Here is a 72,089-nt window from a genome sequence, read left to right as displayed (position 1 = left end):
GGCACACTTTCCTTCAGCCACTTCTGTTGGCCAAAGCAAGTCAAAAGACCAGTGCAGATTAAAGAGATAGGGAAACACCCCCAAAGGAAGAGCTGCAGGGTAGCATAGTGGGGTGGGTACAAGGAGGGGACGATGAGGACCCTTTTGCCATGTATCCAGGGACATTGTTTGGAACAAAATGGTGCAGAGAAGGGTCCATCTGGGAACAAAACAGGCACATTTCCCAGGCCCTGATAAATGAAGGATTCCCTCTCCTGTAACCGAATTCCTCCAGTGGAAGAGATAGCCACATTCACATGTACATATCAAAATCTCTTCCAGAGTAATTGGAGGTGATTTGGGAATTGGGTCTATGATACTACTGCTGTACTTTATTGCACAGAAAACTGAAACATGACTGTTTATAAAACCAAGAAAACTGATGAGATGCTTTGGGTAGAGGAACATGTTAAGGAGGTAAAAGATCTAATGTTCACCTTTACTCTGCTTCAACAAATGTTTTTTATATACTGGGCAAAAGGGTGACATGAGCCAAGCACTGTCTTTGGTGGACATGTGGTGTATTATAGACATGTTTGCTCTTAGCAGTCTTAAATGAATATGATTCCCTTAGTTTATCTTCTTTGGAACACTGTATGGTGCTCTGGGTGCAAGCTGCACAGCCTGATTTGGGAGAGGGAATAAAGCTTTCAAGGCCCTGCATGCTCTATTGGTGAGTCATCATTTTCCTTTAGTGTACTTCCAATGTCTGGGCCCTGGAGCACCCAGTGAGAGGAGGTGAAGTGTGTTGGGGCTAGGAAGGAAAGGACAATGCTCAGCTGCAGCTGTCAGGGAAGGCTGCTGGGAAAGGGTGTGTGTGGACTTCCTGACCCCAGGGCAGTGCCTGTGAACCAGCTACCTTGTAACTACTAAAGCCTTGCCAGAGAAGAGATGGGCCTGAAACTGGGGCAAGTGTTGGGTGGGATAGGGTGTAGCAGCCAGAAATGGGCACAAGTGAAGTCCAGGTAAGGCCAAGCCCATAGGTGCGGGGCAGCCTCATCCACTGAAAACCCTGGATGACACTGCCTTAGCCCCAGTAAGGAGCTGCTGCTCTTGGCCAAAAAGCCCATGTGACCAGGGTTTGAACAAGAATAGAGACACCTACTGGACCTCTGAATGTGCCCCTCTTGAGCCCCTCCACCATAGTTTCTCATGGTTTTCCCGAGTCTTATTTTCTTTCTTCCTCCCTACTTGCTTCGCAATTATGAGGCTGAAACTCATGCTTGGCTAACATCTCTCTCTCTCTCCTTGATTCCCTTTAGTAAAAGTGACATACAAGAATGTTTCCAAGTTTTTTTCAAAGAATAATAAGATTTTTAACTTTAAAAGATTAAATTGTGACATAAGTTTTATCTGTAATTTCATTCTAGCCAAGAAGCTGGTGAATTTACCTCTTCCACTATGTAGCAGAGAAAGCAGAAACTTTGTAATCAGCCCTATATCACAATTCAGCCCCGCCACTATGGCTTTACCTTGACAGCCACTGCACTTGCTAGCCTTGTTTTCCACATGTGTCAAGTAGGGATAACAACATTAGTTTATAAGGCAGCTATAAGAATGACATGGGATAAGGTCCAGCCACACCCCCGAAGAGTTCCTAAAGACACAGGCAGGAGAGATCCAACTGTTACATGCCACTTTCCCTCCATCTCCAACATCTGTCCCCTCCTGGACACACAAGCTGTCTCATTCATCAGGTTCCCTTCCTGAGTCAGACCACACAACTGTAACCAAGCTCTGCCATCCATCACAGAAGCTTTCTACTCTCTGAAAGTAGGTTGAAGGGAAGCACCTTTTCACACAGCCAATTGGCAAGACCCCAAACTGTCATTTGCTACTGACATGGCCCAGAGGGTAGTGACTGATACAGTTTAACTTCACATTGTCTTGTCCTCATACAAGAATTAAAGTGGGCACTACAGGATCTTTCTCTTTTAGCCCAAGAATTTCAGAATAGTGAAGAATTCCTAGGTATGTGGATTGAAAGGCTGTTGTGTGTATGTCTCCCCATACCCCCATCAGATATTCATGGTACCTCTTTCAGTTTGGGAAGAATAATAAATGGACCACCAGTTCAGCAGGGGTGACATTAGTGCCCCTGCAGGAGGGGACTGGAGTCCAACAGACGCTTCACTGTACCCCAGTGAAGACTCTTGGTTGCTCAGGAAGCAAAGGTTGCACAGACTTGAAAGTTATGAAAACCACTTTCTCATGAGCCTCTCAGAGATTACTTTCATAAGCAAAGACAGTAATACATCTCTGACTCTAAAAGAAAAAGCAAGTTTATTTTTACTGGCTTTTATGGCCTCTATTTAAAAGGTGGAAAAGCCATGAAAATTCATATTTAAAGCTCTTAGAAGAGCTTTCAGTAGAAGGGAAAGAAATAAATATGAGAAAAGGAAAAAACGGAAACAAAGTCTGTAAATAGGGAAGGGTGGTGGGGTTGAAGGGAGGGCAGGAGAATGGGGAAAAAATAAGAACCAAGATATATATTTGTAAATGTACAAATTCCCAATGATGAAGGTCACCATATTGTATACCTAAAATATACCAATAAACTTAATGAAAAAAAGAAGAAGAGCTTTCACCAAATTTTATCATCTCTGTGGTAAATAATTTTTCATGTTAGGTCTATTGAGTTTTTTATATGAAGTAAAATTCACTTTTATCTACAAAGCTACTGTGACAAAAACAGCATGGTACTGGCAAAGAAACAGACCTGAGGACCAGTGGAACAGATTAGAAGATGCAGAAACAACTCCAGACACACTCAGCCACCTCATCTTCAACAAAGGAGCCAAACACCCTCACTGGAGGAAAGATAGCCTCTTTAATAAATGGTGCTGGAAAAACTGGGTTTCAATTTGTCAAAGATTAAAATTAGACCTATATCTCTCACCATGCACTAAACTAAAATCTAAATGGATTAAAGATCTAAATATTAAAATAGAAACGCTGAACCAGCTGGAACAGAGGTTAGGTAGAACTCTTGAAAACATTGGTGTAGGAAAAGATTTTATGAACAAAACCTGAGTTGCCCATGACCTAGCACAAACAATCAACAAGTGGGATCTCTTCTTATTAAAAAACTCCTGCACAGCAAGAGAAACCACCAACAGTGTGAAGAGACAACCCACAATGTGGGAAAAAATCTTCACCTGCTCTTCCTGAGACAAAGGTCTATCTCGAATCCATAAAGAACTTCAAAAAATCAGACCTCCCAAATTTAAAGACCCAATCCAAAAATGGGTATCTGAAATGAACAGACATTTCTCAGACAAAGAAGTAGAAATGGCAAATAAATATATGAAAAAATGTTCAACATCACTGGTCATTCGAGAGATGCAAAAGAAAACAACACTGAGATTCCACCTCACTCAGGAAAGAATGGCTGCTATCATGAAATCAGCCAAGAACAAATGCTGGTGGGGGTGTGGGGAAAGAAGAACACTGCTCCACTGCTGTTGTAAGTGTAGACTGGTGCAACCACTGTGGAAATCAGTATGGAGATATCTCAAAGAACTAGTACTCGAAGTTCTGTTTGACCCAGCTATTCCCCTGCTGGGTATCTTCCCCAAAGAATTAAAAGAATCATACCACAGTGATATACGTACACCCATGTTCATAGCAGCATAGTTTGTAATAGCTAAAACTTGGAAGCAGCCCAATTGCCCATCAGCTGGAGACTGGATAAAGAAAATGTGTGTGTTTTTTTAAATGGAGTACTACTCAGCCATGAAGAGTGAGAAAGTAGAGACATTTATACCTAAATGGGTACACATTGAAGCAATACTCTTAAGTAAAATAAATAGGACACACATGTATAAATACTGAATAGTTTCTCTAGTGTGAGAAACTGAAAGTGTAAATAAGGACTAAAAGGTATAATAGGTAATGTGAAATAGGAAGAAATGAGGCAAAGGGGAAGGGGAAGTAGGAGAGGTAGGGGAAAGGAAAGAAGGGAATGGAAGTCACGCAGAATACACTGAATCAGCCTGCTGCAGACCGGCAGGTTTGCGCACGCCCTACGGAGGTCACGAGTTGCGAGGAACATGCCGAATCAGCCTGCTGCAGACAGCCACCTGGTTCCACACTACGAAGACCCAGAGGACACCAGACCACGAGACCACTGTACTGAGTCCCACTGCTCCCGGCCCAGAGGATCAAACTTGGGACCTGGCACTTGTGAGGCAGGCACAGTGCCACTGAGCTAATTCACCAGCCCTTAAAACTTACCAGTTTTGAGAGAAGCTGAGCCGGTCCCAGCATCCGGAAGGAAGCTCCCTCACCGCCATCCAAAGCTCCTAGGGCAGAGAACCTGAGCTGGTGCCAGAACCCAGAAGGAAGCTCCACCACCACCATCTCAAGCTCCTAGGGCAGAGAAGCTGAGCCAGGCCCAGTACCTGGAAGGAAGCTCTGCCACTGCCATCCCAAGCTCCTACGGCAGAGAAGCTGAGCCGGTCCCAGCACCTGGAAGGAAGCTCCCCTCCACCATCCCAAGCTCCTCGGGCAGAGAAGCTGAGCTGCGTGGGTGCCAGAAGCACCCCCCCCACCGCCATCGAAATGAGAAGACACATAAACAAGTCTCAAAAACAGTCTTCCGGATCACCTCCAGCAACCCCAAAGGGAAATGAGATGGAACAATCTGATACTCAACCACCTGGACTCTCTGAACTGGCAACAAAAGAGGATCTGGGAAAAATGAAATCAGAAATAATTACTCAGATAACAGCAAAGATTTTGCTCATGGTGCAAGACATGACTAATAAATCTAGAGAGGACACAGATAAAAAAAAATTGAGGATCTGAGGAACATGATGGAATCCCAACATAGGAAACAAATGGAATCCATAAAACAGATGCAAATAGATTTCCAGGAGATTAAAAACTCCATCGAAGGTCTGCACAGTAGAATGAACGAATGTGAGGATAGAATTTCAGATATAGAAGAAAAGATTGCAATTAGTGACCAGGAAAATAAAAATTGCTTCAAAATTGTAAAGGAACACGAGAAATCCATCCAGCAGCTGCTAGATGATGCAAAAAAGAATAACATAAGACTGATTGGAGTCAGTGAGGAAAGAGGAGAGAGTGCAGAGGACATAAAAAAAACTGTTCACAGAAGTGATGGCAGAAAACTTCCCAAGCAGGGGAAAAGAACTTGACATACAGATGAGTGAGGCATATAGGACTCCAGCTAGCCTTGATCAAAATAATTCTACAAATAGACATATAATAGTTAGGATTCCACAAATCCAACAGAAGAATAAAATTCTACAAGCAGTGAGAGAAAAGAAACAAATCACGTACAAAGGAAAGCCCATCAGAATCACAGCAGACTTCTCAATGCAAACCCTCAAGGCAAGAAGAGCTTGGAGTGATGTATTTCAAGCCCTAAAGGAAAACAGCCTCCAACCCAGATTGATGTACCCTGCAAAACTATCTTTCAAAATTGATGGAGAAATAAGACACTTTGATGACAAAGAGCACCTCAGGAATTTCATGAATACCAAACCGGCACTCCAAAAATTTTAGACAATACCCTAGGAAAAGACAATGAGGATCACAACCCCAGGAAACCCAGCAGAATGAATCCATTGGGTGTGACAAATTAAACGCAAAGGGGGAGAATCCAACAAAAAGAAAAAGTCACGACAAGGCTTTTAAAACTTTTAACTTCATCTCCCTAATGAGTGTATAATTCAATCTTATTATTGTACTGATTAGTATTTTTCTGATTCTAGAGTTGCACACCATTCCTTGTGCTATACTGGCTATTTATCATCTTCTTACGTCTACATTTTAATTGGGTTTTCTATTAATGAGCTCTAAGAATTCTTTATATATTCTGGTCATAGGTTATATGTATTGTAAATATGGTCTGTTTAAGGACTACTTTTCATTTTAATGATGTCATTTAAAGCTCTAAATTTTGATGGAATCCCATTTATCAATTTTCTTTTATACATCATGTTTTTTGTATCCTAGGTAGTTCTTGCTACCCTGAATTCATAAATATTTTCCCTTATAATTTCTTCTTAAAGTTTTATACTTTTAGGCTTTCTTATCTAGGTTCATAGATCCCTTCAAGTTATTTTCATGTATGGAAATAAAGAGTTGAGGTTAATGTTTTATATACGGATACCAGGTGTTCTAGTGCCATTTGCTGAAAACACTATCTCTTCCTCGGCTCTTGAATTGAGTTTATATTCTATAAAATGCTAATGTTAAATAATCTTTCAAAACTCAGTGGACCATATATGTGTGGTTCTATTTCTAGATTCTCTGTTTTATTCAAATGATCTATATGTCTTTCCTTCCACCAACACTGCCTTGATTACTGTAGCTTTAGAAGAAGTCTTAAAATTAGGTACTAAACATCTCCCAACACTGTTTTTGTTTTTGTTTTTTTAACTTTTCTAGGTCCTTTGTACTCCTACATAACTTTTAAATTTCAATATCCAATTCTTCATTTATAGCAAGTATACACAGACCTGAATTTTTTATATATACCTTGTGTTTTCTAATCCTGCTAAATTCAAGTACAAGTTCTAGGGGCTCCTAGAGATTTCTTAGTATTTTCTCTGTAGATGATCATTTCATCTACATATAAAGTTTTTGCTTCTGCCATGCCAATCCTATCCTAGTTGTGTCATTTTATTGCCAGACTATTTTGGTGGGGACTAGGTTTCAAAGTTTAATGGACAGATAAAGAGTAAGAATATCTGCTCTTGTTCCCCACCTTAAGGAGAAAGCATTGTATCTTCTCCATTTATATAAGGTATTCTTGCTGGAAGTATGGAGTACATGTCTTTAATCTGTTGAGAAGTTTCTGTTCTACTTCTAAGCTCCTGATAGCTTTTACCATGAACAGCTGTAGAATTTAGTCCAATACTTTTTCTCCAACTAGTGACAGGATCATATGGCTTTTCCCTTTCCTCTGTTAAAATGATGACTTTTGGGGGTGGATCTTCCAATGCTGAACCAACACTGCCATCCCTATAACAAAACCTCTTTCTACATCCTGCCAGATCTGACTTCCAATAGTTTGTTTTGTTAAACAAATTTTTATCTGTGTTCATACATTTTCCTTCTATTATCTTTATCCAGTTTTAGGATTAGCACAATGTTGAGTTCCTAAAATGAGCGGAGAAATGTTCCTTCTTTTTTCTGCTTTAATTGTTTGATATAATTTATCAGTTAAAATGTTTATGAGCCTGCTGTTGTCATATAGGTAGGTTTTCAAGCTAGGAATATACTTTCTTTAATAGGTGCTATTCAAATTTTATATTTCCTCCAGAGTTAGTTTCATTAATTCGTCTTCCAAGGTACTGCTTAGAAGTTGTCAAATTTATTTCAAAACAGATTTTTGTGATATGCTTTCTATATCCTTTTAAATTCTGTAAAATCTGTGGTAATATCTCCTAGATCTTAATATTGTAATTTAAAAAATGTATAATTGATATTGTGAAACAGGAAGAAAAGGTCTAAAGTTGCAGGGGAAGTGGGGGGGGGTAGGGGAAAGGAAAAAAGGAAAAAAAAATATGAGAAAAGGAAAAAAATGGAAATAAAATCTTTGCAAATAGGGAAGGGAGGGCAAGGGAAGGGGAAAAAAAAGAACCAATATGCTCATGTAACGGTACAAGATCCCAATGATGAATGTAACTGTATTTTATACCGAAAATGTACCAATAAACTTAATGGGAAAAAAAAACCTGAGGAAGAACTGGTGAATAATGCTGCTGAGAAGGCAGCATATGCGAAGTCCCTGAGGCCAGAGAGAGAAGTATAGTTGTGGGGGAAGACAGTGGAGGGAGATGGGGCAGAGGTTCACGAAGACCATTTGAAAATTTGGTCTTTATTCTAAGAGCAATGGGAAACCATAGAGTTTTAAGTAGAGGTAACATGATTAGATTTGAATTTTACATTTTTAAGAGCATATACTCATGGGAGGGGTGGCTGTAGGCAAATTCATGGTATTCTGATTCCTCTTCTTCCATCTTCTGTCCATCTCTATCATGGTCTGCTTCACTAATTGGAAGTAAAATACAGTCCCACCTTTTCATTTTTCCCAGCAATTACTGGAGCCCTCCTCTCATCAATTTGCTCACATTTTAAAGGCTCCTTCTCCAGTCATCCAATAACTCTAAGGTCTTAGTCCAAAAGAGACAGATTTTCCTTCCAAATACCCCAGAGAGGAAAAGAAAGGCTTGAGATTCCAGTTGCCCAATCTCCCTCCTGTGGTGGCCTCTGGACTCTGTTGAGCACTGGCCCATGCATGGAGACAGTTGTCTACTGCTGAAGGGAAGCTCTAGCTCCAGGGTTAAAATCAGACTCATTTCAACCACCTCCTCCAACCTCGTCCACAGAACTGAGTCAGAGGCAGCTGCACCTGACTCAGCATCACCAACCTTCACATCAGGCCACGAGTCCAGGTGACCCTGGGACCCTAGATATCCTTCCTTGGCAAGGAACCTCACTTAGAAGGGCTTTATTGGACCAGAGAGCTTCCAAATGTTGCCCCGTGGAGCTCCTGGGCTTGCCTGCAGGTTTCCCTCCTGGTCCCCTGGGACTGGCTCCATAAAAAAGGGGCAGCTTTGGCCATTTCTGTCAGGTTAAAAGATCTCCTGTTACATCTCAAGCCCACAGAACCAACTGACCTCACATTTGTATGACTAAGCAATCTTTCCTGAGATAATAAAATCTATTATAGGCCCCTCACTCTCTTCTTTTCCAGATATAATGGTATTGGGCCTTGGTTTTATTTTTTTCCTCATCCAGAACCTCATTATAGTAGTGTCATTAATATAACAAATAATGAAATCAGAAAACATCAATAAATTCCTCTTAGATATTTACCAAAGAGAAATTAAAAGACACATCCACATGTCTTTACAATGGCATTATTTGTAATTGCCACAAACTGGAAAGAAGTTAAATGTTGGTGACTAGATAAGCTATGGTATATCAACAACTCAACAATAAAAAGGAGCTAACTACTGATGCACCCAACATTTTGGATGGATCTCAGCGGCACTACGACTGCTGTGACTAATGACTACCTCTTGTATAATTCCATTTGGATGACACTCTGGAAGAAACAAAAGGGTAGGGACAGAGAGCAGATAGTGGTTATTAGCGCTGAGGGGTCCTACAAAGGATATTCTGACTACAGAAGAAACCAGGAAGGTTAGTGTGGTGACCATAGTTTTTGTTTTGGCTGTGGTGGTGGTGGTGGCTACACAATGACAATTTTTTTTATCAGAAATCATAAAATTGTGTACCTAATAAAAGTGAATTTTTTTACATTTTTTAAAATTTTATTTTATTGGTACATTTTAGGTATAGAATATAATGACATTAATCATCATTGGAAATTTGCACCTTTACATAATCTCTCTTGGTTCTTATTTTTCCTCCTTCCCGGGCCCTCCTTTCAACCCCTCCATCCCTCCCTATTTACAAAGACTTTGTATCCATTTTTTCATTTTCTCATATTAATTCCATTCCCTTTTTTTTTTTTTAACTTTTGTCAATTGAATTTCATTTTTTTTTCCCCCATTAAGTTTATTGGTACATTTTCAGTATAAAATACAGTTACATTCATCATTGGGATCTTGTACCGTTACATGAGCATATTGGTTCTTTTTTTTCCCCTTCCCTTGCCCTCCCTTCCCTATTTGCAAAGATTTTATTTCCATTTTTTTCCTTTTCTCATATTTTTTTTTCCTTTTTTCCTTTCCCCTACCCCCCCCACTTCCCCTGCAACTTTAGACCTTTTCTTCCTGTTTCACAATATCAATTATACATTTTTTAAATTACAATATTAAGATCTAGGAGATATTACCACAGATTTTACAGAATTTAAAAGGATATAGAAAGCATATCACAAAAATCTGTTTTGAAATAAATTTGACAACTTCTAAGCAGTACCTTGGAAGACGAATTAATGAAACTAACTCTGGAGGAAATATAAAATTTGAATAGCACCTATTAAAGAAAGTATATTCCTAGCTTGAAAACCTACCTATATGACAACAGCAGGCTCATAAACATTTTAACTGATAAATTATATCAAACAATTAAAGCAGAAAAAAGAAGGAACATTTCTCCGCTCATTTTAGGAACTCAACATTGTGCTAATCCTAAAACTGGATAAAGATAATAGAAGGAAAATGTATGAACACAGATAAAAATTTGTTTAACAAAACAAACTATTGGAAGTCAGATCTGGCAGGATGTAGAAAGAGGTTTTGTTATAGGGATGGCAGTGTTGGTTCAGCATTGGAAGATCCACCCCCAAAAGTCATCATTTTAACAGAGGAAAGGGAAAAGCCATATGATCCTGTCACTAGTTGGAGAAAAAGTATTGGACTAAATTCTACAGCTGTTCATGGTAAAAGCTATCAGGAGCTTAGAAGTAGAACAGAAACTTCTCAACAGATTAAAGACATGTACTCCATACTTCCAGCAAGAATACCTTATATAAATGGAGAAGATACAATGCTTTCTCCTTAAGGTGGGGAACAAGAGCAGATATTCTTACTCTTTATCTGTCCATTAAACTTTGAAACCTAGTCCCCACCAAAATAGTCTGGCAATAAAATGACACAACTAGGATAGGATTGGCATGGCAGAAGCAAAAACTTTATATGTAGATGAAATGATCATCTACAGAGAAAATACTAAGAAATCTCTAGGAGCCCCTAGAACTTGTACTTGAATTTAGCAGGATTAGAAAACACAAGGTATATATAAAAAATTCAGGTCTGTGTATACTTGCTATAAATGAAGAATTGGATATTGAAATTTAAAAGTTATGTAGGAGTACAAAGGACCTAGAAAAGTTAAAAAAACAAAAACAAAAACAGTGTTGGGAGATGTTTAGTACCTAATTTTAAGACTTCTTCTAAAGCTACAGTAATCAAGGCAGTGTTGGTGGAAGGAAAGACATATAGATCATTTGAATAAAACAGAGAATCTAGAAATAGAACCACACATATATGGTCCACTGAGTTTTGAAAGATTATTTAACATTAGCATTTTATAGAATATAAACTCAATTCAAGAGCCGAGGAAGAGATAGTGTTTTCAGCAAATGGCACTAGAACACCTGGTATCCGTATATAAAACATTAACCTCAACTCTTTATTTCCATACATGAAAATAACTTGAAGGGATCTATGAACCTAGATAAGAAAGCCTAAAAGTATAAAACTTTAAGAAGAAATTATAAGGGAAAATATTTATGAATTCAGGGTAGCAAGAACTACCTAGGATACAAAAAACATGATGTATAAAAGAAAATTGATAAATGGGATTCCATCAAAATTTAGAGCTTTAAATGACATCATTAAAATGAAAAGTAGTCCTTAAACAGACCATATTTACAATACATATAACCTATGACCAGAATATATAAAGAATTCTTAGAGCTCATTAATAGAAAACCCAATTAAAATGTAGACGTAAGAAGATGATAAATAGCCAGTATAGCACAAGGAATGGTGTGCAACTCTAGAATCAGAAAAATACTAATCAGTACAATAATAAGATTGAATTATACACTCATTAGGGAGATGAAGTTAAAAGTTTTAAAAGCCTTGTCGTGACTTTTTCTTTTTGTTGGATTCTCCCCCTTTGCGTTTAATTTGTCACACCCAATGGATTCATTCTGCTGGGTTTCCTGGGGTTGTGATCCTCATTGTCTTTTCCTAGGGTATTGTCTAAAATTTTTGGAGTGCCGGTTTGGTATTCATGAAATTCCTGAGGTGCTCTTTGTCATCAAAGTGTCTTATTTCTCCATCAATTTTGAAAGATAGTTTTGCAGGGTACATCAATCTGGGTTGGAGGCTGTTTTCCTTTAGGGCTTGAAATACATCACTCCAAGCTCTTCTTGCCTTGAGGGTTTGCATTGAGAAGTCTGCTGTGATTCTGATGGGCTTTCCTTTGTACGTGATTTGTTTCTTTTCTCTCACTGCTTGTAGAATTTTATTCTTCTGTTGGATTTGTGGAATCCTAACTATTATATGTCTATTTGTAGAATTATTTTGATCAAGGCTAGCTGGAGTCCTATATGCCTCACTCATCTGTATGTCAAGTTCTTTTCCCCTGCTTGGGAAGTTTTCTGCCATCACTTCTGTGAACAGTTTTTTTTATGTCCTCTGCACTCTCTCCTCTTTCCTCACTGACTCCAATCAGTCTTATGTTATTCTTTTTTGCATCATCTAGCAGCTGCTGGATGGATTTCTCGTGTTCCTTTACAATTTTGAAGCAATTTTTATTTTCCTGGTCACTAATTGCAATCTTTTCTTCTATATCTGAAATTCTATCCTCACATTCGTTCATTCTACTGTGCAGACCTTCGATGGAGTTTTTAATCTCCTGGAAATCTATTTGCATCTGTTTTATGGATTCCATTTGTTTCCTATGTTGGGATTCCATCATGTTCCTCAGATCCTCAATTTTTTTTTATCTGTGTCCTCTCTAGATTTATTAGTCATGTCTTGCACCATGAGCAAAATCTTTGCTGTTATCTGAGTAATTATTTCTGATTTCATTTTTCCCAGATCCTCTTTTGTTGCCAGTTCAGAGAGTCCAGGTGGTTGAGTATCAGATTGTTCCATCTCATTTCCCTTTGGGGTTGCTGGAGGTGATCCGGAAGTCTGTTTTTGAGGCTTGTTTACGTGTCTTCTCATTTTCATGGCGGGGGGGTGCTTCTGGCACCCACGCAGCTCAGCTTCTCTGCCCTAGGAGCTTGGGATGGCAGCGGGGGAGCTTCCTTCTGGGTGCTGGGACTGGCTCAACTTCTCTGCCCTAGAAGCTTGGGATGGTGGTGGGGGAGCTTCCTTCCAGGTGCTGGGACCAGCTGAACTTCACTGCCCTAGGAACCTGGGATGGAAGTGGGGAAGCTTCCTTCCAGGTGCTGGGACTGGCTCACCTTCTTGGCCCTAGGAGCCTGGGATGGCAGTGGGGGAGCTTCCTTCCAGGTGCTGGGACAGGCTGAGCTTCACTGCCCTAGGAGCCTGGGATGGAGGCGGGGAGCTTCCTTACGGGTGCTGGGACCGGCTCACCTTCTTGGCCCTAGGAGCCTGGGATTATTCCTCACATTAAATTCAAATTATACATCAGTTCAAACAGCACTTCCTCAGGTCAGCCTTTCTTAACTCTCTTCTCTCCTACAGACCAGATCAAGTCCCCCTGTTTGAGGCACTTGGAGATGCTGGAATTTCCTTTCATAGGATGCATTCCAGTTTAATATACTCAATTTATTTTAGAATTTTCTAGGAGCTGTCTCACCACCACTATTCCCACCCACATCATGGTATCTAGCAGTTAACATAATGTTTGACATATGTAGATGCTAAATCAGTATGTGTTGAATGAATGAATGCAAGTGATATTCCCAGAAGCCTCAGGAGCACTCCTAAACCTCACCAATCATCATCCTCAATAAGTGGCTTTCTTGCTGGGTTTTCACATCCTGGAAAATTCTGCAGAAGGCCTCTATGTGCAGAGGAGAGAATTAAAACCTAAATAACCAAGCAAGCTAACAGAAACAAAACTAAAGAGATTTCCTACGGGTAAGTAAGCCCAAGGCAATATTCTGTGAAGATGCAATGGGACAAGGTAGATATTTTTGCTTCTTTCAAGGAGAAGCAAAAGCAGGAGTTGACAGAACTGATGGACACACCCTCTTTCTCTCTTCTCACAGCTGAGCTTCCATTTACCAGGCAATTTTAGATCAGAAGGACTAAGACTGATTGTTCTAGAAATACAGTTTATGGAAACAGTCTTTATACCAACAGATCTCCAGAAGTCAGAAAAAGGAAAAACAAGAACCACTGAGATGTCTTTGTGAATTGAGTTCTAGTATTTCATTGTTGGGTTTTTTTTGTCTACTTTATCTATCTATTTGTGATAGTAGGGGATTGATGTCCCCCACTACTATAGTATTAGTGCTTATTTGATTTTTCATGTCAGTTAGTATTTGTTTTAGTTGGGCCTACTAGTATTTGGTTCATATATATTTATGATTGTCATCTCTTCTTCTTGGATTTTTCACTTTACAAGGATGTAATGTCCTTCTTTGTCTCTCTTAAATAGGGTTGGTTTGAAATTTACTTGATCTGGAAAGAGGATAGCTACTCCTGCTTTTTTTTGGCTTCCTGTCACATGGAGTATTGTTTTCCACCCTTTAACTTTCAGTCTATGAATTTCTTTTTGAATGAAATATGTTTCTTGTATGCAGCATATTGTTGGATCTTGCTTCTTGACCCATTGAGATCATTAACAATTGATGGTTATAACTGATACGTATTGACTTATCATTGTCATGACTTTTCTTTTTGTTGGATTCTCCCCCTTTCCATTTAATTTCTTGTCATGCCTGCTGGATTCATTCTGCTGGGCTTCCTGGGGTTGTGATTCTCATTGTCTTTTCCTAGGATAATGTCTAAAATGTTTTGGAGTGCTAGTTTGGTATTCATGAAGTTCCTAAGGTGCTCTTTGTCATGAAAGTATCTTATTTCTCCATCAATTTTGAAAGAATCTTATTTCTCCATCAATTTTGAAAGATAGTTTTGCAGGGTACATCAATCTTCATTGAAGGTTGTTTTCCTTTCCTTTAGCGCTTGAAATACTTCACTCCAGGCTCTTCTTGCCTTGAGGGTTTGTGTTGAGAAGTGTGCTGTGATTCTGATGAGCTTTCCTTTGTATGTGATTTGTTTTCTCTGACTGTTTGTAGAATTTTGTTCTTCTGTTGGGTTTCTGGAATCTTAACTATTATATGCCTACATGTAGTTTTTTTTGTTTTTTTTAAACCACAGCTAGTTGGAGTCCTATATGCCTCACTTATTTGTATGTCAAGTTCTTTTCCCCTGCTTGGGAAGTTTTCTGCCATTACTTCTGTGAACAGCTTTTTTATGTTGTTTGCACTCTCTCCTGTTTCTTCATTGATTCCAATCATTCTTATGTCATTCTTCTTTGCATCATCTAGCAGCTGCTGGATTGATGTCTCATGGTCCCTTACTATTTTTAAGAAATTTTTCTTTTTCTGGTCACTAATTGTAATCCTGTCTTCTATATCTGATATTCTGTCTTCACATTGGCTCATTCTGCAGTGTAAACTTTCAATGGAGTTTTTAATCTCCTGGAAATCTGTTTGCATCTATTTTATGGATTCTATTTGTTTCCTGTGGTGGGATTCCATCATGTCCCTCAGCTTCTCTATTTTTTTATCTGTGTCTGCTCTAGAGTTATTAATCATGACTTGCACTATAGATACAATCTCTGTTGTTATCTGAGAAATTATTTCTGATTTTATTTTTTCCAGGTCCTCTTTTGTTGTCAGCTCAGGGAGTCCAGGTGGTTGAGTATCAGATTGTTTCATCTCATTGCCCTTTGGAGTTGCCTTAGGTGATCTGGAAGTCTGGTCTTGAGACTTGTTTATATGTCTTCTCATTTCAACAGATGCAGCCTGCTGAGTCTTTGTTGAGGGGACTTTTTGCTTACCCAGTGGTCTTCAATTCTCAGCAAGCCCAAGGGGCCTTTCCTCTGCTGCTCACCACTGTACCAATTCCTGGCTTCAGAATGGTGGCTTTCTGGTTCCCTGCACTGCCCTGTTGTCTAAGCAGGGCTCAGGCTGGGCCCTGTGCATACCTGGAATTGTATCTGTGCTTGCCTCTGGCTGGGGCCTGCCCTCTGCATAGCTGTTGTCTGGGAGGGCCTTTGGCTGGGGGCTGTGCACCCAAATCACTAGTGTCTGAGCAGGCTTGTGGCTGGGGTCTGCACACATTTACCAATGGTATCTGGGTGGGCTTCTGGCTGTAACTTGTGTGCCTGTGCAGCTCTTTTCCAGGTGGGCTTTTGGCTGGGGTCTGTGGGCCCAAGCTGCTGGGGTCTGGGTGGGGTCCTGGCTAGGACCTGCCTGCACCCACACAGCTCTGGTCCACTCAGGCTTCTCACTGGGATCTGCACACAGTTACTGATGGTGTCTGGGCAGCCCTGAGATGCCTTAGTGGATTAAGAAATAGAAAAATTAAGCTTACTGGCCACTGGCAGGACTTCTAGAATCCAGACTTTGTGCAAATAAGCAATGATTTTCAGTGACTTCTAGAGCATTGCTAATTTTCACTGAAATGCAGACCATTGCTCTTAAGGCTTTGATTAAAGACATCAACAAAACAAAGCAGAACATACCTCTGCTCCTGGCCTATCCATAATGCTCCTTTTCTAATTGCTTCACAATGTCACCCTTCCTTCATGGCAAGATTCCCTACTTCTCTGAAAGACACTAGCTCACTTTCTGAGACACTAAGTCATTCTGGCTAAGCCAGGAATCTTGAGATGTCAGGAGGAGGAACACTCAGCTGGGCATTGAGCAGAACCAGAAGACCCTTGGGTCATGTGTCACCTCCCTGAGAGAGCAGTAGCCTCTGTAAATCTTAGTGAAACCATGATTCTCAAACACACACATAGCCCTCCCTAAAATTCTCTCTTGGGATCAGATTCTTCTGTTAAACATTTTATAGAATCCTGCAATTTTAGTTGGCCCTAAAATTAAACTACAGAAGTCCCTCTCACACCACAAAACATTATTCAAAAATTAAGCACATTGTATCGGATTTTTTGTTTTTAAATTATTTTTATCTTGTGGTAAAATATAAATAACATATTTCATTTTGATCATTTTAAGTGGCAGTTCAGTGCCATTAAATATATTACAGTCTTATGCGATCATTACCACTATCCACTTCCAGAACATTTTTCATCTTATGAAACAGAAACTCATCATTATACTCATTAAATAGCAACTCATCATTACCTCCTCCCCATAGCCTCTGGCAACTACCCTTCTTTTTGTCCCTACAAGTTTGATTGCTCTAAATACCTCCCATTGATACAGGCATGATATAGAAGATGAAATAGGACCTCTAAATGATAACAATATAATTTCCAACCTGTTAGATGTCTGATACACCAAGTTCATGTTCTCTAAAATCAAAGAATGAATTCTGGGAACAATGGAGGTTAAAAGTTAAAAGTATTTATTGAGAGGCTAGCTCCTGAGAGCCAGGAGTGGTCCCGAATGGGTAGCCAACGACCTCACTTTTTAAGAGGAAGTTTTATAGAGCAAAAACAATGTGGATACAATGTGAGTTAAAGCTATGAACAACCAATAAGATTACAAGTATAGTCATTTAGGTAATGTGATCCAATGGGGGAACAGGTCACATAACAATTGTATGTGGAGGGCTGGGGATTTAGTTCAGTGGTTCTGCCTCCTGACTTGCAAGTGCAAAGTCCTGAGTTTGATCCCCAGTACCAAAAAATAAACAAAAACCAAAAACCAATTGTCCATGGAAAGAACAAAGACTTTCTAGGAAATGATGACTCTGGAGGTCTTGGTCATCCACCAGGGTGACTAACATCTATCTGGACTTTATTAGGCCAGGTGTTACCACTTATTTTGTCCTTTGGGGAAGTATGCAGGCCTGTTCATTTCATCTTTATGTTGAGGGCTGGTCTCTAACAGATGTGTCTCTGGCCATAGTTTTAATGTGTTTTGTGCTGACTCTGTTGAGGGCCCAGCCCTATCTGACTGGTTATAATATTTCTACCTAACTTAGCTGTCTACAATACCATAAGTGGAATCCTATACTATATGTCCTCTTGTGACTGGCTGGCTTCACTTAGCATAATGTCCTCAAGGTGCATCCATGGTGTAGCAAATGTCAGGACAGAAGTGGCTTATTTCTATTGTTGCCATAAAAATAACACAAGATAAAATATCTTCACTTAGAACTTGTAGACATTAGAGAATAAGCTAGCAAAATGCTGATTCAGAATGACAGAATCAGCATGAAACAGCACAGTGCTTGGGAGGAGCTTAAATTTGATGGAAAAGGGGGGAAAAAAGAAAAATTTTAGGAAAAATAAGAGGTTTTGATCATCTCCTTTAAATACCATCACCCACCTTGGAAGTTGAATTTCAACATATGAATTTGGGGAAGGATGTACACATTCAGACTATAGCATATGTAAATGGTGATCAAAATATACGGTGAATGTTTAAATTTTTAAAAATTTATCACAATAAAAGATTTATTGCCATGATCTGTCAAAATACTCCCCCTCACTTTGAACACACTTGTCCCTCATTCTTGCCACTTTCTGAAGCAGTTCTGGAAGTCTTCTTTCATGAGTGTCTTTATACATTATGATAAAAAAATACAGTGAATGGTGCTGCTGAGTTCAATCCAATGAAAAGGCAGGCTTGGAAGTACTAGTGTGTTCTCATCCACATTATTCACCAGATCTGGCACCTTGTGATATCTGGTTCTTCCTCAACATCAAAGCAACTATGAAAAGTAAATTTTTAAAATCAACTCAGGATATCAAGGCAGGCCCAACAGCTCAACTAAAGACACTCAGGAAAAAGGACTCCAGAACTGCTTCAATAAGAGGCAAGAATGAAGGAATAATTGTGTTTGAATTGAGGGGTAATATTTTGAGGGGGATGAATGGCAATGTAGCTTTTACTGTAATGACTTTTAAATTTTAAATATTAACATGTTTTCAATCACACCATGTGTGTTTACAATGCAGCAATGTGTGAGAGGTCCAGTTGCTTCACATCCTTGCCAGTAATTGGTATTTTCTGCAAACTCACTCTAAAAATAGTTTAAAATGGTTGCTAATGATGAGCAGAGTTTGTTTTGTTTATTTTGCTTTATTCTGTAGAAGCAAAGTTTCTACAGGCTTTAGATCTATCTAAAGAAATCAGTGATGAGATAAAGTATTCTTCTGGGTAATTTAGGTAACTGCTCTCTTAAATTATGTCTTTTTCCTTATTATTACTTAATTAAAACTTTTACAACCAGCATCCTTGTTACTCAGTCAGTAGATAGGGTAGCAATAGGTCCTATGTTCCAGAGATATTTTTAAACATTCAAATGAGATTGTATTTTCATTAACAGGAAATTTTCTACTTCCTTAATGCTGTTTGGTAAAGAATGTTAAGATTCCTGTCCTCTGGGGAAAACCAAGGCCATAATTAGAACAATGGCTTGTTTTTCTGTTTTTGTTTTTCAGTTATCTGTCTACATGGTACATTATCCACTTTTGAAATGATGCACAGCCAGTTTAGCATAATGAGTTGCCCCAAATTTCTTTCTAGCTCCTCTCATTGCCTAAGCCAACTAATTTCATTTCTCAGTCAATACAGAAATGCTACAAACTAATTTTAAATAATTATCATTGGTCCAAATGGAACATAATTAGAGAATTAGCTCAGTAATAAAAATAGTTATATAAACCAGTGTAAAGATGTAAATACTCATAGCTTGAAGGGCTCACAGCTTTTGGAGCTTTGATTTTGTGATTCTTCCTCTTCATTAGCTTGGGAAATTGAAAATAAAATGAAAAAATGTTCAGCAGCAGTGTGACAGTGAATGACAGGGAGGAGGGGTGCCACCCAAGCAGGACTCCTCTGCCCTCCCTGGCCTGTGGCCCATCAGCAGGTCACAGGCCAAGGCAACATAACATTATCTGTAAAACCAGCGCTTTATAAATGAAACACAGAGGCTTCTGAAAAATTTCACCTAATTGTTCCTAGTGAAATTGTTGATTGTTTAAATTACAAATTAGACCAGGAACTATTGTTTTAGTCTCCCCAGGATAGTTTCTAGCTGTGTCTCTTGAGGTCTTCAGGCCTGAAGGGTTCTGCAGGGAATAATGAAAAGCCCACACTTAGCTACATGATTTAGAGCTACTCAAGCCCAATAGGAGTTGAAAGGTACAGTCATACACACCTGTAATCCCAGCACTGAAGGAGGCTGAGGCAGGACGATCCTAAGTTTGATTCCCACCTGAATAATTTAGCAAGACCCTGTCTCAAAATAAAAAATAAAAACCTAGGAATGTAGCTCAGTGGTAGAGAGCTCCTGGGTTCCATGCCCAGTACTGCAAAAACAAAAAGTAGTAGAAAGATAGAAGATTAAAGCTTCTCAAGAGGCTGTAGTATTGTTCTCTATGTTCTTCAAGATTCCAGAAAAATTGTTTCCTCAGCAGTAAATCCCAAATATGAGAAGAATATGGAACTGACATTAGCTAAGCACCTACTACATGCTAATCACTGCACTAGAGGCTATTTCATGAATCTTGAAATTTAATCCTATCAACTATTTTGTGAAAGAAACATCTCCCATAATCACTTGTACCTAGGGAAATCAAGGGTCAGGAAGGTAAAATAAGTTTCTCATGTTGCTAGTGATCAAACTGAAAGTTCCACTAGACTGGACTAGTTCCAAAGTTTACCCTCTTTCCAAACCACATCCCCAAAGACCTGACAGCATCCCCTAAAAAAGCCTTCCCTTACTAGAAGTGTCAAAAAATACAGGATGTGCAGTTGTATTTTCAGATAAATAACAAATAACTTTTTAGTATTTCTATGTCCCAAATATCACACAAAACCTATGTATAAACTAAAAATTATTCCTTGTTTATCTGAAGTTCAAATTTAACTGGGTATCCTGTATTTTGATTTGCTAAATCTAGCAACCTAGCCATCATTGATGCGTTCTGACCATGATGTAGACATCAGTGTTCTCAAGTTGCTATTCCTTATGAAATCATTCACAAAGAATTTTTCCCATGGTATTTTCTCAGGTTGTGGTCAGATTCTAAGGGAGGGATTGATTCATTTGAGCACAATCACATACATGTAGGAAAATAACAAGTACTTTCTTCTTCAAGGATCACTGAACTATAATGGGGCTGGAACACAGTGGGCTGGCCAGGTATATTTCCATGAAGCCCAGGCATCTTGTTCAGAACTCTCTAAAATGTGTTTTGTGGAGTCTTAGCCTATGAGCTATTTATCTGTGGACAGATAATGTTGGGAGTTGCTACAAATGGTGCCCCTTGGAGAGACTTCTGGGGCATGTTAGATTATTAAAGATTCAGAGAAAACCTATAGAAAAGACTATTGTTAACTTTCTGGAGTTAAACACTGTCAGTCTCTCTAGAGACAACAGATGGGAACCCCTTTCAGTGAGATGACAAGAAACGTAGTCCTCACTCGAGTCCCTGCTGAGACTCTTAGATTCCTTGGGCTATGTTCACCTATTCTTTTTCTAATTTGAGGGCCTTGGCACAGAACATGGTCTGTAAATCCTTGGAGGTATCAGATCTCTGGACTGGACTGGGCTCCATCTCCTATGCTTCACCTCTTGCCTCCTTATCACCTGGTGCCCTAGAAGCTCTTCCATATTGATTGTTCCCAAGTATAAATGCTTCCCATTTATCCTTTTTCAGCACAGAAAACAAACAGGATTGGAAACCAGACAATTTCTAGAGCCAGTAACTTGTCAAGCACTTCAACAGTGTCCCTTCCAGGCAGAGGGGTGATAGAAAATGCATAATACCATGCTGGATGGGCTGATTCCTAGTGTTTTCCATTCCCATGCTATAAATACTCCTCTTATGGTAGATTTCAAGCTCCCCACTGTGAAGTCACTGGACGGAAGTTGGGAAGAGATGTCCAGTAGTTTAACATCCTTTCTAGTATTTCCCCACACCTTTGCAACAGACCTCAAGAAAGTTGATGATACCAAATATAGTAAAATAAGTATGGAATGATATCTTTTGAGTATTTATTATCTTTGTTTTGATATAATTTATTTACTATAATTTATAATTAATGTTAAATGACAGCTGTGCTATCAAAATTCCTGAAAATTTTTCCCATGGCCTCTTACAAGCCTATGGAGCTGGTTCTAGCACATCACTGTGGGCTCACCTTTTAGCTCAGCTCCAAACTGTGCACCAGTAACTCCTATCCAACACCTGCTTTCCATGACCCCACCCTATGCAATGCAGATGCACATGAAATCATTTTTTTCCTACCCAGAATGCAGGCCCAACTCCTTTCTACAAGAGCACTCTACAAGCAATAAATACACTATTAATGAAGATGGGCTTTTATATTTGCATAGAAGTTCCTCTGTCTTAAACTATTTTATTTCAGAAATTTTTGCTTTACTTTGCATAAATAAAAGGGCAATCAGTATATTTCTTCCAAAGCAAAAGAATAGTCTGCCTGCAATGGTGAATTCTGGCCTCCAGCTGAAAGTCAGTGGAGTAGAGAACTACTGAAGCTTTGGAACTGGGAATGGCTTCTTTCCCTCCCCATGATTTCAAAGATTTCAGAACCCAAGTTTCTCACTCAGGCACCTCCTTCCTCAATTGCTGCTAAAAACAAAGCTTTTCCTAGACATGTGATCTATGGTTAGAGTTGTGGGAGGAATTGTGTCCCCTCCTCCATGGCACCTGTGACTGTAACCTTATTTGGAAGTAGAATCTTTACAAATGTAATCAAGTTAAGATAAAGTTGTACTGGATCAGTATAGACCTTAAATTCAACAACTGGTGTCCTTATAAGGAGAGAAAGATTGGATTTAGACACACACGTGTTCACAGAAGGAAGACAGTCATGTGAAGATGGATGCCAAAATTGGAATGATACAATCATCAGCCAGAAAGCACAAGGAGGACTGCAAGCAACCACCAGAAGCATAACATAGGCAGGGAAGGATCCCCAGATCCCTCCTAGAGAACAGGGACCTGCCAGTGCCTTGATATTGGATTTTAAGCCTCCTGAACTGTGAGAGAATAAATTTCTGTTGTTTTTAGCCACCGAGTTTGTGGCAGCCCTAAGAAATTAATACAATTAGATACCCAGCTATCCTTGGCCACAGCAAAGATCTATCACTTTCTTCCAGAACACAAAGATACTCAAACAAAAGAGGATACCACAAGAAAAATGGGTTTTCTGATGTGATCCTGTGTCTGCCCTGGAAGTTTCTGGCTTGCTACACTCCATCTTTATCTGCCCTGCTTTGTACATAGGTTGGCAGAAGAAGGACCATTCCAACAGGCCCCAGCCCTCTGGCTTCTGGTTGGGTCCAGCCAGTGAGCAACCACAGCAGAAGACAGCAGGGAGAGAGTGAGGTAGGGCATGGGTCCCTTCAGCCCATCCCCACAGAGTCATCAACTGTGACTGAAGGTCACAGCTCTTATCATTTCTTTATTTAGGTTCTCTTTATCAGCTTCCACCAGCCCCTTCTACCTAAGCCTCTTTAGACTTAAGGATAGTCATGCCCCATGGTTCTCAGGCCTACTGTACACTATCCCTCACAGTTTCCCTAAATCCTATACACTATAGTCTGCTAGAGCTGCCATAACCAAGTAACATAGACAGCAGATTCTCTCACAGCTCTGAATACCAGAAGTTCAAAATCAAGATGCCGTCAAGGTTGGTTTCTGGTGAAGGCTGTCATACTGGCTTATTAACAGCCATCTTTCCACTGTGTGAGGCATATGGCCTATGCCTCTGAGGGCACACACTGTTGGTGTCTCTTCTCTTCTCATAAGGTTACCAGTCCTATCAATTAAAAGCCCCACTATAGGACCACATTTAACCTTAATTACCTCCCTAAATCTGCATCTCCAAATACAGTGTGTATGAATTTTGGGAAAGACACAGTTTAGTGCATGGCACTCTGCCTACACCTCAGTAAAGAATCCTGTCTTATGGGCCAGGGATTTAGCTCAGTGGTTCCACCACTTGCCTCGAAAGTGCAAGGACCCGAGTTTGATCCCCGGTACCAAGAAAAAGAATCCTGTTCTAGCTTTAGTTCCCCTAAAGTGGAGCCTGAGACAGAGTTTATGGACAACAGTTTCCTTGGAGCGTGTTCCCAGGAAGTAGAAGTGGAGGACCTGGGAGTGTGAGAGTGGGGCAGTGGGAAAATCGATGAAAGGACAGAGTGAGCAGCGTTTGGTTCCACTGGGGTCTTGTGTGGAACCACGCTGACTGTCCATCAGATCTGTTCATGTGCAAGGTCCCCTCCATGTTTACACGCAGACTCCTGTGCCCACTGTTGGGGCCTCTGTGGGGCACCTGTTTCCTGCAGGCTGAGGTTGTGCATGTGTCTGCTGAGAGCCCCTAAAGTGTCCAGGTCTCTGCTGTGTCAGAGAAGCCCTGGAGAACAGACACAGGCACAGCTTTCTTTTTTTCTTTTTTTGTCTTAAATTCTTTTATTGGTACATTGTAGGTACACAACACAGTTACATTTCTCATTGGGGATTGTACCTTTACATGATGCATCTTGGTTCTTATTTTTTCCCCATTCCTAGCCCTCCCTTCAACCCCTCCACCCTTCCCTATTTACAAAGACTTTACTTCCATTTTTTCCATTTCTCATCATTTTTCCTTTCCCTTCTTTCCTTTCTCCTGCCCCTCCCACTACCCCTACCCCTTTGGACCTTTTCTTCCTATTTTGCATTATTGATTATTCATTCTAATCATTGGTACATTTTAGGTATACAATATAATGACATTCATCATTGGAAATTTGCACCTTTACATAGTCTCTCTTGGTTCTTGTTTTTCACCCTTGCCCAGCCCTCCCTTCAACCCCTTCATTCCTCCCTATTTACAAAGATTTTGTTCCTATTTTTCCATTTTCTCATATTAATCCCATTCCCTTCTATGCTTTCCCCTAGCCCTCCCACTTCCTTCCCCTTTGCCCCTTTTCTTCCTATTTCACATGACCTATTATACATTTTAGTCCTTACTTACACTTTCAGTTTCTCACACCAGAGAAACTATTTGGTATTTATACATGTGTGTCCTATTTATTTCACTTAAGAGTATCACCTCAATGTGCATCCACTTATCTATAAATGTCTCTAATTTCTCATTTTTTATGGCTGAGTAGTACTCCATTTTATAAAAAAAACCACATTTTCTTTATCCAGTCTCCAGTTGATGGGCATTTGGGCTGTTTCCAAGTTTAGCTATCACAAACTGCAGGTACAACTTTCTTGACCAGTGTGTGGGCAACCAGCACCAGCCAGGTAGACTAACTTAGACTATTCACTTCACCTGTGCCAGAAGCAGAGGGTGAGTCAGGGGCAAGGTAGGAGATTTTGGTCCTTTTATTAATTTCTCATATTATTCAACTGCAGGAGCCATGGGTCAGCTGGACCCTGACAGATTCAGGAACCAACAAGACATTGTCAACTGATTTTGGTTAGTAATCAACATATAGAATATTCCTATGGCTCATCTATTAGTGCTGTTCTCCCTCCTTGTGGGAGACAAGTTTTTAATCACCTGTATTTATAATTGGGTGAGGGAGGAAAATGGTCCAGAAATGTCCTGACCCCTGTGAATGGGTTTACATTTCTCAAAGTTTGAGAACCACTTTACCACAACACATCTCTGGGATGTCTCAGTCTGAACAAAGGCCAATACATATTTGATAGTAGCAGGTGAACACAAGCACCACCTACAAGGATAAGGACTCAAGAGGAAATTATTTTATAGTTGCCAACATAAGGAAATGATTTCCAATCAGTTCATCCTCCATCATTAAAAACAGCTAACAGAAAATCTCTGGTTCAAAACTCCTTTGCTTCATTCCAACCAGTCCCATGACCTCCTTGAAGATGTGAAGAAACGAGGTAATACTCAGCCTAATGTCACTCACACCAAGATGGGTAGAGGGGACTCTGGGGTGGGAGTGTCCTACTACATCTTAACTGTCTACTGTGGACTGCAGTGCTCCAAAGGACTTAGATGCCTTCCTCAAGATAAACAGACCCCTCTAATTAATTAACCTTTAAGCAATTTTGTCTTGATAGTAACTTATCCTTGATTTTGTAACTGATACTAGTGTAAATTCACCTCTATTCAAAGTTTATTAGTAGTCAGGGGCAGAAAGAATAGAATTCTTCCAGAATGCTGAGCATCAGGGCTGCGCCTGGGGTAAAGTGCCTGTGGTAGGTTGTTATATAAATCATAGCCTTTAATGAGCCACACTTCTCTGTGTCCATGGCCTGGAGTAATTCTCTCCCATAGTAAGGCTGTGTGTGTGGTGTGCCCATGTGACTTGCTTTAGCCAATTGGCACTGGGAGAGTTAAGCTTAATTTTCAACTTGACTGGGTTAAGGTGGTTTGAACATGAGGGGTGCTATACTCATCAGTGGATTGATCCACTGATGTGCATAGCTGTGTGTGCTGTTAGGAGGTGACGCCCAATTGGAGATGGGTCACTGAAGGCATGCCTTTAGGAGGCACATTTCTTGCTAGTGCTCCTCCTCTGGGCTCTGCTTCCTGTTTGCCAGGAAGTAACCAGATTTGCTCCACCATGCTTTTCCACTATGATGTTCCTGCCTTGGAGCCAGCCAAGCATGGACTAAACCCTCTGAAAACATGAGTAAAAATAAACCTCTCCTCCTTCAAGTGTGTATGTCAGGTAGTTTGTCCCAGCAATAGGAAAGCTGATTAATACAGGTACGAAGCACATGTGACCCAAGGAGAAGCCTGTTAAAGATGGGCCTGACCTCTGAAAATTAATTCTGCTGCCACCATGGAGATAACCTGAGCTATCCTGGAGGAGAGGCCTCATGGAAGAAAACTGAGACTCCCTGGCTAATAACCCAGGATAAGAATGAGGAATTCTTGTTCCCTGCAGTCCCTGGGGAGCCTGTGGGGGACACTACAGCCTCATGAGTGACCCTACCTAAGGCTTCCCAGGTGAATCACGAGCAGTGGCCATTTTAAGTCACTAACTTTTGGAGATTTTTATTACTTAGCCACAGATGACTTAGCCACAGGTCCTGACTTTTTTCCTCAATCATTCAAGATGTACCTTACTTAGCCCCTGTTATGTACTATGCTAAGTGACAAGCAGCAAGAATACAGAGAGAAACCCTCCCATCAAATAGCCCAAGGTTCCAGGATGGAATACATGATAGCCAGCTGGTGACACCAGGAAGAGTTCATGCTAAAGGCAGCTCCTTCCCATATCCTTTCTCCTTCCTTCCCTCTCTTCTTTCTTGCATTAAGTATTTTTGAGTTTCTTTTCAATGGCAGGCTCCATGCCTGGCTCATCAGCGAATACAAGACAGGATTATAGCACTCATAGAGCTAGTGTGAAAGGGACATTTCTGTTCCTGTTCTTGTCATTATCCCTGAACGTGACACCTACCTGTGACCCCAGCACACATGTGGTCTGCAACAGCTCAGGAAACAAATAGCAGAAAGAGCAATACTGACTCCATTCACACCTTTAGGCAAAGTGGCCATTTACTATTTTTTGTATTCAAATAATTTAAGCAAAGAGGTTGGATATTTAGGTGGTTTCCAATTTCATTTGCCGTTATACACAATGCTGCTGTGACTTCTGTTTGTATAGATTAGGATACTTACGTTCATTGCTTCTCCCTCTGGAAACACCAATAATGCAGCACAACCACCAATGTGACACATGCTCTCAGGTGTATATGGTTAAAACCCACACGGACAAAAATAACAGGGAAAGAAGATGAAAGTACCAAAGTTTTGGAAGCTGAAAGGCAGGTGGATGAAAGGTAACTGAGAGCAGATCAGAGGAAGCTGAAACCTTTATTGCTAGTGGGCAGAACCAAGAAAGGGTGTTATTGGTGTTTCAGAATCCTGGAAAAGCTCAGGTGGCCGAAGCCTCAGACAGAAGGGAAGCAGGTCCTGCTGAGGACAAGAGAACTGGTTAAAAATATTTGAGACAATGAAAAGCAGAATAATGTTATAATCTGAGAGTAGGGGCAAATTCATAAGGAAGAAGCAAAAGGCATTAACCTTAAGGAAATGACTGGAAAATTCAACTACACTTCTCTTCACCAAAGATGCATACTTTATAAAGAGTAAAAATGAAAATCACAGAATAGAAGACAATATTTGAAATGTAGAGACCAAAAGTACTAGTATAAACAAAGTACTAGTATCTAAAATATATAAAGGACTCCTAGCAATAAGAAAATCAGTAAGAAAAAGCACTAATTCCAAAAATAAGCAAAACACTCAAACATGCACTTCATGAAAGGCTAAATCCAAATAGTTGGTAAACACACGAGAGCTTCCCAGTCTCATGTTTTAGTAAGAAAATGCTAAAGAAAGCCACAATGAGATATCATTATATACTCACCAGATCAGCAAAATTTGAACAGTTCTAACAATATCGATTTCTATAAAAAACAAAGATGCAGGGGATTCTTACACTGCTGGTGGGAATGTGAATCAAGGATAGCCACATCTTAGAACAGTTTTGCACTATGTGGCAAACATAAGGTGTGTATCCCCTGACACAGAACTTCTACTCCAAGGTATACACCATGGAGAAACCCACACGGACACATAGTAGGGTACATGAGCAAGAAGCTCCAAGCATCATGTCTCAAAATAACCTCCTAAGGGAATCAATCCAAATGCCCATTAATAGCAGAATACAGTGGTGATAGATTGTTCAGTGAAATTCTGTACAACAGTGAAAATGAATATATTTCTACAAATAGAAGCATGGATAGACCACAAAAACTTGAATAAAAGACAGAAATACAGACAGTGCAATTCCATTTATATAATCTTTAAAATTTTTGGCAACACACCCACTAGGTTTTTTGGGGGGTTTTTGGGGGGGGTGTATTGGGGATTGAACTCGGGACCTTGTGCTTGTGAGGCAGGTGGGGGAACCACTGAGCTAAATCCCTGGCCCTAGGTTGTTATTTTTAAGACACCTACAGAAACAAGTGTTGATAAGGATTTGGAAAAATTGGAACCTTTGTGTATTGCTAGTGGGAATGTAAAAGGTGCAGCTGCTGTGCAAAACAATGTGGCATTTCCTCAAAAAATTGAACAGAATTTCCATATGATTCAACAATTTGACTTTTGGGTACATGGTATAGCCAAAAGAATTAAAGCAGGAACTCAAACAGGTATTTGTACACTCATGTTCTACACAGCATCAGACTCAAAAGCCAAAAAGCAGAAACACCTCAGGTGCTTATTAATGGGTACATGGATAAATAAAAGGTGGCTTATACATGTAGCATAATATGATCTGGCCTTAAAATGAAATGAAATTCTGACACATGCCACAACATGCAAGAACCTTGAAGATATTATGTCAGTAAAATAAGCCAACCACAAAAAGACACATATTGTATGATTCCATTTATATGAGGTACCTGGAGAAGTTAAATTCACAGAGACAGTAAATAGAGGATAGCAATGCCCGGAGGATAACAATGGACATGGTCAGGGCAAAGTTACAGTGATGGTTATTGCCAGAGGCTGGAGTGAGTAGAGAATGGGGAGTTATTGTTTAATGGGCACAGTTTTGGGAATAGTAAAAAGTTCTGGAAGTGACTGGTGGTGATGGTTGCACAAAAATGTCAATATACTTAATGTCACTAAATCATGCAATTAAAATGATCAAAATGGTAGATGCTATGTATATTTTACCACAATTTAAATTTTAAAAAATTCAATGAAAAAATTGATAAAAATTGGAAAATGTTAATTATAATAATTTATTATTTTATTTAGTCAAGGATGAACACAAACTTCCACAGCCCATCAAGGAAATACAATGCACGCCTCCAGCTCCTCTGTTCCTACCAGAGAAAAAGCCCCCCAAGGTCATGGTGCCAGTGGTGGTTTGAGTTGCCAAGGGGGTGGGGTGCTGGGCCCAGATTTCCTATTCAGGACTCATCGCTTAAAGGCTAAGTAATAAATATGCAACATCATTATTATGACCTGTAGGAACATAAGTCACGCAAGTGAGTTGCATCCAGTTCCACAGTGCTGGGTACAGGGCGGATTTCTCCACAGCCTCTGTTCAATTGTCACATCCATGTTCATTGCGATCTGTAATTCTTTCAGTCATTTTATCCATTTTCCGGAAGTCCTTCCCCTAACCTCTGGAAATGCTGTTTTTTCTCTCTACATGACCCATGCAGGCTGGGATTTGTTTTCCCTGGAAAGGCAGCTACCTTTCCAACAGAGAAGCAGCGACAGTCATCTCAATACCGAGATGTCCACTCTCACTTGTAAAGCAAGCCTGGCTAGCTCCCTGTGTGGTTCTGCCCTCCATCCTCTCAGATGCCCCTCAGCGCTCCAGGATCCTCCCGAGTGCTCCCGCCCATCCAGCCACTGCATTCCTGGCTCTCATCCCACTTACCAAAGGGTGAAAGCAGGCTGCAGAGCTCAAGAGTGAAACCCAGCTATCCTCACAGCCTTTACAGGCCTGACATCATCCGCACGCTATATGTCTCTTTCTGAGAAGAGAAATAAAAGTTGGGAAAAGGACAGCATATTCTTATGACAGGATCCTGGGCACTTTCAGATGGCCCACTTGATACTGACTGAAACTAAAGTGGCCACACTACCTGAGTCTCATCTTTGTGCTTTTCCCCAAATGAACTAGAAATGAAAGAGATGTAAAGCCTTGAAGTTGAGAACATTCACTTTCTATAAAGCAGAGAGGCCTCTGAGCAGACAGCCATGGCATGATGGCAGGCAGACACCAGAGTATTGCTGCAGTGGCCAACCAGGCCCATCTCTAACACATGGGTTTCTTTCAACATGCAGGAGTAGAACATGTCCTATAACTACATTTTTCTAACTCAAATTTAACATAGTTCTGAGACTATGCTTGACAAGAAATTCACTATCAGCCCAGGCTTTGGGATGCCCCTCTGGTTCCCTGTAAATAAATCTATATAGAAAATTAGCAGAAATGAAAGGCCTACAGCTTTATGGCTATCCTCATTGATGCTACGAATCCTCTTACACTTACAGTCTCAGTTCATGTAGCCCATCAAAGGTGGACAGCCGTGTCCTTTCTGAGCAAAGTGTGGACACAGAAAACTTTAGCCTCAAAGCCCAGGGATTGACCTGGTGGTTACCCCATGAGAAAGCCTAGTACCAATAGAAAAATGGAATAGGAGAAGAAATTTATCCCATTTGGGCTTAGGAATTCTAACCAAACTCTTAGGGGTCACTTCCACTGCTCACTTCTAAGCTCCTCTGTGGCAGGCCGAGTAATGGGCCATTAAAGTGCCAGCATCTTAATCCCCAAAACTTTTGAGAATGCACCTTTTATGGCAAAAGGACTTGGTAGATGTGATTAGATTAAGAAGCTTGAGATGAGATCAGCCTGGATTATCCAGGTGGATTATACATAGAATTACATGCATCCCTAAAAGAAGGAGGCAGAGACAGATATGATTACAACAGAAGGCCATGTAATGATAGAAGCAGAGATGGAAGCGATGCAGTTGGAGGATGGAGGAAGGAAAATAGTGGCCTTGAGAAGCAGGAAAAGGTGAAGAAATGTTCTCCCCTTAGAGCCTCCAGAAGGACCAAGCCCGCCAAGTTCAGACTTCTGACCTCTAAAATGATATTAGTTGTGTTGTTTGAAGCACAAGTTTCTGGTGATTTGTTAGATCAGCAACAAGAAACGAGTTGAGTTCCTTTTCCTCATAAACAACTGATCATTTTGGCCTAGGCTTTTGAAATCTGTCCTCAAAAGAGAAACTCAGCCCTCTAGGACTCCAAGACTGGCCTGCTTTCTTAGAAAGAAGAAGGGAAAATAACTTTGTTTCTTTCACAATGTGTCTATACCAGGAAGTGAGATCTGCTTGAATTCCTAATCACAGCATCCTGTCACTCAGGAACATTTAGGGTCTTAATCATCAGAGGCTCCTGTAACTTGAAGGATACAGCACTGCTCCCAGTTTAGGGTCAGACAGACCTGTCAACAATTTTTAAATGATCCTCCTTGTGTTGCATCCAGGAGCATGTGCGTATTGCACCTCGGCTCCACTCTGCTGGGATTTGTAAACCCAGCCTCAGTAAAGGATTGAAGGGACTAAGTTTAAAAGGGAAAACAAAGATATTTTATTTGCAAGAGAGGAAAAGAGTGGACAGAAAGCTACCCTGTGAGACAGTAGGGAGTCTGGAGCTGGAAAAACCAAAGGCCTTTGTCTTCAGCCCTTTTTATTAGTGTGGCAGACCCTCCCCTCTGGAGCTTGTCACAACCTGATTGGCTATTTTAGGCCCTAGGACCCCTTAACTCAGCCACTGGCCACAACCATCTCCTGTATGCAAATTTCTAGGTGAGCTTCATTTGGGTTTCTTTGTCTTGTCAGAACCTTATCTTTAGAATTTATGGGTTTGTTAAAAGGTCTTTACATACAAGGAATAGCAATTATATAAAGGGGGGATGTGTACACTCAGTGCGGTAACATAGTAAGAGAACAATAATAATAATAAATGTGTGGGCTGGGGATTTAGCTCAGAGGTGCTGTGCCTGCCTAACAAGCACAAGGTCCTGAATTCAATTCCCGATACCAGAAAAAAAAATAATGTGTGTGAGCATCTAAGTGTGGGTGTATATCTTATATACTAAGTGAGTTTTCTGTTATGTAACCCCTCTCCCACTTTTGTCTCCTTTGTACTTTACTGCATGGTAGGGAGGTACAGCTAACTTTGGCTAGGGCACCTGGCGGAGCCATGATCTTGTTTATCAGTTCTCCTGCTTCTCCCAATTGCTCCTTCTAGCAAAGATTTGACTCTTTCTAGTCAGAGTTTACTGAGGCCTTCATCCCCTATTATTTCCCTCTCTATCTGTCTCCTTTCCCTATACTTGGCTAGATGGTCCCTGGTCACCTGGGCTAGCACACAGCCTGCTGACCAATTATGCAGGAAGAGGAGATTGCTGACCTTCTCAGAAGCACTGAGACAGGGCTTATTGGCGATCCAGCCAGCAAAGAATGAGTCCTTGGCAGTGGCTGGGCAGAGTGGGAGGGAATGTCCCAAGGGCAGGCTGAGCCATGGTGCTTGGTAGGAAGGAGGTATGTTGTGCATCCTATACTATGGGGTGCCCTTTGGCTGGTACTCAGGCAGGACAGGGCCCTCCCTCCATACTCTCAGGCTGCAAAAAGTAGGACATTAGTAGATAAGAACCTCCCTTATTTGGGAGGACCCTTTGTGCTCTGTCCTATATGGTAATCATGCTTTATTTTGTCTTCCCATAATAATATTTCATATTCCCAAGGGATATGCAAACAGCTATCTTCTTTATAGATAATCATCTATGAATAACCATCAAGGGCAAGTCTATCAGTTTCATATGGTTGTAACACATGACTACAAACTCAATGGTTTCAAACAATACAAATTTACTCTTATAGTTCTGGAGGTCAGAAGTCTAAATCAGGTCACCTTAGGCTAGTATCAAGGTGTCAGCAGGGCCACATTCCTGCTGGACGCTCAGGACAAATCTATTTTCTTGCCTTTTTCAGTTTCCAGGGGCTTCCCACACTCTGGCTGGGAGCCCCTTCCTCTGTCTTCAAAGCCAGCATCACATCGCTCCATCTTCTGCTTCTGTTGCTACATCTGCTTCTCTGACTCGTACTCCCCTACTTTCCTCTTTTACTTCTAAGGACCTTTGAAATTACATTGAAGCTACCCAGGTAATCCTGGCTAATCTTCCTATTTCAAGACCTTTAGCTTAATCACATCTGCAAATTCCCTTTTCCAAGTGAGATAATGGACTAATAGGTTCCAAGGATTAGGCGATTGCTATCATTTAGATGTTGAATGTCCCCCAAAAGCTTTGGTCCCCAGAGTGTCCCCAGAAGGGGACCCTCTAAGAGGTAGAGTCTCATGGGTTTTCTTCAGTCATTGAAGACATGTCTTCAAATGGGACTGTGGGACCTAGCCCTTTCCTTTCTTTCTTTTGCTTCCTGGCCATGGGCTAAGAAGTTTGCTCCACTATGTGCTACATGCCCTGACTACCTGACACTCCTCAGAGGCCCAAAGCAATAGGTCTCCACAATCTTGGATTGGAACCTCCAAAACAGCCATGGGAAACCTTTTTTTCTTATTAGTCAGTTACCTCGGGCATTTCATTATAGTACCAGGAAGCTGACTAATCCAGTCATGGATGTCTTTGGGGGAGCCATACTGCCTATTACAACAAGCAGATTTACTAAGATGTTTTAAAACCTAGCTCTAAAACATCTGTCCCTGGAGATTTCTTGAGCCTAGTGTTATCCATAGGTGCCCAGCATGGAGGAATGAGTGAATGTTTTACTTCTTTCTCTTATCAGGTTTCAAGTTTCCATTAGGTATGTCTATTTGGTCACTTGTAAGTCTTTCAATAATCAGATCTTAGAAACAGCTGGTGGAGATTATCCCCTTGTAAAGTTTCTAAGTCTTCTTGTAAAGAACCTCCAGGGCCTATAGATGAGCAAGTCCTCAAGTACTCCCCACCTTATAATTCCCTGGGGGTCTGAGGATCAGCTGAACAGTCTCTTCACAGAAAAAAAAAATTCTTATTTCTTTTTTTTTTCATTCTTAGCAAGTGGGTTTAACTTTGTTTTTTTTTATAGCAAAACATTTATTGGTACATTTTAGGGATACATAATGATAATGCTCACCATAGGGAAAAACATTCTTATTTCTAGCCAATCAGAAACACACATGGCTTCCAGAAGATGGGCTCAGACATTCCTTTCTTTTCCCTCAATCATTCCCTCATACATAGTTCTCCGCCCTGGGCCCCTGAAAGGGTCTGTGATCTCTCTGTCTTCTCTCCTGCTTTCTCCTCCCTTCTCCACCCCACCTCAGAATCCTGTCTCCATCCTGGTAGCAGCCCACAGGGTCATGAGGACCACTCTTCCAGCACTATCGAGGGAGTCTGAACTGAGTCTTTCCAGTTGGCCCAGGTCAAAAGACTTTCTGTTTCTTTGAAGCAGGATGTGAGCAAGACAAGCGAGTCCTTTTTGCTAGTATTGACCACTAATATGTACTATAATATGTAAACTTTCTGCCTAGTTTATGGTCTTTCCAAGGCCCTCTCTTCATTGTGATAAAGAAAGAAATGCTGTAAGTGGAATAAACAATTCCATCCTCCCACAAATGTATAATTAGTTGGATGAAGTATAATTGAAAGAATGAATGAAAGATGAAGTCAATGTTTCTATTGTCTTCTGTCTTAGGGGTGTGGCTCAGTGAGACTGGATCTGCCTGTCCTGCAAGAGGCCCCAGGTTCAATTGCAGCACCACAGGGAAAAAAAAAAAAAAAAAAAAAAAAAAATATATATATATATATATATATGTAATTTGCCTTCACTGTAGAGGTTGACCAGCATGTGCTTGCTCTCCTCTCCTCAATCCAGTTCAGATCCCATTCTTGTCATAATACTAAATTCTCATTATCCAGAGAGACCAGTTTGACTTCCAGAATGGTCTGTCTTTTCTTTGAGAATGCTGGAAAATATTAAATTCCCCAAATGTCAAGCTGGAAAGTTATTTCATAATGGTTGTTCCAGCCATCTTGGTGTACTTTGGCAATTGTAATTCTCAAGGGCTCCTCAACTACTTCTGCCAAAATCTTTTCATTACCATACCAGTAACATTTCTCAATATTAATTTAAATTCATAAAACAGGCTGGCAACTTCTTGTGTAAGATAGTGCATAATAACTTATTAGTTATCGATGCTAGTATGTGCTGTAATGTCAAATCTATGTCAGGAATATTCTATGATCTTTCAGAGAATTTCTAGGTCCCTGAACAAAACTTCCTAAAAGTTCCCTCTTAAAGAAAAAAACTAGAAATATCATCAGTAGAACTCTTCTGGGAATGGTCTGGACAGTAACCATGCCTCTATTTGTCTAAGAAAAATATATTTAAAGAGGATTTCATCAAATGGCCAAAAGCAATGTTTCAGAGAGCAGGGTTGCTCCCCACCCCTATAAAACTGCTTGGAGAAGGTAACTTCAACAGTCTGAGATGCTTTGTTAAGGGTCATCAGCCCAAGTAGAAACAGGAAAAAACCCACTGTGGTCACCTTCTACTAGATTTGAAGATTGTCCACTCTACACTGAAGTCTTCCATGAGCAAGACTTCCTCAAACACCATTTATTTGAATATCAAGCTATGAAGACATTGAAATCAATTATGTTGACTTTAGAGATCAAGGTGTTCAAGTTAACTCTGACATATAATGACTAATTTGTAATCCTTACTGTTACTATGCCTTTATTATAAGTGATACCTTTATTAATAACTACTTAGACTCCTATGTCCGTCTCATGACCAGGCAGTAGAAATCAGCCTGGCAGCACCTACACCTCAAGTAAATGTCTTTCTTATGGCTTGCTGTAGTTTTCTACATTTTTCTTTTCACTTTGACAATTTTTTATCCATCAATGTGATTGAGAAAAGAAAATATAATGCATAAAATATAAAATCTATTTAAAAACTCAGAGGAGTCACATTTTAAGAATGAAGGATGTAACGTGGTACAGTGAGTGGCCCACGCCTGTAATCCCAGCATTTTGGGGAGAATGAGGCAAGAGGATCCTAAGTTGGAGCCCAGCTTAGGAAACTTCTGTCTAAAAAAGAAAAATGACTAGAGATATAGCTCAGTGTGAAGGGCCTGAATTTAATCCCCAGTACCAAAAAAGATATTCCACATTGTGTTGGCCAATGTTAACAATAGGCTCAAACTCCTTAGAAGACCAGATACAAAGGTGGCTTGTATGACATCAATAGGATTTAATTTCTGAAGGATAAAGAACTCATCTAGGGTGAAAAACTGGAAATATTATCAAGGATGGAGGTGCAATCATTTAGCTCTGAGCTGTACCACAGATATGTCTAAGACAACAAAAATGCTCTGAGTTTGTGCTGCGTAAAGGGTAGCAGCCACTGGCCACATCCAGCTATTAAGTACTTGAAATGTGGCTACTGCCACTGAGCAGATGAATTTTCTGTTTTATTTAATAATTTAAATTTAAATAGCTACAATCCAGATTTAGATCACAATATCACATATCATGTTTGGCATAATAAGGTCTGCTATGGTTTGGATTAGTATTCCCCAAAATCATGGTATTGGGAGGAGATAGAACCTTCAAGAGGTAGGGTCTAGTGGGAGGTCTTCAGTGGGGACCTGCCCTGGATAGGGATTGTAGGATCTCAGGCCCCTCCTTGCTTTCTTTTACTTTCCAGCCATGAGGTGAGCAGTTTTGCTCCACCATGTACCTCCGCCATAATGCCTCACCATACACCCAAAGCAACAGGGCTGACCAATAATGGACTGAACCTCTACAACTGTGAGCCAAAATGAACCTTTCTCTTTCTAAGTTGATTACCTCAGGTATTTATTACAGTGATAGAAAGCTGATCAAGCCAAGACCTGGAAACTTAACTATCTCTATGACTAAAACAGATTTGCAAATACAGTAATCGAATCTGTATATATGACAGAGATCACCTTACCTGCACCAGGGTGATCCAGGACACATCAAGTGGCTCAACATTCAGACTCCAGGCTAGCACAAGCTGGTTCAAGAATTTTCTGAACTCAATGCAGAGGGACAGGAGCAGGGTTCACCTGAGATATCTTGAAGAGTTATGCTGACCTGTCTCTTGGGCAGCAAAAAAGGTTTATTTCTAAACATGGCAATGGGAGTCAAATATGAACATACACAAAAGAACCTCTCAATTCACTCTCTGTTTCATTAAATGGTAAGCATATTTTTAACCATAAAAAAGTGGAAACTCATGGGATTCATCAAATTATTTTGGCTCAGGGTTAGCAAAGGAAACATTCGTTTTGCTTTACATAAAACAGTTTAGAAGGAGGAAAGAAAGATGGCTTGATCATTGGCTAATTTAACATTACAGTTCAGGAGACAAGCACAGATTCAGAAATGTTAAATAATATTCTAGGACAAGCATTGGGAATCATGAAAGCGTAAATTTAGGGTTCATGACAAGTGTTAATTTACCCACGAATTCCTCGGGCATACAAAATGTGTAAGATTAATATAGCAGGGCTGAGGATTTAGCTCAGTGGCACTGCGCCTGCCACACAAAGGCAAGGTTTTGAGTTTGATCTCTGGTACTGGGAAAAAAATATTAATGTAGTGAATCCTCCTGGACCTATCATCCAAATTCAATAATTATCAACAATTGACCAATCTTGATTGTTCTATACCTCAACCTACTTTCTCCTTCAACCCTAATGCATCATTTTAAAGAAAATCCCAGACATCATATAATTTCATCTAAAAATATTTCAGTTTGTATTTCCAAAGATGAAGCCATTTTTAAAATACATGGTATCATAATCACATCTAAAAATATGAGTAATGACTTCAATATCATCAGATAACCAGTGGTCAGATGTCCCTAATTTCCTTTTGAGTTTTTAATAGTTAGTGTGCACAAAACCAGAACCTAAGCAAGATCCATGTATTGCATTGGGTTAGTGTGTATCGTTTATTCTGTAACATCTCCTCCTTTCTTTCTGTTTTCCTCCTCTTGCCACTATTCATTTAAGAATAGAGAATCACTGGTCCTGTAGCTTTCCTCATATTTTGAATTTTTCTAACTGTATCCTTTCTGTTACTCAGAATGTTACTCAGTATGTTCCTTGTTCTCTGTATTTGATATACTGATTGTTTCTTTTGTAAATGTTAGTGGGAATTCTATAAAGAATAACTTTTCCTTAACAAATATTTTGTTACCTTGAGGTACTGTTTACACAGAAAAGGTAGGATAAATACTTGATTCTTTTTTTTATTAAATTCTTTTATTGGTACATTGTACGTATACAACACAGTTACATTTCTCCTTGGGAATTGTACCTTTACATAATGCATCTTGGTTCTTATTTTTTTCCCATTCCTAGCCCTCCCTTCACCCCCTCCACCCTTCCCTATTTACAAAGACTTTATTTCCATTTTTTTCCATTTCTCATCATTTTTCCTTTCCCTTCTTTCCTTTCCCCTGCCCCTACCACTACCCCTACCCCTTTGGACCTTTTCTTCCTATTTTGCATTATCGATTATTCATTCTAATCAATGGAACATTTTAGTTATACAATATAATGACATTCATCATTGGAAATTTGCACTTTTACATAGTCTCTCTTGGTTCTTATTTTTCACCCTTGCCCAGCCCTCCCTTCAACCCCTCCAGTCCTCCCTATTTACAAAGATTTTGTTCCTATTTTTCCATTTTCTCATATTAATCCCATTTCCTTCTATGCTTTCCCCTAGCCCTCCCACTTCCTTCCCCTTTGCCCCTTTTCTTCCTATTTCACATGACCTATTATACATTTAGTCCTTATTTACACTTTCAGTTTCTCACACCAAAGAAACTATTCGGAATTTATTCATGTGTGTCCTATTTATTTCACTTAAGAGTATCACCTCAATGTGCATCCACTTAGCTATCTATAAATGTCTCTAATTTCTCATTTTTTATGGCTGAGTAGTACTCCAATTTATAAAAAAACACGTTTTCTTGATCCAGTCTCCAGTTGACGGGTATTTGGGCTGTTTCCAAGTTTTAACTATTACAAACTGTGCTGCTATGAACATGGGTGCACATATATCACTGTGGAATGATGCTTTTAATTCTTTGGGGAAGATCCCCAGCAGTGGAATAGCGGGGTCAAATGAGACTTCCAGTCCTAGTTCTTTGAGGTATCTACATAATGATTTCCACAGTGGTTGCATAGGTCTACACTCCCACCAGCGGTGGAGCAGGGTTCCTCTTTCCCCACAGCCCCGCCAGCACTTGTTGTTGGTTGATTTCATGATAGCAGCCATTCTTTCTGGAGTGAAGTGGAATCTCAGCCTTGTTTTCATTTGCATCTCTCGAATGACCAGTGATGTTGAACATTTTTTCATGTATTTATTTGCTATTTCTACTTCTTTGTCTGAGAAATGTCTGTTCATTTCAGATGCTCATTTTTCAATTGGGTCTTTAAATTTGGGAGGTCTGATTTTTTGAAGTTCTTTATAGATTCAAGATAGTAGACCTTTGTCTGAGGAACAGCAGGTGAAGATTTTTTCCCACATTGTGGGTTGTCTCTTCACACTGCTGGTGGTTTCTCTTGCTGTGCAGAAGCTTTTTAATAAGAAGAGATCCCACTTGTTGATTGTTTGTGCTAGTTCACGGGCAACTGAGGTTTTGTTCATAAAATCTTTTCCTACACCAGTGTCTTCAAGGGTTCTATCTAACCTCTGTTCCAGCCGATTCAGTGTTTCTATTTTAATATTTAGATCTTTAATCCATTTTGATTTTAGTTTAGTGCATGGTCAGAGATATAGGTCTAGTTTTAATCTTGGGCAAGTTGAAGCCCAATTTTTCCAGTACCATTTATTAAAGAGACTATCTTTCCTCCAGTGAGGGTGTTTGGCTCCTTTATCGAAGATGAGATGGCTGAGTGTGTCTGGCATTGTTTCTGCATCTTCTAATCTGTTCCACTGGTCCTCAGGTCTGTTTCTTTGCCAGTACCATGCTGTTTTTATCACAGTAGCTTTGTAGTAGAGTTGCAGGTTGGAGATTGTGATACCCCCTACCATGTCTCTATTACCTAGAATTGCTTTTGCTATTCTGGGTCTCTTCTTGTTCGAAAGGATTTTTGGATTGCCTTCTCAAGGTCCGTGAAGTATGCTGCTGGGATTTCAATTGAGACTGCATTGCATCTATATAGCAGCTTTGGAAGTATGGCCATTTTCACTATATTAATCCTTCCTACCCAGGAGCAGGGGATGTCTGTCCATTTTCTGATATCATCTTCAATCTCTCTTTTCAGAGTGCCATAGTTTTCAGAGAAGAGGTCTTTGATTTCTTTCGTTAGGATGATACCTAGGTATTTCAGTTTTTTGGATGCTATTGTGAAAGGAATTATTTGCCCTATTTCTCTCTCAGTGAGTCTGTCATTCGTGTAGAGGAAAGCTGTTGATTTTTGTGTGTTGACCTTGTAACTAGCTACTTGACTGAATTTGCTTATTAAGTCTAGAAAACTTTTGGTGGAGTTCTTGGGGTCTTCTGTATAGAGTATCCTGTCATCTGCAAATAATGACAATTTGACTTCTTCATTTCCTATCTTTATTCCTTTTATTTCTTTCTCTTGTCTCATTGCCGTGGCTAATGTTTCCAGAACTATATTGAACAAGAGTGGTGATAGTGGACATCCTTGTCTTGTTCCTGATTTGAGTGTGAAGGATTTCAGTTTTTGACCATTGAGTATGATATTGGCTGTTGGTTTTTCATAGATGGCTTCTATCAGTTTGAGGTACAGACCATCTATTCCAATTTTTTGTAGGGTTTTTATCATAAATGCATGTTGGATTTTGTCAAATGCTTTTTCTGCATCTATGGAGATAATCATATGGTTTTTGTCCTTGGCTCTATTGATATAGTGTATTACATTGATTGATTTTTGTATATTGAACCTTCCCTGAATCCCAGGGATGAATCCCACTTGATCAGGGTGTATGATCTTCTTGATGACCTTCTGCATTCTGTTTGTCAGTATCTTATTAAAGATTTTTGCATTTATGTTCATTAGTGAGATTGGCCTATAGTTCTCCTTTTCGGTTGGGTCTTTCTCTGCTTTGGAGATCAAGGTGATGCTTGCTTCCAGGAATGAATTTGGGAGTATTGCTTCCCTTTCCATTTCATTGAAGAGTTTAAACAGTAGCGGCAGCAGTTCCTCTCTAAATGTCTTGTAGAATTCAGCAGTGAAGCCATCAGGGCCTGGGCTTTTCTTAGTTGATAAGTTTTTAATTACATTTTCAATTTCATTGGTTGATATTGGGTTGGTCAGAGTTTTTAGATCTTCTTCGTTCAACTTTGGCAATTCATATGTATCTAGGAATCTGTCCATTTCTTCTGTGTTGTCCATCTTATTGGTGTATAGGTTCTGGAAGTAGTTATGGATGATGCTCTGGATTTCTGCTGGGTCTGTTGTAATTTCACCCTTTTCATTCCTAATTGCATGGATTTGGGCCTTTTCTTTCCTTTTTCTGATAAGATGGGCTAAGGGTTTGTCAATTTTGTTGATTCTTTCAAAGAACCAACTCTTGGCTTCATTGATTTTCTTGTATCATTCACTTAGTCTCCATTGCATTGATTTCTCCTCTGATCTTTATAATTTCCTCCCTTGTATGAGCTTTGGGCTTGTCCTGCTCTTCTTTTTCTCTAAGCTTGAGGTTCAGCATCAGGTTGTTTAATTGGGCTCATTCTGTTTTCCTAATGTGAGCATTCACTGCTATGAATTTCCCTCATAAGACTGCTTTCATTGTGTCCCATAGATTCCGGTATGTTGTATTGTCATTGTCATTTAATTGAAGGAACTGTCTGATTTCTTCTTTAATTTCCTCTGTGACCCATTGGTTATTCAGAAGTGGGTTGTTCAATTTCCATGTGTTTATGAAATTTTTTGAGTTTCTTTTGCTATGGATCTCCAATTTCATCACACTATGGCCTGATAATATACAGAGGATAACTTCAATTCCTTTGCACTTACTTAAACATGTTCTATGAGAGAGTATGTGGTCTATTTTGGAGAATGACCCATGTGCAGATGAGAAGAATGTGTATTCTGATTTTGTGGGGTGGAAGACTCTGTAAACATCTGTTAAGTTCATTTGTTAAAGAGTTCGACTAAGTTCTAGTATTTCATTACTTATTTTTAGTCTAGTTGATCTATCTATTTGTGACAGTGGAGTGTTGAGGTCCCCCACTACAATTGTATTAGTGCATATATGACTTTTCATGTCCATTAGTATTTGTTTTATATAGTTAGGTGCACTAGTGTTTGGTGCATAGATATTTCTGATTGTCATCTCTTCCTCTTGGATTCTTCGCTTTACAAGGATGTAGTGTCCTTCTTCGTCTCTCTTAATCAGTGTTGGTTTGAAATCTACTTGATCTGCCAAGAGGATAGCTACTCCTGCTTTTTTTCAGGCTCCCATTGCATGGAGTATTGTTTTCCACCCTTTAACTTTCAGTCTATGAGTTTTCTTTTGAATTAAGTGTGTTTCTTGTATGCAGTATATTGTTGGATTTTGCTTCTTGACCCATTCTGCCAGTCTATTTCTTTTGATTGGTGAATTGAGACCATTAACGTTGATGGTTATAACTGAAACGTATTGACTTGTCATTGCCATGACTTTTTCTTTTTGTTGGGCTCTCTCCCTTTGCATTTAATTTCTTGTCATGCCAGATGGGTTCATTCTGCTTTGCTTCCTGGGGTTGTGATCCTCAATGTCTGTTCCTAGGCTACTGTGTAAAATTCTTTGGAGTGCTGGTTTGGTATTCACAAAATTCCTAAGGGGCGCCTTGTCATGAAAGTATCTTATTTCTCCATCCATTTTGAAAGATAGTTTTGCAGGGTACATCAATCTGGGTTGGAGGGTGTTTTCTTTTAGGGCTTGGAATATGTCACTCCAAGCTCTTCTTGCCTTGATGGTTTGTGTTGAGAAGTCTGCTGTGATTCTGATGGGCTTTCCTTTGTATGTGATTTGTTTCTTTTCTCTGACTGCTTGTAGAACTCTGTTCTTCTGTCAAGTTTCTGGAATCTTAATGGTTTTCTGCCATTACTTCCGTGAAGAGTTTTTTTATGTCATCTGTATGCTCTCCTGTTTCTTTATTGACTCCAATCAGTCTTATGTTATTCTTCTTTGCATCTTCTAGCAGCTTCTGGATTGATTTCTTGTGTTCCCTTATAATTTTGAAGTAATTTTTCTTTTCCTGTTCATTAATTGCAATCTTATCTTCTATATCTGAAATTCTGTCGTCACATTGGCTCATTCTGCTGTGTAGACTTTCAATGGAGATTTTTGTCTCCTGGAAATCTGTTTGTATCCATTTTATCAATTCCATTTGTTTCCTATATTGGGATTCAATCATGCTCCTCAGCTCTTCTCTAGATTTATTACTCATGTCTTGCACTAGGAGCATAATCTCTTCTGTTATCTGAGAAATTATTCCTAATTTCATTTTTTCCAGATCCCTTTTTGTTGCCAGTTCAGTGGGTCCAGGTGGTTGAGTATCAGAGTGTTCCATCTCATTTCCCTTTGGGGTTGCTGTAGGTGATCTGGAAGTCTGGTGTTGAGACTTATGTACATGTTTTCTCATTTGGACCGGGGGGGTGGCAGGGGTCCTGTTGGCGCCTGCATGGCTCACCTCCACTGAGCTGGGAGTGGTGGGACAGGGGCTGGGAGCAGTGGGCTGGATGTGGCCCAGAAGCCCCTTCCTCTGGACCAGGAGCAGTGGTACGGTGGCTCAGTAGCCCCTACCTCTGGGCTGGAAGTGGCGGGTTGGATGGTGGCCCAGAAGCCCCTTCCTCTGGGCTGGGAGCGGCGGGACCTAAAAAGTAGGTCTTTTAAGAAAAGGATGAATTTTACAGAAATATTCAATATCATATGTTTCCAAAAAAGCACTCTGAGGATTTGTTTCTCTTGCCTTTAATTGGTTTCTGCTTAGTGTTCTACCAATTTATCAACCATTTGACAGCATTTAGTGATGCCTTCTTTGGTTAAGAAGTATGTTAGAAGCTGGGGATACAAAATGGACAATCCATGGTTCCTTTTTTACAGGAGTGTACAAGAAGGTAGAGGAGATGACAAATAAATGTGTAAATTCATGGAACCTTGGATTTGGGACCAATCAGAGTGTAGTGAAATTGTTTACATGTATTTCTACTAGTGGAGTTCATGTTTTAAAATAATACCTTCACAGCTGGATGTGGTGCTGTAATCCCAGTACTCTGGGAGGCCAAGGTTGGAGGATAGCAAGTTCAAGCCCAGCATGGGCAATTTTGCAAGACCCTGTCTCAAAATAAAAATAAAAAAGTGCTGGGATGTATGCCAAGGTCCTGAGTTCAAACCTTAATACTATAAATAACAACAACACAACAAGAACAATAGCTTCACTATATAAAGCTATTTATACCTACCATATTAAACCACTATCACATACCATTTGAAGAACACACTGAGTGGCTTTTTACATTCACACAGTTGTACAACCATTACCACCTTCAATTTTAGACTTTTTCATCAGCCCCAAAAGAAGGCCTGCATTCATGAACAGTCACTCCATTTTCCTCCAACTCACCTAGGCAAGTTTAGCATTAAAATGCTAAAACTGATCAAAAATAAAAAGAAAACCTATCACAAATCTGTGTTTTGCAATCATTTAATCAGTGTTAAAATCTAAATAGGTAGTAAACATTACATGTAAACATTCACGCTGCATGGCCAGGGTGAAGTAGAATATTTTTTGTTTGATTATACTGGGGATTGAACTCTATGTGTTGCACTGAACTAAATTTCCAGATTCTTTTTCTTTATCTTTTTTTTATCTTTTTCTTCGCTTCTTTTTTCTCAATAACTCTTATCTTTCTGCTTTATAACTTGAAATTATAAAAGTTAAAAGTATTTCATACAAAGAAATGAAAATGAAATAATACAATATGTAGTCTTTTGTGATTGTCTTCTTTAAATTAACAAATGTTTTAAAGGTTCATCAGTGTTGTAGGGTATATCAGCATATAATTCCTTTTCATTGACAAATCCTATTCAATTGTATGGACATTCTTCACTTTCTGTTGCTTACTGTTCTTTTTTTAGGTGACATTTATATGCAGTGAAATCTACAAAATCGCAATGTGGCTGTATTACATTTTATTTACCCATTGATTAGTTTATAAACATTTGGGAAATTTCCTTTTTTTTCTTTTAGCTGTTAAAAACAATACTGCCATGGAGAGGTAGAGGCTTCTGGGCTGCTGTACCACTGCTCTCACCACAGAGGAGGAAGCTTCTGGGATACCATACCACTACTCCCAGTGCAGAGGAGGTGAGCCGCGCAGGTGCCAGCAGCACACACACACATGCACACACACACCTGTCAAAATGAGAAGACACGTAAATAAGTCTCAAAACCAGACTTCCAGATCACCTACAGCAACCCCAAAGGGAAATGAGATGGAACACTCTGATATGCAACCACCTGGAATCCCTGAACTGGAAACAAAAGAGGATCCGGAAAAAATGAAATCAGAACTAATTTCTCAGCTAAAGGCAGAGATTGTGCTCATAGTGCAAGACATGATTAATAAATCTAGACAGGAGCTGAGGAGCATGACAGAACCTCAATATAGGAAAGAAATAGAATCCATAAAAGAGATGCAAACAGATTTCCAGGAGATTAAAAACTCCATTGAAAGTCTACACAGCAGGATGAGCCAATGTGAGGACAGAATTTCAGATATAGAAGATAAGGTTGCAATTAGTGACCTGGAAAATAATTGCTTTAAAATTGTGAGGGACCACAAGAAATCAATCCAGCAGCTGCTAGATGATGCAAAGAAGAATAACATAAGACCGATTGGAGTCAATGAAGAAACAGGAGAGAGTGCAGATGGCATAAAAAACTGTTCACAGAACTGATGGCAGAAAACTTCCCAAGCAGGGGGAAAGAACTTGACACACAGATAAGTGAGGCCTATAGGACCCCAACTAGTGCTGATCAAAAAAATCTACACATAGGCATATAACAATTAAGATTCCAGAAATCCAACAGAAGAACAAAATTCTACAAGCAGTGAGAGAAAAGAAACAAATCCCATACAAAGGAAAGCCCATCAGGATCACAGAAGACATCTCAATGCAAACCCTCAAGGCATGAAGAGCTTGGAGCGATGTATTCCAAGCACCAAACGAAAACAGCCTCCAACCCAGATTAATGGACCCTGAAAAACTAGCTCTCAAATTGATGGAGAAGTAAGATACTTTCATGACAAAGAGCACCTGAGAAACTTCACGAATCCCAAACCAGCACTCCAAAATATTTTAGACAATATTCTAGGAAAGGCAATGAGGATCACAACCCCAGGAAGCCCAGCAGAATGAATCAGTCGGGCACAAGAAGAAATTAAATGCAAAGGAGGAGAATCCAACAAAAAGAAAAAGTCATGACAGCAATAAGTCAATACGTATCAGTTATAACCATCAATGTTAATGGTCTCAGTTCACCAATCAAAAGAAATGGACTGGCAGAATGGGTCAAGAAGCAAGATCCAACAATATGCTTCATACAAGAAACATATTTCATTCAAAAAGAAACTCATAGAGATGCAAATGAAAACAACACTGAGATTCCACTTCACTCCAGAAAGAATGGCTGCTATCATGACATCAACCAATAACAAATGCTGGTGGGGCTGTGGGGAAAGAGGAACACTGCTCCACTGCTGGTGGGAGTGTAGACTGGTGCAAGCACTGTGGAAATCAATATGGAGATACCTCAAAGAACTAGGACTGGAAGTCCCATTTGACCCTGCTATTCCACTGCTGGGGATGTTCCCCAAAGAATTAAAAGCATCATTCCACAGTGATATATGTGTGCCCATGATCATAGCAGCACAGTTTGTAATAGCTAAAACTTGGAAACAGCCCAAATGCCCATCAACTGGAGACTGGATAAAGAAAATGTGGTTATTTTATAAAATGGAGTACTACTCAGGCATTAAAAATGAGAAATTAGAGACATTTATAGATAGCTAAGTGGATGCACATTGAGGCAATACTCTTAAGTGAAATAAATAGGACACACATGAATAAATACTGAATAGTTTCTCTGGTGTGAGAAACTGAAAGTGTAAATAAGGACTAAATGTTTAATAGGTAATGTGAAATAGGAAGAAAAGGGGCAAAGGGGAAAGAAGTGGGAGGGGTAGGGGAAAACATAGAAGGAAATGGGATTAATATGAGAAAATGGAAAAATAGGAACAAAATCTTTGTAAATAGGGAGGACTGGAGGGGTTGAAGGGAGGGCTGGGCAAGGGTGAAAAATAAGAACCAAGAGAGATTATGTAAAGGTGCAAATTTCCAATGATGAATGTCATTATATTGTATACCTAAAATGTACCAATGATTAGAATGAATAATCGATAATGCAAAATAGGAAGAAAAGGTCCAAAGGGGTAGGGGTAGTGGGAGGGGCAGGGGAAAGGAAAGAAGGGAAAGGAAAAATGATGAGAAATGGAAAAAATGGAAATAAAGTCTTTGTAAATAGGGAAGGGTGGAGGGGGTGAAGGGAGGGCTAAGAATGGGGAAAAAATAAGAACCAAGATGCATTATGTAAAGGTACAATTCCCAAGGAGAAATGTAACTGTGTTGTATACCTACAATGTATCAATAAAAGAATTTAATAAAGTGCAAAAAAAAAAAAACCCAAAAAGAAACTCATAGACTGAAAGTTAAAGGGGGAAAACAATACTCCATGCGACAGGAACCTGAGAAAAAGCAGGAGTAGCTATCCTCCTTGCAGATCAAGTGGATTTCAAACCAACACTCATTAAGAGAGACAAAGAAGGACACTACATCCTTGTAAAGGGAGGAATCCAAGAGGAAGAGATGACAATCATAAATATCTATGCACCAAACACTAGTGCACCCAACTATATAAAACAAATACTAACGGACATGAAAAGTCATATATGCACAATACAATTGTAGTGGGGGACCTCAACACTCCACTGTCACAAATAGATAGATCAACTAGACTAAAAATAAGGAATGAAATACTAGAACTCAGTCGAACTCTTGAACAAATGAACTTAACAGATGTTTACAGAGTCTTCCACCCCACAAAATCAGAATACACATTCTTCTCATCTGCACATGGGTCATTCTCCAAAATAGACCACATACTCTCTCATAGAACATGTTTAAGTAAGTGCAAAGGAATTGAAGTTATCCTCTGTATATTATCAGGCCATAGTGTGATGAAATTGGAGATCCATAGCAAAAGAAACTCAAAAAATTTCATAAACACATGGAAATTGAACAACCCACTTCTGAATAACCAATGGGTCACAGAGGAAATTAAAGAAGAAATCAGACAGTTCCTTCAATTAAATGACAATGACAATACAACATATCAGAATCTATGGGACACAATGAAAGCAGTCTTATGAGGGAAATTCATAGCAGTGAATGCTCACATTAGGAAAACAGAATGAGCCCAATTAAACAACCTGATGCTGCACCTTAAGCTTCTCGAAAATGAAGAGCAGGACAAACCCAAAGCTCATGCAAGGGAGGAAATTATTAATATCAGAGCAGATACCAATTCAATGGAGATTAAGAGCATGGTACAAAAAAATCAATGAAGCTAAGAGTTGGTTCTTCAAAAGAATCAACAAAATTGACAAACCCTTAGCCCATCTTATCAGAAAAAGGAAAGAAAAGGCCCAAATCCATGCAGTTAGGAATGAAAAGGGTGAAATTACAACAGACCCAGCAGAAATCCAGAGCATCATCCATAACTACTTCCAGAACCTATACACCAATAAGATGGAAACCACAGAAGAAATGGACAGATTCCTAGATATGTATGAATTACCAAAGGTGAATGAAGAAGACCTAAAAAGTCTAAACAACCCAATATCAACCAATGAAATTGAAAATGTAATTAAAAACTTACCAACTGAGAAAAGCCCAGGTCCTGATGTCTTCACCGCTGAATTCTCCAAGACATTTAGAGAGAAACTGCTGCAACTACTGTTTAAACTCTTCAATGAAATTGAAAGGGAAGCAATATTCTTGCATTCATTCCTGGAAGCAACCATCACCTTGATCCCCAAAGCAGAGAAAGACCCAACCGAAAAAGAGAACTATAGGCCAATCTCACTAATGAACATGGATGCAAAAATCCTTACTAAGATACTGGCAAATAGAATGCAGAAGATCATCAAGAAGATCATACACCCTGACCAAGTGGGATTCATCGCAGGGATGCAGGGATGGTTCAACATATGCAAATCAATCAATCTAATACACTATATCAACAGAGCCAAGGACAAGAACCATGTGATCATCTCAATAGATGCAAAATAAGCATTTGCCAAAATCCAACATGCATTTATGAAAAAAAACCCTACAAAAAATTGGAATAGATGGTCTGTACCTCAAAGTGATAAAAGTCATCTATGAAAAACCAACAGCCAATATCATACTAAATGGTCAAAAACTGAAATCCTTCACACTAAAATCAGGAACAAGACACGGATGTCCACTATCACCACTCCTGTTCTATATAGTTTTGGAAATATTAGCCATGGCAATTTGACAAGAGAAAGAAATAAAAGGAATAAAGATAGGAAATGAAGAAGTCAAATTGTCATTATTTGCAGATGACATGATACTCTATACAGAAGACCCCAAGAACTCCACCAAAAGTCTTCTAGACTTAATCACCAAATTCAGTCGAGTAGCTGTATACAAGGTCAACACACAAAAATCAATAGCTTTCCTTTACGTGAACAACAGACTCAATGAGAGAGAAATAGGGCAAAATATTCTTTTCACAATAGCATCCAAAAACATGAAATACCTAGGAATCAACCTAACGAAAGAAATCAAAGACCTCTTCTCTGAAAACTATAGCACTCTGAAAAGGGAGATTGAAGGTGATATCAGAAAATGGAAAGACATCCCCTGCTCCTGAGTAGGAAGGATCAACATAGTGAAAATGGCCATACTTCCAAAACTGCTATATAGATTCAATGCAGTCTCAATTGAAATCCCAGCAGCATACTTCACGGACCTTGAGAAAGCAATCCAAAAATCCTTTCAAACAAGAAGAGACCCAGAATAGCAAAAGCAATTCTAGGTAACAGAGACATGGTAGGGGGTATCACAATCCTCAACCTGCAACTCTACTACAAAGCTACTGTGATAAAAACAGCATGGTACTGGCAAAGAAACAGACCTGAGGACCAGTGGAACAGATTAGAAGATGCAGAAACAATGCCAGACACACTCAGCCATCTCATCTTCGATAAAGGAGCCAAACACCCTCACTGGAGGAAAGATAGTCTCTTTAATAAATGGTGCTGGACAAGTTGGATTTCAACTTGCCAAAGATTAAAACTAGACTTATATCTCTCGCCATGCACTAAACTAAAATCAAAATGGATTAAAGATCTAAATATTAAAATAGAAACACTGAATCGGCTGGAACAGAGGTTAGATAGAACCCTTGAAGACACTGGTGTAGGAAAAAGATTTTATGAACAAAACCTCAGTTTCCCGTGAACTAGCACAAACAATCAACAAATGGGATCTCTTCTTATTAAAAACCTTCTGCGCAGTGAGAGAAACCACCAGCAGTGTGAAGAGACAACCCACAATGTGGGAAGAAATCTTCACCTGCTGTTCCTCAGACAAAAGTCTACTATCTCGAATCTATAAAGAACTTCAAAAAATCAGACCTCCCCAATTTAAAGACCCAATCCAAAAATGGGCATCTGAAATGAACAGACATTTCTCAGACAAAGAAGTAGAAATGGCAAAGAAACATATGAAAAAATGTTCAACATCACTGGTCATTTGAGAGATGCAAATGAAAACAACACTGAGATTCCACCTCACTCCAGAAAGAATGGCTGCTATCATGAAATCAACCAAGAACAAATGCTGGTGGGGGTGTGGGGAAACAGGAACCCTGCTCCATTGCTGGTGGGAGTGTAGACTGGTGCAACCATTGTGGAAATCAGTATGGAGATACCTCAAAGAACTACAATTGGAAGTTCCATTTGACCCTGCTATTCCACTGCTAGGTATCTTCCCCAAAGAATTAAAAGCATCATTCCACAGTGATATATGTGCACCCATGTTCATAGCAGCACAGTTTGTAATAGCTAAAACTTGGAAGCAGCCAAATTGCCCATCAACTGGAGACTGGATAAAGAAAATGTCCTTTTAAAAAAATAAAATATAGTACTACTCAAGCATAAAAAACAAGTAATTAGAGACATTTATAGGTAAATGGATGCACATTGAGGCGATACTCTTAAGTGAAATAAATAGAACACACATTTAAATACTGAATAATTTCTCTAGTTTGAGAAACTGAAAGTGTAAATAAGGACTAAAAGGTATAATAGATAATGTGAAATCGGAAGAAAAGGGGCAAAGGGGAAGGGGAAGTGGGAGGGGTAGGGGAAGGGAAAGAAGAGAATGGAATTAATATGAGAAAATGAAAAATTGGAAGCAAAATCTTTGTAAATAGGGAGGAATGGAGGGGTTGAAAGGAGGGCAGGAGAAGGGGGAAAAATAAGAACCAAGAGAGATTATGGAGAGGTGCAAATTTCCAATGATGAATGTCATTATATTGTATACCTAAAATGTACCAAAAAATAAAATTTAAAAAAATAATACTGCCGTGAACATTGCCATGTATAAGGGTTAAGTGGACTTTTAGTGGAATTACTAGGTTTAACTCTTAAGGAATGGGTTTACTCAGGGAAACAATGCCTCTATGTATTCCCAGTTTTAAGTGCAATAATAGAAATTTACTCAGTCACCAGCTTCTTGCTGATGATTGGCTTTATGTCAATTTCCTGTGTTTGGGAAATGGGAGGGCTTTTGCTATCAGCTGGCCTACACCCCAGATCAGGTAATCATCCAGCCCAGGGTTATAATAGGATATAATCCAATTCACATTTCTCCATCTTATTTACATGAAACCATGAGAATCTTTGCCAAAGTCCACATACTTGATCTCTATAAACCCCTCCACATCTGCAAATCTAAAAGTAATCCCATAGAAAGGGGAAAATGTGGTTAAGCGAACCACTTGTTCTTGATGCTCATACCTAGGGCTGAAAAATTGACTAATGTCAAATTCTAATTTTTGGCTGGGAATAAACACTAACTTGTCTTCGCTTCCAGGCTTCTCCTTTCCTTTGTTTTCTTAAATCATTTCATCAGACTCTGTTGGGATCTGTCATTTCTCTCTCATTGCCCTGGTCATTCAGGTATCACCCCCGGGAAGCTCCCCACCCTGAGGTGGATCTCACCTGAGCCTGCTTTCCATGTGTCAGGCATTTATCAGGATGTTAAAGCTGCAGGGCTCCTCCCTCTCCGGGCCTCACATCTCTCTAAGCTTCTTTTTGTTATACTCTTCCCAGGAGAAAGATTGTTTTCCCTGATAGAGAAACAAAAACTTTATTCAGTACTTCTCAGTAGTTCCTATTCTTTCTAGCAGGTGTTTATACTATACTCTCCCTCAAACTTATGAGTCCTCTTCTTTGTTCTCTGGTGCTGGTGGATCAATAAATCCTTCTGGGCTGGCCACAGCATTTTTATAATCTCTGAATGCTGTATTTTCCAGAGCCTTTTCATGTGGGTTTTAAAGGTCCACACCCCTTTTGATGGGGGTGTCTTTGTGTGATCAGCTGTAGGAATGTTTACCTATGGGCACTGACTTGGAACAATTTTGGGGTGGTGATGGATTTCCCTTTGCTTCTCTTCTCAGGACTGCCAGAAATTGTCTAGCTTCTCTTCTTAACAACCACCACCTACTTTTCTCTAGTCTTTCTTCTCCCATTGGGTGCTGAAGGAAGGAACCCAGTATACCCTATATACTTCACTCCAACTCCAAATAAAGTTAGAAGTGCTACAGTACTTTTGAAGTTGTCCTAGGCAATTGACCCTGGTTAGGGTAGGGAAGTGGACAGGCTTAAAAATAATGGGGAAATAATAAGAAATCTTTAGCATCTGTAATAGTCACCCCTGAAACTACTGTGACACACTTAATGCTGGACTTGGTCTTTCTCACTTACCCCACAAGACACACAGGTCAGTGCTCTTGGTCCTCTCATCTGTATGTACATTTACAGGGACACTCATGAGCTTCCTCCCTTTCCTCTCCTCATTCTTGTCTGTACTTTGCTGCACTGTATGAAAGGTGGCAATATTAGAGCATCTGAACTACAGATCAGAAGTTTTGTCCAAATCTAGGAACTTCTTTCTTCCCTATGTAATTACCTTAATCCATGCCTTCCTTATCCTGTTTGCTGAGCTTGTGACTCACTGGAGAACTCACAAAGCATCTCTCAATGCCAGCCCTCATCGAGGTCATTTGTGTATTTCTACACCAACACCACACACACACACACACACACACAGTCAATTCTCACTATTCACAGTTACTATGATCTATAAAGTCACTATGAACTTTGACTTGGTGAATACCGAACCATTGTTCCTAGGGGAAACACAGGATTAGTTTCCTATAAGCTTTTGGTCATGTTTCCTTTCTTCTATTGGTCAGTACATACTTTGCTTTACTATACTTTCTATTTAAAGACTCCTTATTTAGTACATATTGTTGATTTGTTAACATTGAACTCATGGCCCATGGTCCTATAACTGATCCCTGGACAAAGCTTATCTAATATACATATTTTCTCCATAAGGGACACCACAGCCTTCTGGCACTTAGAAACATGAGACAGCACTCCAACACTATGTGTGGAGAACATTTTAAACAACAAAAGTCACCACAGAAAGCACAAAAGTGTGCCACTAATTAGCCTGGAGACAATGTATTTCTTTATGGTATGAGAACTAATATAAGGCGGCAGAGTATTGCCAATATGTTCTCATAAAAGCTACTGAGGCCACTTAAAAGATGCCCAACACTTCTTCACCTTCACTAGAAAAATAACTTGATTATAATTATTATTAGATTTATGTGGTTCTTTATGGGTCAAAAAAGACATTCATGTGGTTCTAAGCCTATTACATCTATTGTATATAAGCAGGTTGTTGATTTATCCATCATTTGGAATCACTATGGACTTTTTTTTTTTTACTGTGTGTGTGTGTTTGTGTGTGTGTGGTGCTGGGGATTAAACTCAGGGCCTAGCACATGTTAGGCAAGTAGACCCTTGGTTCTTTTAACTTTATTTTAACTTTAATTATTTTTATTTTATTACTAAGTTGTCCAAGCTAACTCCAAACTTGTGATCCTCCTGATTCAGCCTCCTAAGTAGCTGGGATCAAAGGTGTATATCACCACACTGGCCTTTTTTTTTTTTTTTTTTTAACTCTTTAAAGCTTTTAAAAAGCTTAGAGAAGCTCTATGATGAATAGGTTAGTCTATAAATCTAGGCCTCTGTTTTTTGATTTACTAACAATCTGGTTCTGGTTCTATAGCCATTTGGACTTTGGGGAGTCCAAAGACAGAGTTCACTAATGTTATGTGTTAGAGGTCAAAATCTTTTGGAGAGAAAATAGGTATATCTCCACCTAGTGGTAAAAAGTAAAATGTAGGACCACTGAAATAGGTTTGGGGTACTGAGCTCTGGTCTATGCACTCAAACCTGGAATGCTTTTCTCGTAAGTCGAAGATTAGTGGGAGGAAAAAGAACTAGATGTGTCAAGGAAAATACACCAGGACTCCTGTGGAACACATTATATGAATTCAGTCTAATATGAGTTTGGAATCATAAACTGTTTTCAATTCCGGCTCTTCCGCTGACAAACTCTGTGATTTAGGTCAAGACACATTGTTATCCAAGCGCCTGTTCCTTCATCTGTTAAATGAGAATAATAATATTTACAGCATAAGTTTATCTTAAGGATTAAATAAAACAATGCACATAAGCCGGTCAGCTCTAAGGTTGGCAACATAGAAGGAAATCAGTTAAAGACAAATATTTTTCATCTATTTGAAAGGAGAGATAACGTATTTCCTTCAGGGAAGCACTTAGGGATTACATATATACCTATGTCGTTGATAACAAGTAACATTTTGCCAACAGCATAAGAAATCAGAAGGTTATTTCATGCTTTAGTGCAATAGGATCTATTGGATTATCTATTAGGCAGTGAATATACTAAATAGGGAGGAGCTCTGGATAGAATGGCCTAGAGGAAAGTTTACACAGATTGACTCTCCACATCAATGGAAATGCACTGTGATAAACAGGTCGTAGTTATTTCCTCTCTGCCCACTAAAAGTCAAGACAGCAAGCTAGTGACACACAAACTGGAAGGTATCCCAAATAAATTATGGGCCTTACTTGCCTTTTTGAGAAAATTTGTTATCTTTAAAATACATTTCTAATCCTATCAAAATAATATTCAGTATCATGCATCATAATCTCCTCTGGTGTAACATACAGAGCCTCATTAACAGACGTCTGTGTGAATGGGAGTGTGGAACTCCACCTTCTAACTGGAGTTGAACTTACGGTTTTCTACATGCTACTGTCCCTTCCTGTTTCTTGGTTAAATTGTCCCCCCCAAAGATATATGTCTTGAAATAGGACTTTTGTGATGTAAGTTAAGACTAGGGTGAGCCCCCAATCTAATATGACTGGTATCCTATAGGAAGAGTAGAAAATACACACACAGAAAGAAGAGAAAAACATGAAGACAGACATACAACACACAGAGAACAGGCAAGATTGGAGTGAGGCACCTAAAGCCAAGCAATACCAGGGATCCCTAACAACACTGAAAGAAGAGAAAGGCACGAATCAGACTCTCCAGAGAACAGAGAACATGGTGTGGCCAACAACTTAATCTCAGACTCTGGCCTCCGGAACTGTGAGAGGAAATTTCTCTTGTGTCAAGCTACCCACTTTGTAGCATACTTTGCTAGGGCAGCCACAGGATCTGTGCTGATCCCTAGCACAGAATTTACAGCATGGCTGGGTGGTGGGTGTCGATCTGAGCAGGTTTTCGTTCCCTGAGTTTCTCTCTTTGTAAAATTCTAGCAAGCTGCCTCTAAACAAGAGGGTGAAGTGCCCAAAGTCACTTGTGCTGAGGCTATGTTGAGCTGTAGCTGAAGTGGAAAGCATTTTAACATTTAAGATCTCTGCAACGCCGGCCCCACCTGGGCCGAAAGAGTGGGGATTTTCCTCTCTGGACCAGTGACAGCTAGCTTCTGAAGCATAGTACTGCCAGGTCATCTGTCTGCTTCTGTTTCCGTGGGGAGGACATTCATTTAGTCTACCAAGGCCTGATCTTTGACAGAAACTTCCAGACACTCGTCTTATCTCTCCCCTCTTTCTCCGCCTTTTCCCAGCTGCCAGGGAACTCCGCCTCAATATATTCACCCTTCTCGCTCCAGTGAAGAGCACGTGAAACTCAATATATTGGGCTTTGAAACCCTTGGTCAATCAGTGAACGCCCTGTTTAAATCCATGGCATGTTACCTCGGCATACTTGGCTTTAAGAAATAATCATACTACTGATTGAGCGCCTAAAATCTGCGGCAGTTGCCCGTTCCTATGCAATGGGCTTCCCCTGGCAGTAAAACGCTTGTATTTAAAAACAACTCTACTAGGCGGAGCTCCTTTTAAGGTTGGGGCAAGGGTCCCCTTGCACTTCCCTTCAGGATCAGCAAATATTGGAGCAAGATCCCAGAAGTGAGAAGCTCCAGAAGGCTGGTTTAAAAGGGGTTACTTACCGTCAGCGTTTGGTTTAACCTTCAGATTAGATAGAATCTCCTCCTACTTCCTTCCTGAATGGCCTCATCTACGATCAAGTTCCTTCTACCTTCCTCTGTCAAAGAGTAAAGAAAGGACTCATAATATTGGATGTATCACAAAATCAGTTGGCAACACGTGAAAGGAAGAGTTATCTGGGGGCTCTCGGGGCCACAGGATTTAATTCAGGAGGTGACTGTCTCGGAGTCAGCCTGGTGCCCCGCATGGCGATGGTCAGGTGGGCAGAGAAGGCACTCTACAGGTCTCACTGGTGGACTCCATCTGCCACCGGCTAGACTGAGAGAACTCCGTGTCTGTTAACACCTTTCTGTAACACTCAGAGTCTATGGCCATACCACCCTGAATGTTCCCAGTCTCGTCTGGAACACTCAGAGAGGGGCCAGCTGAGAAGGATAGGATTGTTTTGACACTGTGACAGGATAGAGTGCATTTCCAGTTGGATGTGAAATACTTAAGACAGAAGAAAGGACCTGAGCCAACTTTTCTTGTCAAAATCACTGTGTTTCAACATGGGAGTACAGACGGGTGAGCCAGCCAACGAGCTCAGGCCAAAAACAAAGGGGACTGAATAGAATGAAACTCTGAGGAGCATTCTCAGGCTCCCATTACTATATAATGTGCTTTAAAAGAGATTTGCCCATTTATTGTCTATAAAAGAAAGTTTGCTTTTTCTAAGTGATAGAGCTGTTGAACACGAGCTTCATGAGCTTGCTCAGCCATAAACTGGAAAAAAATAGTTCCTCCCCAACCCTGCAGTGAGGATTGAAAATATAATATGAAACTACCTAGCAAAAGGCAACTCTTCAATGATTAAGCCACTCTCCTCTCCTCTCCTTGCTGCCATTCTGTGAAGTTTGAAGGAATTCCTCCAAGCTATTGACATAATTATCTCACACATATCACCAAAGCAAAGCTGCTTGGATACCTAGATTGTGCCATGGGCATAGTGAAAGCAAATCCTCTCATCTGCACCTTCACCACCTTCAAGTTGATTCAGTTGACCAACTGATGATGGAGAATATGGAATACGGAGCTCTCTGTGCTCCAGTTTGCCTGCTGAATGGCCTTGAGGAAGGGTCCCCAAAGACAAAGCCAGGCATGCTGACATTCCCAAACCAACCTGCGCCCCTTGGTCCTCCAAAGACTGGCTGCACTTTCTGGGCCATCCAAGGAATATTGTGAAATACAGTAGATGAATCTGATATTAAGTGCCTTCAATTTCCTCTTCTATATCTCCTTATTTCCTCTTTCATCAAAGTTGCTGGCCCCATTTTCCTTTACAAGGAAAGCAATTTGTTGATATAACCATCATCGACAATCACTACTTGGAAAAATCCAAAATTTGATCTCAGGAAAAAAAAAATCTGCAACTTTAAGGCAATGAACTTTCGTACACTGCTGTCTTTCCACACAAGAGTCTTTCTCATTTATTCATCACCAAGAAGATGGTGGAAGTGTTTTAGAAAGCAAGGATCTTTGGGAGCCCTTGAACACACTTTAAAAGATAACTTTGCTGTACATTCTACCCTAAAACTCAAAGAATTGTGTAGATTCCACCCAAGAAATGCTCCTACTCTTTGGGCATTCACATCAAAGAAGGCCTTAATAGTGATCCAGTTAACTTTCATTGTTGTAAAATATAAACAATGCATGCTCAAGACGGGTTGGGACTCTTGTTACCCAATTTACCAAATCAGCCTGTCAATAATCCCCCTCAGTCCCTGATTGGATCAGGTTGATCTGCCTGTACTCAAGCTTCCTGCCAGAAGAAAATCCAATACTCTTTGGAAGATAATGAAAACAACCTAAACCTCTTCTGTTTATACACCATGTGCAGGCTGCTTTCAGTCCAAAATTGTTAGGCTTGCTGGGTCACAGAATGAACTGATCAAAAACCAAGAGAAAAAGTAGACAAAAGAAATGGGCCCACAGATGATCTGTGTTATCAAACATGGGTTTTTAATAGTTCTGATTAATATATTTCAAAAAGTAGATTTTAAAGTGGAAACTGGAATTCATAGCTTTAAAAAGCATCAAGTAGAATGTTAGAACTAAAAAAGAAACTAAAACAAGAATTTAATGAAAAAAATTTATAGAAGAGTAGACAAAACAGAAGAGAGTGAAATAGAAAGATCAAGATAAAAGCATCAATTCTGAAGCATGTAAATGAAACAGTTTTAAAAACACAGAGATCATACTTACCATATGACACACGGTTAAGAGAGCTAACACATACAACTGGGGTCCCAGAGAGAGAGAGAGAAAAATAGAAAATGGAGCACATGAAATATATATTGAGATACTGTCTGAAATTTTGCAAAAAATGAAGGAAGACATTAAGTCACAAAATCACTAAAAACTCCAAGTAATATAAATACAAAGAAAACTATACATAGGCAACATCATAGTCAAATAAAAACAAAATACAAACACAAAAGTCTTGGAAGCAACCAAAGAGAAAAGATATATTACCTTTAACAGAGCAGTCATAAAACTAGCAATCTCTCACACAGAGGCAAGAGAGTGGAATAACATATTTTAAATGCTTAAAGGAAGAAAGTGTCAATTTATAATTTTATTCCAAAATATATTCTGTGAAAGATAAAAACATTTGCAGAAAAACAAAAGGAAATTCTTTGTGTGTATACTTATACTAACTAAAAGTAAAAAATATTAAGGAAATTCTTTAGATAAAAAAGAAAAATGAACCTAGGTAAAAGTAGGGTAATACAAGAAGAAAAGAACACTGAAAAGGAAAATGGGTAATCTGAATTAAAAATTTAATGTTTAAAAAAACAATAAAACTCATCCAGGGTTTGCCACATGTGTAGAAATAAAATATATAATAAACATATAATAAAAAATATATAAGTTTACAATACCACAGTGGCAAAAGTTGAATAGATTGAGTTAAAGTTCTGTTAGGTCTTTTATTTGGGGGTAGTCATCATTTAAGATAAACTTGAGTAAATCCAAGATCATGCTGTCTTCAGTGGAATAATGCTGTCAACGTAACTTTCTGGAGTGACAGAAATCTGTATCTGAGCTATGCTATGTGGTAGCTATTAGCCACATGTATTTACTGAGCATTGAAAGGTGTCTATTGCAACTAAGGAAATGACTTGTTAATTATATTTAATTTAAATTAATGTAGATTTAAATAGCTGTATATAATGATAGCTAATGTCTATGTATTGGGTTGTGCAGCTCTAGGACAATTGCTAAAAGAATAAAGAAAGGGCAGCTTAGGTTTCAGCAAGCTCCAAAGTTCCTAAGGATGCTCATTATCCACACTGAGTTGCACACTGCATAGATTGTTGCGGTCTTTTTTCAAAGACCACGTCTTGTGATTCTTTAGGCTTCTGTTCTGTACCCTCTTTAGTGACCACTGCTTGGTACTGAATAGCTGCTGAAATTTCAGAGCTAAGCTCTGGCCAGTTTTTAGGAAACATTCCATCCCCATAAAAAAGACACCATCACTAAATAATCTGACATGATTATTTCGGACATAAACATGATTTTGTTTCTGTTCTTTCAGCCTTGAGGCTTGATATCTAGGCTGTTGTATCTCAGAATACACCCAAGTTCGCTCCTTCTTATGCAGACTATCTGCCTCTTTCACAGCTCTTTTAGGTAAGCCCCCTGGGCCAGAACCACACCCTTCAAGCTTCAGGTGGACTTTCAGAAATGTTCACTCAGAATCCCAATCTACAGAAATGAGTTCCTTTACCCAAATCTTCCAATATGGGTTCAGCTGGTTGCTCTGATCCAGAGTGCAAAAACAATCTCTCTCCTCTAAATAAAGGAGGATTTAGATATCTCTCTAGATCAAGAGTTTTGGAGCAAGTAAGAGTGAATCCTCTCTTACATTGGGACAAGTTCATTCATTTTTCATTTATTTGTTTTTACTCTAAGATGTGGTATTCAAACAAAGAAGTTTAAGAAAACTTAGGCTGTGATGACCTTAGCTGGTCATTAAAGGATATAATAGATGTTGGCTCCAAAGGTCCAGCAGCCCAGGCAAGTGCAAGGATGGAGGGCTTGCACCTAGAAGGAAGCTGCTCCCCTTGAGGTTCTCTTCAGAAGGTGGTCATAGACTCTGCTCCATTTTTATTATGGGCCTCCTGGGCCACTTGTGCCCTGGTTTGTCCATCTCCTCTGGGAGACTGTTGGAAGTACAGATGTGTTCCAAAAGGCCCTCCTAGCAACAGGCTGGTGGTTTGGAACAGTTGGGTACTTGCTACTGTTATTCCTGAAAAATGGCTGCCAAGATCCATAAATAAATACTCGAAAATAAATACAGAATGCTTGGCATTGAGTGTATTTTTAAAACAGTGTTTACCAATTTCTTCCCACTTTGCCAATTGTCAGGATTGACAAACAACTCTTAAAGATTTGGCCTGGACCCACCTCTCAAATTAAGATCCTGGCTCAAATATCCTGATGAAAGAAAGAGAGAAAGAAAGGAAGAAGGAAGGAAGGAAGGAAGGAAGGAAGGAAGAAAGAAAGAAAGAAAGAAAGAAAGAAAGAAAAAAGAAAGAAAAGAAAGAAAGAAAGAAAGAAGAAAATGTTATTTGGATTCAATCAGCCAATTGTATATTTGTGTTTTCCATGCCTGTGTCAAGCACACAATAAAAAGTATCTTAAAGGGGCTGGGGATTTAGCTCAGTGGTTCTGCCACCTGCCTTGCAAGTGCAAGATTCTGAGTTCGATCCCTGGTACCAAAAAAAAAAAAGCTTTAAGATATGGGACACAGGCATGGCTTCAACAGCTGACAGGCAAGAACAGGGATAGTAACTGTGAAGCTACATTGGCTGCCATTCTTCATTTCCTCTTCCATGGCAAATGTTAATCACCTGAGCCCTGGTATTCATCGGGCAAGGTCAAAGCCTCATGATCTTTCTCAGAGCAACTATCTAAGAGTAAGCCCTAAGGTGAAATTCTGATAAGACCTTATTGTGGGTTCCTAATGGCAGTGTCAAAGCCATATGCCATTTTTTACTGCTTTGGATAGGGGAGAGTAGGCCTTTCCATAGAGATAATTGATTGCCCTTAAAATTCCTCCCCTAGATAGAAAAATCGAGGCTCAGAGAGTGAATATTCAGAGAGTGAATAGTCTAAGATCATACAGCTAGTAAGTGACAGGACCAGGATTAATCTAAGTAGGTCTTCCCTACCCCCAAAGACTCTTGCTTTCTCCAGAATACCATACAGCCTTCTTCTAGGGGTGAAGATTTGACACAGAACCAAAGCAAGAGAGTAGGGAAGGTAGACAGAAAGAAAATTAAATCCCTAGGAGGAAAGAGAGAAGAGACCAGAGGGAAGGCTGTAAAGACAAATCAACTAGATTTCACAGTCATAGAGAGGGCGAGTCTTAGGTTGAAATTTGAGAATCTGAAAGTAGAAGCTGACATTTCCACCAGAAGTGAAGTAACTGTGTCCAAGGAGATTCAGAAAACTTCCTTGTCAGCCAAGAGAAGCAGACAGCAAATATCTGCTGTGTGATCAAAGTGCCTGAAGTGAAAATATCAACATTGGTGCTGTTTTTGATGCAAAGGTATATATTGTTATAATTCTCTTGATAAGAGTAATATTAGTCACTTTCCTGTTGCTGGGACAAAATATCCAACACCCACAGCTTAAAGGAGGAGAAGCTTATTTTGGCTTATGGTTTCAGAAGGTTCAGTCTGTGATTGCTTGGCTCCAAGGAGGAAGTGGAATAGTGGAAGGGCATGTGAAGGACAGCTGCTCACTCCATAGCAACCAGGAATCAGAGAGCAAGAAGGAAGGAGCCATCGGCAAGGATACACCTTTCCAGGTCATGTCCCCAGAGATTTCCTCTTAGTAGGCCCTATAGCAATCCACTGATAAGTAAAGCCCCACCCCCACCCCCCACCCCCGCCCACAATGATCGAATCACTTTCCAAAAGCACCACCTCTGAACACAGGAGACTTTGAAGGGACCTTCTAGATCTAAACCATCACAGGAGTGAATGTCACCTTTAAGGGGCACACCCCACTGGAATGCTACAACTGCTCTAGCAGTAAACCTAGCATATTTGACACCTGGAGCCACTTTCTTTTTCTTTTTTTCTTTCCTTGTGCTACTTGGGGTTGAACTCAGGACCTTTGCACTGTTACATCCCCAACCCATTTTTAATTATTTTTTATTTTGAGATAGGCTCTCATTAAGTCACTAAGTTGCCTAAACTGGGTTGGAACTTGTGATCCTCCTACCTCAGCATGTTGGAATTTCAGGCATTCACCACTTCACTTGGCTTCAGGAGCTGATGATTTTTTAGCAACTCCATTAATATGTAACAAAATTAGTTGTAGTGCTGAGTATGGTGGCTCACACCTGTAATCCTAGCACTCTGGGAGGGTGAGGTAGGAGGATTGCAAATTTGAGCCCCGAATGGGCAACTTGTTGACTTTGTCAGAAAATAAAAAATAAAAAAGCATTGAAGATGTAGCTCAGTTCGAAGGCCCTGGGTTCAACTACCAGCACTGAAAAAATTAGTTATGGTAATAATTACAAAATCAAACAAATAATAATGGCAGGGAGAAATGTAGAAAATGAAAATTTTCTTTTACTAAACTTCATGTGTAAATTGATAGATAAATAAATAGTACATTTTTTTAAAAAAAGGGAAAAGTAAGTATTTTTAAATAGTCATTTTTTTCTGAAAAAAGGGAAAAACTTTTATTTACACCCTGGTAATGACTAGAACATTGCAGCTTTTGATTTTGAGAATTGTACAAATTTATTTGTGCTTTTATCAAAATTGATCTTCCATGCATATTGACATTCTGGCCACATAGCCAGATTTATCAAACTATCTTCACTCATCATCGATGAATATTTTTAATTCATTTTAACTTCTGAATTTCTCCTGTAGCAGGAAAAATATGGAGTTAAGAAAAGTCTTAAACATAGAAATAAGTTCGTGGGGAATCCATTAAATCTCATGTCACAACAAATTCCAGAAACAGCAATACAATTCACATCTTTGTTTCTGAAGGATCAATCCTGGCAGCTTTCAAGTGTCCCTACAGCTGAAATTTTTTGTTAAAAAACCATCATCAAGAAATGTATCATAAATTTCTATTTCATTTTGGTCCTCAAGTTTTTCTTCTGCAAAAATCAGAGAAAGTGCTGAATTCCAGTAACGAACTTGAGTCATCACATTCTTGTCCATTTCCTGGTGAGTTAGATTGAGGCATTAAACTGCCTTAAATTTCTTCTGACCATGTAAGACTGACACTTTTGGTCACTTTTTCTAACATTTCCTCTTTGTACGTTGATTCTCTTTTTATTTTTTTATTATTATTTTTAATTCTCTTTTTAATGTGACTATTTCCTCTCTTGGGGGTGGAGTAGAAGTAACAGCCTTCTTTACAATTTCTTTGCACTGATCTTCAAAGAACAATTTCCAACTTTGATATCCCTGATTGTGTCAGTCAGCTTTTTGTTACTATAATAAAATACCATGACAAACAACTTATAAGGAAGAATGGTTTATTTTGACTCATGGTTTGAGTTTTCAGTCCATGGTTGGTTGGCTCTGATCTTTTTGGGCCTGTAGCAGCACAGCATATCATGGTGGGAGTGCATGAGGGAACAAAGCTGCTTGCCTCATGGAAGCCTGGAAGTAAGCGAGTGAAATAGCCTGGGTTTTCAGTGTTTCCTTCCAGGGGACACACCTATTGACCTAATTTCCTCTTGCCGGGTTTGACATCTGAAAGGTTTTACCACTTTCCAGTAGTGCTGGTGACCAATCCTTTACCAAGCAGCCCTTTAAGAGACCATTATCTAAATCACAGTATTGCTCAAGACAAGTTCTGACAGTTTGCAAATATTTTTGCATGGTTACATAGAATGACAGAGTTGAATTCACTCAAGTTCCATTCCCCTGTTTCAACAATCAACACCACTGTTTAATTCTTATCCATTGTTTGGAACAAATATGTATAGCTGAGTTCTTGTGAATTGACAGCCAAATAAACTTCCATGTGGAATATAATGTTTATTAAAGGATAAACAATAAAAATGTGCAATTGCTTAGATCTTAGACCAACAAAATATTATTCAGGCAGGAGTATTATCTAACATTATGTGGATTGCCAGCACATGGTGAGAATAAAATGCAGACCAACTTCTAGAGGATCTTATTAGTGTTAAATACGCTACATACATTGACCCCTGACCCCCACATTCCCTGCAGCAGGGCCAACTACTCCCCCAACCCACCCTTGCTGTATCCTTGATCGCCACCCTTTTTAAATCTACTGCAGACTTAACTAGAAAACTCATTGGCCTTAACACCATGCCTTGGGTCTCAGGAACTTCCCCTTCTGCTCCCACAATTCCATAACTTCTTACATGCTGACTTTATTATTAAATAGATTTAAAGACTAAAATCCCACAGGTTTATTTTCTCCTGGTCAAGCCATAACCTCCTGGGCTAGGAAGGGACCCAGTTGTCTCGTGTCCCTTAAATCTTGCCCATCTTTCATACCCACTGTGTTGTGAGTTATTAGAGGTTTCCTTCTGGGGCTTCCCTTGGCTCTGTACAGACTGTCTTCTCTGGGCCACTGGAAAGTGTAATTCTTGTCTCTGTTCAGCCATGGCATGGCTTTGGGATCCTGGCAAAAATGACTTTTCGCTCTTGCTTCCTTATTTTTTTTAATTTTTGTTTTGGTACCGGGATTGAACTCAGGTCCTTGCGCTTTTGAGGCAGGCGGCGGAACCACTGAGCTAAATCTCAGGCCCTTGCTTCCTTATTTTTAAAGAAACAAGCAGATAAGTAACTGGATACTTTCTAGTGCCCCTTTGAATGTTCTCAGAGGCTAACTGGGAAGTCAAATGTCCTTGGTCAGGCTGTCCTGGGCTCCCGAAGGTGGTGTTGAGGAAGTGAAAGTTCAGCTCCTGGAACCACCAGATGGGAGGCAGTCGTGTTTCCTGGTTTGTCACCTTCAGAATGGTTGGCTCTTGGATGCTTCCAGTCTCTCTTTAACATTCAGAGCTGGAACTCCTGGGTGGTGCCCGCCACATGCAAACTTTCTTATGTGACCTGGCACTGCTCTCTGAATGGGCAGCAATGATTTCTTGAAGACAGCTCCAGCTCTTCCTGGGCTCTGCCTGCTCCACACAGGGCTCACACTCTCTCACTTCAACCTGTGATGGGGAGAGGGGCAGAATCATTGCTCCCATCTTAGAAGTGAAGAAGCTGAGATGTTGGGGGCTGAAATAAACTACTCAGGGTGGTAAAGCTGCCCTCTAGGGCAGAACTAGGGTGAAAACACCCTTGTTCCCAACTTCTTGTTGATTCACCCGCCCCGACTCCAGCTTGCTTAGCTCAGGCCTGGCACAGACCCAGTCATCCTGGTTACACAACTGATATCAAGCAAGTACTCAGTTAGCAAGTATAAATAGATGCAGTGCCTTGCCTCTAAGAATTTATGCTTCAAAAATCACAAGATTTGTACATTGAGCAGCCAGCTGTCTTTAGAAATATGGAAAACAAGTAATGGCATAGAAATAGCTCATTTCTATGACTTTGTTTGTTTGTATATTTTTTTTTTACCAAGACAAGAAAATGTTACCTATGTCTGACAACAACATATTTAGAAAATGGTCCTTAAAAAAAGAAAGCTCTTTACCAGGGATGACACCTTTATGTCATATGTCCCTGTGGATGTTTGTGGCACACTGTGACTTTGTCATGGCTCTCTGCCTACTTCGCCCAGATGCAGCCTCAGAATCTTTCCTAACACGGCTCTCTGCTCAGCCATGTATTTCACACATGATTTCGACTACTGTGCCAAACTCAATTTGCCATTGGCTACAAATTTGAGGCTTATTATTCTAGGAAGTGTGAAATGCGCGAGATTTGGGTTGTTTGCCCTTTCAGTTGGCTTTCTGTTGAACTTTCTCTTTTTCTCTATCATACCCTACTTCCTCCCCCAAACAGAGGCAACAAACAACTACCTGCCAGGAAGTGGCTAACCATGGTTTGAAACAGAAATCATACACCTGAGATCTATAAAACATTTGCAGAAGCGACAACACTGTGCTGGAGAGATTATTTTATTTGCAAGGCACTCCTCCCCTGCTTCCAGAATTCCTGGGCAGATGTTTTTTATAAAAAGCCCTCAGCCCACCCCTAGCCAGATGATTCCAATGTGCCCCATGCCCTTGATGACTACAGCTTGAGAAAGTACCTCCCTGAATATACTGTATTTGTCCTTTTTCAGAGGATTGAGTTCTTGAGGCTTGAGTCAAACTGCTTAGAAATTATTTCCGAGCAACTTTTTGTGAAGCAGTAAGTGGAGCCCCTGCCACCTATTCTCTTCTGGGCCATGCGCCTTTCCTGCCTTTTGGGTTAGTCCCGCTGTCAACATTAGGTAACTCCAGAGTGCAGGGCCTGAAAGGGGCCTTGAGCCCTGGTCCTGGTTGAACAGCCCCCACCCCCCATTTCCTGTTTGCCTGGACCCTCAGAATGCAAGCTTATTTGGAAATAGAGACTTTTCAGAAGTAATCAAAGCTTGAGATGAGACTGTACTGGTTAGAGTGAGCCCTTAGTCCAAAAAGTGTCCTTATAGGGCACAGAAAGGGACACATAGAGACACAGAGAAAGCTGTGTGACAATGGAGGCAGAGATTGGAGTGGTGCAATTAGAAACCAAGGACATTGAGCAACCCCCAGAAACCAGGAAGAGACAAGGAAGGATTCTTCCTTAGAACCTTTCATGGGAGCAGGGCCAGCCAACATGTTCTGGCCTCCAGCGCTGTGGGGGATACATTTCTGTTATTTCCGCCTCCCTAGTCATTTGTTATGGCAGCCCTAGGAGACTAATATACCTGCCAAATAACATATCTGTTTCCAAGCTATTACGCAGGCTCTGCTCTTGAGAGAGAGCAAACCCATAACTGGACCATAGGTATAAATATCCTCTTACCACAGACGAGGAGGCTGAAGCACAGCTCCACTCACTAAGGAGCCATGGGATCCACCTCAACAACTAGGCCAGGGGTGGAGAATCTATGGCACACTGTTTGTATCACTGACAGCTCTACAAGGTTCGCCATCATTGATAGACTATAGTTTGAAGGAAGCAGAGCCCATTCTTGAAGCAGTCTGCTGTGGAGCATCAGTGAGTCTGGAGGGAAACTAAAGGCCCATAGCAGCTGGTGGCCTCAAACAGCCCAGCACGTGACCCAAGAAAAATGGAAGCAACCACGGGCTATTGGGGTCTAGAAACGGGGTCATAAAACTGCAAAAACATGCTTTTTGTTTTTTTGGTGGTTCTTTCTTTCTTTCTTTTTTTTTTGGTAAGAATTGGTTGCAGTGAGGAGGGGGTTGAGTTGTGGAGAATGGAGGAGTGATCCTCCAGATCTTTCATAGGATTAATCACCAGGTACTTTATTATAAATCTATCGTCATTAGTTGTGAGGATTCAGTTAATAAGGGCATTTCCCTAAAAACAAAAAACCTCTTTAGCAGTTTAGTTTATTGGAATAAAAGACAAATGTGCTTTTCTTTCTGTTCTTTCATATATTTTTCTCTTTTTTTGGTGCTGGGTTTCGAACTTGGGGCCTTGTGCTTGTGAGGCAGGTGGTGGCGCCACTGAGCTAAATCCCCGGCTATTTCATATATTTTTAAAGGTAATATTTCTCACTATATTTGAAACTCCTGAATGCAAATAATACTTTATCTTCAGGGAGGAAAAATCCTCAAATTTTCTTGTCTTTTTCTTCACTTACGATTATTACTGAAAAATTACAGAAAACCATCAGCAGCCCATGCTATGTGTTTTCATAAACTTAAATAACCAGCTGGTCAATACGCCTTTGTTCCCTTTGAAAAAGAAAAATGCCTTTTTAAATAAAGAAGTGTATTCATTTATGATGAGTTAAATCTTCATGGCATTCTTTATTCCCTTTTGGTGGCCAGAAGAGAAGGCGTTTTCAGTTGACTGGTAGATTCTACAAAGAACAACCTCCTGGTATTCTTGTGCTTCCCAGCTGGCAGGGGCTGGTACCTAAAAAGATCAGGAATAGAAGCTAATCAAAGAGGTGGACAAGAGACAGACCAACATCTTCCCCTGTCTTCTTCAGGACTAAGCCCACTTATGCTTGAAGGTTTTGCCTCTTATTTCCTAGCACTCTCTAAGAATGACTCAGAGGTGCTGCTGAGCCAAGCAATGTCTGCAGGCTCTCATGGGTGGTAGCCAGTGATCTCTGTAGGATAAGATGCAGATGGAAGAAGGTGGGGTCTACTTGGAAGGGAAGGCAGCAAAGCCTTTGGCTACAGGTTTCCAAGAAAGGCAGCTCTCCTGGTGCCACACAAAGGGCCTGCTGACCCACATAGATTGAAATCTTATGACTGCTCCCATCTCCCTACCGGAATGCTGTGCTACCCATCCCATAAGCAGAAGGAGCTAAATGGAAATTAGAATGCAGCTGAGTTGTTGCTCATACCTGCTGAAACAGATTTTTGTATTCTCATGCACCAAAATTATGCTTTATTGTCATGGTTCTTGAACAACATTTTGATCAATTGTAATAATTTATAAAATAAATTCCAAATAGAGGTTAACTTGCTCCCTGGACATCACATTTCCCAGAAGGCTGTGTGGAAATTCAGTCGCTCAAGAAGGTCGGTATATTCCTAAATCAAAAGAGACCCAAGGGACTTTCTGGGAAAGGACCACAATGTAGGATGGGGACAGTGCTCAGAAGCCCCAGGGAGAGGTGACCATGAGCCAGTCTGGGTCTAGATCCAACTCCTCCCTGATGGCAGGGAAACATCTCTGGTTAGCTCACCTCCATGATGGGTAGGCAATGTGCATAATGACCAGGTTGTAGCTATTCCTAATATTTTTTAGTCTTGTCTTCAGACTGCTAGTCAGATGCTCAGTAGTGCTCTTCAATGGTTCAAAACTGTTCCTAGCCCTTAAAAGCTCATAAATGAAAAAAAAAAAAAAGACAGAACTTACAGATGGCCAACCTTTGCTCTGCAAATAATAAACTTGAAAGACAGGCTCTTTTCCTGGGGATGGAGAAAAGAGACCAATAGAGGGTGACACTTCAGATTGGAAGTTTGGAAGGAGCACCTTCAGGGAGGCTGTTAAGGAAGTTGCAGCCTTGTGGATTTTCTCCCCATAAATTGTCATGAAAGTATAGAAGCAAACTAAATGTTGTCTACTCTGTAACTGTGTCATTTGCAACTGGGAAGGAGCAGGGAGAGAAAAATACTAGCCACGCCTTCCAATTATGCTATGATAACAGTTTGAATTTTATTGAGTAAATAATTATCTCTGTGGGTTTAACAAAAAAAAAAAAGCACAGCATAACACCCATTAGTCATCTGTATGAAGTAAGGCTTAAATATATATTTAACACATGCATTTTTTATTCAGTACCCTGATTCAGAGCAACCCATGAACTATTCATGCCTCCAGGGGATAAATGACTAGTTCTTTTGGTAAATTAGCTTTTTGTTTTCATTTCCTGTTAGAATTTTTGGCTGGGGCTTTTAATTTGATTTGAACTAAAGGCAAGAATGGAGTAGGCTATACAGTTTTCTCATCATGACCTATGTATTAGTGTGTTAATAGGTGGGATTGCAGGACCAGTGGGGTTTTGGTTCATGGAAAAACAGATGTATTGGTGTTGCCTGGAACAGGCAGGGAGCAGAGATAAGTACTCTGGACACACTGCCAAGTCTTTTAAAGCCACTTTTCTTTTTTTTGAGACAAAGTCTAGCTATTGTTAGGTAGTCCAGGCTGGCTTGGAACTTTCTGTGTAGCCCAAGCTGGTCTTGAATTTGCTATCCTCCTGCCTCAACCTCCAAAGCCCTGGAATTACAGGTGTGTGCCACCACATCCAGTGTGGTGAGTCTTTAAAAAATCAATTAGTAAGCCTTCCTATAATGTCTCCGCTGACTTCAAAGCAAAGGCTTTGTGGACAGTATCAGCAGATGCAATGTCAAAATAGAATTGAGAGATGTGCAGTAGCTTTCCTTTCGATTGTAAGGTATCAAAGTCTTTGTGTGTGTGTGTGTGTGTGTCTGTCTGTCTGTCTGTGTGAATTCAGCTGTCTCTTGCCCAATGATAACATTTTCTCTCATTAGAAAATGAAGGGATAGGTTATTTCCAGGAGCTGCGCTACAAAATGTCAGTTTCCTCGAATCCTGATTGGGTAATTCTGAGAGAGCCTGGGTTCTCAAGCTCCCCGTGGGACAGGGCTGAAGTCATTATCCAGTGAAGACCACGTCTGTGCTTTTTTCCCCTCCCCTGTCCTTTTCCCACCCTCCCTGCTCAGAGGAATACCCCCTCAATAAATGACATTCACAAGAGTCTCCTCCTTAACTCTGACAGGGTGCTTGTCAGAGACAAGATTCCTTGAGTTTACCCACCAGAGAGGCTCAGTAGGCCTGAGTGAAGCTTTGGAAGCTGCATTTTTTATTAAACTCCAAAAGTGATTTTGATGAAAATGAACCAAGCACCACACCTGGGGAAGAGCAAGGGCTACCCCTGATGGAGTGAGTCAGAGTTAGTCTATTGAGGCGCAGAGACTCCTCTGCTCCAGCCTACCGGAGGAGCTGTGGGTGCCTGTGGGTGAACACTCTGACCTCAACTCTGTTTACTTGTGATGCCCTGGAATCTTAAAGAAAGCAGAATTTACTTTGAGTTGAGTGACCTTAGGTCTCAAAAATTCCTTGGAGAGTTTTATGCCAGAGGTCATGATGGCCTAGACAAAACCATCCCAGCCTCTGGCTAGAAGGCATGGAGGCTGGATTCTCCCATTGATGAAAGAAGTGCTTAAGATTTACCCCAGCTGTGCCCCAAGGGTCGCTTCTGCACTGCTTTAATGAGATGCTTTCAACTTACCCCAATGTGCAGCTTCATACAGGAATGGTGCTAAGCATTGGCCGAGGCAACAGACAACACGAAAACAGGGTGGTATCCAAGGGCAGGGCTTGTTCCTAAAGCCAAAGCTTTGATTTATAACA

General features: G+C 40.0%; 1 protein-coding gene across 5 annotated transcripts in view; it reads left to right on the top strand.

Annotated features, from left to right (window-relative positions):
* Positions 1 to 702, top strand: part of Tnfrsf11a (TNF receptor superfamily member 11a) — a 58,618-nt gene extending 57,916 nt beyond the window's left edge. For all 5 annotated transcript variants that reach the window (XM_021239256.2, XM_087191787.1, XM_013077262.3 and 2 more), the window contains one exon: positions 1 to 702. This exon is cut by the window's left edge and continues 2,990 nt beyond it. The gene's annotated coding sequence lies outside the window, so the exon portion shown is untranslated.
* The last annotated feature ends 71,387 nt before the right edge of the window (positions 703 to 72,089 follow it).

Source organism: Heterocephalus glaber, unplaced genomic scaffold (assembly GCF_053883595.1).
Source record: "Heterocephalus glaber isolate CG9 unplaced genomic scaffold, H.glaber_assembly_v1.0 deba00000331, whole genome shotgun sequence".
In the NCBI taxonomy this organism is placed as follows: domain Eukaryota; kingdom Metazoa; phylum Chordata; class Mammalia; order Rodentia; family Bathyergidae; genus Heterocephalus; species Heterocephalus glaber.
This window is presented reverse-complemented; position numbering and strand designations above follow the sequence as displayed.